Genomic DNA, 67791 nt, shown 5'->3' on the forward strand with positions numbered 1-67791 from the left:
ATGCAAAATCAGTCTGGCTTCAGTAGAAACTGTACGTAAATTTTGAAGTTTAAGCTTCTCCTGGGCTAACGATGGGCAGTCCAGTACTCTCCCTCAGTGCCTGCCAGTGGCAGGGAGCCCTTCTCCCAGGCGGCCACACGATCTCGGGGTAAACAACCAGTTCTGTACCTGTACAGCCGTTCTGTTTTTCACTGTGAGAGCAGCATTCACTAAATTACATGAGCTGTTCAACACTTCAGGATAAAATAAGCTTTGCCCAGCTGTAGGCTAATGTAAGTGTTCTGAGAAATTAAAAAAAAAAATTTTTTTAAGATTTTATGTTTAAATAATCTCTGAACCCAGTGTGGGGCTCAGACTCAGAACCCAAGATCGAGCCACATGCAGTGAGTGACTGAGCCAGCCGGGCGCCCCTGTTCTGAGCATTTGACGTAGGCTAGGCTAAGCTGTGATGCGTGTTTTGACTTCATGTTTTCAACTTAACAATGGGCTTATCGAGCCCCAGCCCCATCACAAGTTGGAGAAGATCTACACTGCCTCCCCAGGAAAGGCCTCAGCCATCACAGTGAGCACCAAGTAGGGTGAAGAGGGGCTGTGACTTCGGACTGGCTGGTGCCCTAAGGTGTCCCCCTAGCCCCGAGACCAGTCCCAGATGTCAGCTTCTGAACAGGCCAGGGGCAGTGCGCAGAGCTGCAGGTGGGGACCTCAGCAGCACCCAGACCAGAGGTCAGGAAGGAGAGTTGTTTCTTCGGATCACTGAGGGAGAGAAGGGGTTCCTCGTCATCCTCATGGGTCCCTGTCCTCCACCCCCCATAGGCCGCCGCAAACAGGGAGAGCAGCCTGGCGCAGCAGCAGGTGCTGGCTCGGGAGCAGCAGGGCATGGAGCTCGTCCGCACGCTGGAGGCCCAGCTCGCCGCCCTGGAGAGAGCTCAGGCGGCTGAGCAGAGGGCCGCGGAGCAAGCGGTGGTGAGTGGGGAGGAGGGTCAGGCCCGGCTGGGAGCGCCGGCTTCCTGCATGCTGGGCAGCCAGGGCATTGACGGGAGAAGACCAGCCCCTGCCGAACGAGGGAACCACTTTTTGGAGCCATTTTCATCTTTGCAGCAAGGCACCTGCTCATGAGATTGGCTGTAAAAAGGCTGCTTTTTCTCAAACCCCAAACAGATGGCTTTGCTTTGCTTCGGGGCGGCGCAGGGACTTGTTGGCTTTTCCTGAGCAGCCCCTTCAGCTTCTTCCCGCTGTGTCCCTGCAGTGTTCTGGTTCCTCTGGCGTGGTCTCACTCTCTCTCTGGTCCCTCCCCGCTCCCCATCTTCCAGGTCAGGTGCCATGTTTCTTCCTGCGAGGCCTCTGTCAGCCGGTTCCTCCTGACCCTGCAGTGACATGCAGGGTGGGGTACATTTTTAAAACGCTCTGTGTCAGGGCACCTGGGTAGCTCAGTGGGTTAAAGCCTCTGCCTTCGGCTCAGGTCATGATCCTGGGGTCCTGGGATGGAGCCCCACATCGGGCTCTCTGCTCAGCAGGGAGCCTGCTTCCCTTCCTCTCTCTCTGCCTGCCTCTCTGCCTACTTGTGATCTCTGTCTGTCAAATAAATAAATTTAAAAAAAAAAAAAAAAAAAAGGCTCCGTGTCTGTAGGACGGTGCCCTGCGGAAATAGGGTAAAGCCTTTTCTTCTCACACATGCTTTTCTCAATTTGCAGAGACAGCTGGAGCAAGAAAACGCAGCCCTCAAAGAAAGTAAGAGTGAATGTGAGCATTCTTTACAACACCACCAGCTTGAGCTGAAGAAGCTAAAGGTATTTATCTGGTGGCGCCAGTGTGTCAAGGCAGTGGCCTGTCTTTTACGTGTGTGTTCGGGGCAGCCCAGGGAACGTTCTGTACTCCCAAGTGGAGAGGGCGTGAACTAGCATTTGTTCAACAGTTCTCTTAAGACATTTGCTGCAAATTGTCACCTCATTAATTCCTCTCAGTGACCCAGGATGGTAGGAAGAATTAGGCTCATTTTGTACTTAATGTCATTTGAGGCTCTGAGGAGAAGTTATTTGTCCAAGTTCCGCGGTTAGTTTGAAGCGATGCTGGTCTGACTTCACTCAACCCGCTCCCCTTCTGGGTCACCGTCCACATGGCCTGAAAGTCATGCCGTCAGCACCAGTGTCATTGAGCTTTCTCGTGGGACCAGGGAAGCACGGGCTCAAGTGGTCCTAAGGAGGCCATTTCTGTCGGGGGCCATGTGTAGAGATGAAGGGACAGTCTGCTGGAGAACTTGGCGCTTTCATCATACGTCACCCATGTCTCTGCCTGGTCATAACTGGATGCAAAGGAAAGGGAGTTTCTGCCGCTTCCGTAGAGGCCTCCAGGCTTCAAAGGAGCCCTTAGATGATGGATCATCGCAGTGCTTGCCCAACTCGGTCATGACCCAGGGATCTTGTGGGACTTTTGGCAGAGGCCTTCTCAGAACATCCCCCGCTGCGGGTCTGCATGAAGTCCGCGTTCAGAACAGTCTCGACTGCGTGAGGCAGCTGCTCGGGCAGAGGCACCGAACTATGGGAAGCCTGTGCCTTGGGGTCCGAGCTGTTTCCTTGTATTCCTTCAGCAGACATTGGAGTACAGGTAGTAACCACTCTAGGTGCTGGTACAGGAGCAAAACAGACAGAATTTTACCCGTGTGGAGCCTGTAACTGGAGACGGCAGCCAAGCAGTGGTCCTGGATGTTGCGGAGAGTAAGCAGAGTGAGGGACAGAGTAGGGGGGAGGGGGCTCTTGTAAACAGGGGGTTAGGGAGGGCGACAGTGGTATTTGAGCACAAGCCCTGAGTCATGTGGTGTGCACGTTTGGGAAGGGAATAGTCCAGACCGAAGAAACAGCAAATAGAAAATCTCTGAGGCAGAAAAAAGCTTCGTTTGTTCCAAGAACAGCACAAAGGTCAGTGTGGCTGCCGGTCAGTTGGCTGGGGAAGAGCAAGATGAGAGCAGGCAGGCAGGGAAGTAGTTGCAAGGGTTAAGCAAAAAAGTGCTGGAAGAAGTTTCGTGCAGCATTTTGCTCTGTTTGGTTCTGGTGAGCAGCGCAGTTTATTGAGCGACGATACAAAGCTCCTGAAGCGGGACGGGGCCTGAGAGGGTTGAGGGAGATGTTTTATGTTAAAACAATTACTCTGGCTCTTTGTAGAAAAATGTTCTGGAAAGGATGCAAGAAGGAGGAAGACCTGTTAGGAGGCTCAGATATCAAATCACTTACTAGGTTTAAGGGCATAAAGGACAAAATTGAAAATGTCAGCAGAGATTCGGAAACGATTCTAAAAGACAGTAGTGTTTAAAGGGAAACAATTAGAACGTGAGCGCCAGAGAATGTAGAGCTGGAACAAAGAACCTGGTAGACTCCAAAAGGGCACACGGGAGCTTTCGGAGGTAATGAATATTTTCACTGTTCTTATAGTGGTGATGGCTTCACCTGAACTCACCACATTGTGCAGGGTGGTGTTAGTTTTATTTCAGGAAAGTTATTTTTAAAAAACAATACGTTTTAAAAAATTATGTTTAAGAGCCAATTAGAACTTGAGAGAATTAGTGAAGTGGAAGGAAGGACAGAGGGAAACACAGAAAAGGCAGGATGAAAGACTGGATCCTGGGGGGCGCCTGAGCCTGGTCAGCAGGAGCTCAGAGGGGAATGCACAGGTGAGACTGAAGCAGTTATTTTTTTTTTAAAGATTTTATTTAGTATTTTAAAAGATTTAAAGAAGATTTGTATTTATTTTAGAGAAGGCTGGCACGAGCTGAGGGGAGAGGCAGAGGGAGGGGGAGAAGCAGACTCCCTGCCAAGCTGGGAGACCATTGTGGGACTCGATCCCAGGAACCTGGGATCATTACCTGAGTGAAGGCAGATACTTAACCGACTGAGCCACCCAGGCATCCGTATTTATTTATTTTAGAGAAAAAGAGAGCAGGGAGAGCGGCAGAGGGAGAGAGAATCCCAAGTGGACTTAGTGCTGAGCACAGAGCCCGAGGCTGGGCCTGATCTCACAACCCTGAGATCATGACCTGAGTGGAAGCCAAGAGTTGGACGCTTAACTGACTGAACCCCCATGCGCTCTGAGACCAAAGCAGTTACTGAAGTGATAATAGCTAAGAAGTTTCTAAACTGCTGAAAGCTGTCAAGTCACAGGCACAGGTGTGAGGATTCTTACAAATCCAAGTAGGGTGAATGGAAGGAAGTGCTAGAGAGCATCATTCAGGTGAAGGAAGATTCTAGATAGACACAGATAAGATGTAAGGCAGTAAGAAAGAATGAGGAGCAATGATCATTACAACTAATGTACACAAGAAGAAACAGAAAATCTGTCCTGCCGTGTGTCCATCATGGTCCAGTCAGGGGAAGGAACCATATTGGTTATTTGAGAATTTATGTTCTCATGTAAGGTTTTCACAGAAACAGTTACAAGCTATCGCAAAGGTAGCCACTGCAAGAATGGCTACAACTTAGGGAACAAAGCAAAGAAGGTGGAATTATGGGGTGCCTGGGTGGCTCAGTGGGTTAAGCCTCTGCCTTCAGCTCAGGTCACAGTCTCAGAATCCTGGGATCGGGCCCTGCATCAGGCCTGTGCTCAGCGGGGAGCCTGCTTCCCCCTCTCTCTCTGCCTGCCTCTCTGCCTGCTTGTGATCGATGTCAAATAAATAAATAAAATCTTCCCCCAAAAAGGTGGAATTATTAGCAATTAAGACAAAGAGCCCTGCAGATCTGACACACAGACCTCTGAGCGAGGGACGCTGTTCGTTGGGTGCCGGGTGTGTGTTGGAGGAACAAGGCAGAGAATGTAGTCAGCCCCACTCTTGGGAAAAACCTGCTGCCTCAGGACAAAATTGCTGCTGCCCCCATGAAGCAGCCTTACTCACAGAAACCGAAGCTGACAGGGGAAGCACGTCTTTTGCTCTGTCCTGGTGCCTTCCAGGCTCCCTCGAGCTCCTCCTGTTGGCGGAGACTCCTATGGAACCAGCTCGATGAGCAGAAATGGGGTTTGCTGAGTCCCGGGCATAGCAGGGCAAAGCAGAATATAAAAGGGGGAGCGAGGTCGGTAGGCAGTAACTTGAAAAACCAGCACGCACACACAGGTTGTTAGGAAGTGTGGTTCATTTTCGCACGCTTGGGGAATGTTCTCAATAGTTTAATACCATTATAGTCAGATAACACACACTGATTTCAGTTCTTTGATATTTACTGAGGCTTGTTTTATGACCCAGCCTGTAGTCTGTCTGGGGAAATACTTCAGTGCCCTGCGGCCGGGAGGAGAAAGCATTCTCTAAGTGCCCCCTTAGATCACGTTGGGTGAAAGTATTGTCCAAGTCTCTGTGTTTTCTGATTTTTCTTTTTTGTCTTCCTGCTCCATCAGTTAGTAAGGGTGGCGTGCGGATTCTTCCAGCGATGATCACGGATTTGTCTCTTTTTCTCTTTCATTCTGCCGATCTCTGCTTCAGGTGTTCGGAAGCACTATTTTTAGGTGCATACATATTTAGAATTCCCTCAGGGAAGGCATTCCCAGGTGCAAAGAGCTGCTGGAGGCAGGGAGCCCGGTGACAGGCGCCACGCTGAGCGGTGCACGGGGCCTGAGTACCACAGTCCTGGACCGGGTGTGGCTCTGTGGCTGCAGTGTGGACGTCACAGCCATGTGGACTCCGTTCTGTGTGCCAGCTGGCCCCTCACTGGCTGGTTCTTGAGGGAGTCTAGTTTCTTCTTTTGTTTTAAAACCGAACCTGTTCCCCGTTGCCTTCAAAAGGATTAGCCTGCGGGCCCAGTGTGCCCCGAGGAGGAGTGCCCGGGTCCCGGGCCGTGCCTGGCAGGGAGGGGCTTGGAGTCCAGTTCCTGCCCTCAGCTGCTTTCCTGGCCTTCGCTCAGTCGGCCTGCCGGCCTCTCCCCGCTCACTCTCCCCAGAAAAGGCTTCTGCCCTCTGCCCCCACAGGGCCAGGCTTTCAAAGCTGCATCTCCTGCGGCAACAGAGCCACCCCTGATGAGGAGGGGTGTTGTCTGGGGGTGGGGCAGGGTCCCTCCGCTTGAATTCAGGCGCCCGTTGTTCTCGTCTTTACTAGAGATGGACTCAACGGAAGGTCAGTTCTGACAACTCCATGGTTGGAGCCAGAACGCCCCTGGCCAGGAGGCTGGCCTCTCCTTCCACGAACCAACTTGTACTTGTACCGGCATCAGTGGAAAGGGAAGTGTCAGTAGGGGAGATAAGTAGCTCACAGAACCAGAAAGACCTGTCCGACAGGAACCAGGGGGTGCGGGGCCTCAGGTCTCTTTTCTCCCTGTGTCGTGCTGTTTCCTACCCTGTCAGTTACCCAAGCTGTTGGCCTTGCTTCTCCACGATGCCCGCTGAGGCCGACAAATTGAGTGGACATCACCACAGCAGCTCCAAGCTGGTAACATGCCAGCTCCGGAAAGAGGGCTTCTCCCCTCAGGCTTCACCTTATAAAAAAGGCATCTGATATAACAAGGAACTTTGGTCCCTCTGAGGTGACAGAGCCACCCCTTGGACAGGTCAATTTGGCCAGGGGCTGCAGTACTGTGATTGGCTAGGTCCGAACCACGTGTTTATCTCGGTAGCCACAAGATGGGCGTCTCGGTACTGGCAGCCCCACCAGCACCACCTGGAACTGCGGGGTGGAAACGGGGAGGAACAGCGATGAGGCTCTTCCCCCCAGAAATGCGGTGATCCTGGGTTGACCTGAAAAACAAACTTCTCTGACCAGAACAAAGGCACCTGAGAAGTCTGGGGACTGAGCAGTGAGCCCGGCTTCTGTCGCAGGAAAGAGAACTGCTCTGTTTGTCCGGAGATCGTTCCTGTGCTCCGGGGAAGGCTGAGGCAGCCCGGGTCCACGTAGGAGATATTCTGGGCGGCGGAGACTGAGCTCAGGCAGGTGCTGGCTTGCAACCCTGCTGTCCCGCTAGCTGTGGGACCGCAGGCACATGAACCTCGCAGAGCCTTTTTCTGTTCTATAAAATAGATAATTTTGATGAGTTTGTGGCATTTTGTCCTATTACAGTTCAGTAATTGCTTCTTATTTTTCCCGTTATTGGGTTGCTCTAGTCTGTTCAGTTGGGCTTAGGAGTCTTTCTTCTTGTCCTGTGTTGATTTCATTAGACCAGTTCTTCTCTTCAGGTTCTCAGTCCCCTAACCTCGGCCCAGGCACTGATGGTTGACCTAGGGGATAACCAAGCCCCTGCAGTGTGCCCATCTGCCAAGAGGCTGGTGGGTTGCCCAGCAGAACAGTTCCTGGAGGGCTACAGCAGGCATTGCGGGGAGAGGGCAGCCCGGGCGCCTGGAGGAGCAGGACGAACGTTAATCTGGCCCTGTGAGACCATATTCTTGATGGGCTTCAGGTAGCGCGCAGCTAAAAACTGTGAAATGAGTTTTGAGATGCAATCTCCTATCTGTTTTCTGTATCGCAGGAAGAATGGAGCCAAAGAGAAATTGTGAGTGTGGCCATGGCTCAAGCCCTGGACGAGGTGCGGAAGCAGAGGGAGGAGCTCCAGCAGCAGGTAGTCCCTCCAGACGCGGGGGACACGGGAGGGTGAGCCTGGGGTGGGGTGTGCCAGCCTCAGTAGGACCAGCCTCCCTAGGGGCTGGACCTAGGTCTCAGGAATGCCATCCACTGAGTGATTCCCCTGAGGTCTCTAGAAAGGTAGGAGAAAGGTGTCATAAAGAAAGCTTCACCCCACAGGATAGGCCTTTTTTGATTTTTGATGGTCATTTATTGTTCTTAAGCTTACCTGGCGAAAAGTCATATCTGGGTACCTATTGTGCTCTAATTTTTTTTAAGATTTTATTTATTTGACAGAGAGTACAAGTAGGCAGAGCAGCAGGCAGAGGCCGAGGGAGAGGGAGAAGCAGACTCCCTGCTGAGCAGGGAGCCCAATGCGGGGCTCGATCCCAGGACCCTGGGATTATGACGCAAACTGAAGGCACCTGCTTAATGGACTGAGACACCCAGGTTCCCCGTTATTGGACTCTTAATTCTGTGAGGGGGCCATCACTGGCCGCAGGCCCCCAAGACCGTATAATACAGCTGAGCTGTCAGGGGGAAGGCTGGGAAACGCCTTCCCTTTCAGACAGACTCAGTGTCAGGTCCCAGACCTGGTAGTTAATGGGCCCTAAGCCTTCAGTAAGTCCTTAACAAATGTGAGTCTTACTTGCCTCTGGAAAGGCTTTAGGATAATTACACCTTTCAGAGGGTTTAACAAACCTGTGTGACAGGGTCACGTGTATCAAATGCCGGGCATGTGGCAGGCAGGCAGGACCCAGAAGGCCAGGCAGAACAGCCACATGTCCGGGAAGCCCAGCGTAGGCCAGGTGGGCAGCGGCCCGGAGTGTGCCCAGACCAGCAGAACTGAGCTGGCAGGTGTTCCAGGCTGTGGACTGCAGGGACTGCTGTGGACTCACGGGGCCCCTTCCATGGGTAGGGGAAAAGTAGAGATTCCTTCTGGGGGAAACGGGGACTGCTGCCAACCACGTCATGTTGGTCTTTCTGTCCAAGGCTGCTGACCTCACAGCTGTCGTAGAGGAGAAGGAGCAGACTCTGCAGGAAAAAACCGAGGTGATTCTCCAGAAAGAGCAGGAGATTTTCCAGCTGAAGAAAGGTGAGGAGTTTTCCCCTGTCGAGCCTTCTGACCTGCTCCCACCCGGTGCCCCTGCCCGGAAGTGGCCTAGGCAGGAAGCGGCGTGGAGTCACCTGGCTGACGGTGCCCCCCCAACCCCCGGCCTAGGTCACGACTCTGCCCTGTCGCAGATGCACCAGCTGCAGAGTGAACTGGAGGCCCTGCAGAGCCTGAGGGCGGAGGAGGCTGAGGCTGCTGCAGCAGACGACGTGCTGAGGCTGCCCAGCCCGGACCAGGGCTTGGCACTGTCGGGGCCCGAGCCACACGTAAGTCCCCACCGGAGCCGCGGGCCGGGCGTGGTGGCCACAGTGTGCGCTGCGGCAGGACACGTGGCTGACCGCTGCAGTTGGCCACAAAGAAGCGGGAAGATGTCGGGTTGGGGGGTTTGCAGGGGTTGGAATTCCAGGAAGGCACAGCTGGTGCTCACTAGTTCCGGGCTGTGGGGCAGGTCACTGCCCTGTGCTCTAGCTTCCTGTCTTTAAAGCGGAGGTGCTTAACTGACTGAGAGCTCTCGGGTGTCGAGGAGCCCATCAGATGAGGCAGCACGTGTCAGGGCTCAGGTGTTAGAGCACGCTCGTGCGGCGAAAGCTGATTGTCCCTCTGGGAGGCACTGGACCGGATCGCCAAGGTTCAGGTGTGGTTCCTGGCCAGCTGCCTGTTCGAGCTCATCAGTCCACACCTCTGGAACTTTCCCATGGACCTTCAGCTTAACTTGACCATTACCTTGTCCTGGCTCTCAACTTGCTGTCTAGGTAACCTCAAGGGCCACGGGGGGCCCCGTGTACCAGCTTCCAGCAGCAGAGGGAATCCCAAACGGCGAGGTGGAGGTCATGGACCTAGGGCAGCTACAGAAGGAAAAACAGGACTTGGAGCAGCAACTTCTGGAGAAAAATAAGGTGAGGGCGCTCTCTGGCTCAGCTGTTCATCTCCCAGCACTGTCCTTGTATTTGTGCGGAAAACTGGCCAGTCCCTTTCTAGAGAGTTTGCGGATGCCCCGGGCGCGTCTCGGGGGAGATCTCCCCTCTTCAGCAGAAGGCCTGCCTGGGTTTCCTCCTGCGCTGCCTTCCTTTCACACCTCCCCGACTAGAGGTCATGTACAGGGTCAGAGCTCGAGCAGTAGTGACTTCAGATGTTCGCAGCCACCTCTCCTGTCACCAGTGGGTCCTACTGGACCAGATCCCTTCCCTCCCACTTCCTTTCCACGGCTGTGGAATGACCCAGTGAGGCCTGACTTCAAGTGGTTTTACCGGGGGGGAGGGGTGTTGGGGACAAAAGGAAAGTGGCCGTAGGCTGTCCTGTGCGTTTCTGCTGTTGGCGGAGGTTTAATAAATGTCATGACTCTCCGCCCTGCGAGCGCGGGGTCTTGTTCCATCCTGCTTGCCAAGGACTCCGGGAAGTCACGTGTGCTCACTGCTCATTGCTCAGCCTCAGTGTGTGATGGTGGGGAGAAAGTGCTCATTCCCTCTCCCTCTCTCTTGCACGCACACGTTTAATCTTAGTATGAAATATCGAATACAGAAAAGCAAACCAACAGCATGATGTGCCCCCGGGCCCAGCGCTCCGACCCCCTCTCTCCTGGCAGTCAGTCCCTTGCTGCGCGCTGCAGGCTTCGCACCCTTCCCGCAAGCCCAGGTGCTCCCAGGGACCCTAGATCGTTGCTGTACCTGTGCAGCAGTGTCTAAAAACATCTGAAAATTCAATCACCCAAAGCCAAACTTCAGACTCACCGTGCTGCCACCCTTTAGCTCAGTAAGGATGAAAAGTAAAACTCGTGGTGTCGTTCTCAACCCTTGTGTCTCCTCCACGAGCAACAGCCACACTCTTAGCCAGTCCTTGGGCTCTTCTTTCAAACTACACCCAAACTGAGCTGCTCCCCATACCCTCCACTGCTGCCACCCAAGGTCAGGTTACCATGGTCGCTCCCCTCCAGGCTGGTGTTGGGCTTCTAACTGGTTTCCCTGTCACCCCACAAATCCATCCCTCTGATGACTTCCTATGAAAGCCTTGTCTTTGCAGTGGCCCACAAAGCCCTGTGCGGTTTGACCCCTTAGTACTCCTTTTACTGCACCCCCTCTGCCGTCCCCAACACTCCCTCTTAGCCATACTGGCCTTGTCTTTCTGTGAATATTAAGCACCCTTCTGCCTCAGGGCCTTTGCACTTTCTGAGCCTTCTATCTGGAAGATTTTTCCTGCAATTCCCTTACTTCCTTCATGGTGTTATTTTGTCAAGGCATCTTCCCCGCTGCCCTTGGCAGCCCTCACCACCACCTGTCCCCTTACCTCGCTCTTTCTCTCCATGCTTCTTAATACCTTCTGATGTACTAAATACTGGTTATTGGCACTTATCCGTCCTGAGAGCAGACATTTTTCTCATTTTCCTTATTGTTTTTCCCAGCCTCCAGGTAGCTGTCTGCCACTAATAGTAGGGACTCAGTCGGTATTTGTTAGTTGAATTAGTCCATGAGCCAAAAGCCTAAAAAATCAGGTAATATAAAATAGCAAATGTACTTTCAAACGAGTGCCCAGGCTCTTGGTTAGCCAAGAGAATACAGACTGAAACAGCATATTACCATTTATAAAATAGGGTGTTTAGAGGCCATTTAATGTGCTTGACAGAAGCTGAGCCTCTCACAGAGCCGTCTCACTCTGTGCAGAGACTGTGGACATACCTCTGGAGAAAGCAGAGCTGACCATCGCTTTAAAATTGGAGGCTCAGGGCACCTCGGTGGCTCAGTTGGTTAAGTGACTGCCTTCGGCTCAGGTCATGCAATCAAGTCCCACATTGGGCTCATAAATAAATAAAATCTTAAAAAAAAAACAAACAAAAAATAAAGTGGAGGCTCAGCCTAGGGCATCCCCTAGAGTTACTATCACATTTAAAGTTAAAATTGAAGGGACACCTGGCAGGTTTTGTTGGTGGACCATGTGACTGTTGATCTCAGGGTCATGAGTTCAGGCCCTACATTGGGCATAGAACTTGCCAAAAAAAAAAAAGGAAAACTGTGGAAAGGTGTGAAAACTGATAAATGAAAAGCACTATTCAAAATTCTAGCTACTGGGGTGCCTGAGTGGCTCAGTCAGTTAAGCATCTGCCTGGGGCCCATGTCATGATCCCAGGGTGTTTGCTGCTCCCTCTGCCCCTCCCCCCAACTCACTGATTCTCTCTTCCCTCTCTCTATCAAAAATAAGTAAATTTTTTAAAAAACAGAAACGAAATTCTAGCTACTCACCCCAAGATTGGCGACATAGACTAGAAATCCACAGGAAAAACTAATGTTGATGTTACAGTTGTGAGACTTGGGTTAACATTTTTTTCTTGTATTGCTGATCATACAGTAAGTGCTTTCGTTGGGAAAACAGAGGTTAGCCTAGTGATCAGTGGAGTGTGTAACAAATTACACTTAAGGCTCGACACTAACTAAATTCACTAAAAAGAAAATTTAAAGAACAGATAAGGACAAAAAAACTATGATCTGTTACACTGTTAAAAGTAAGCATAAAAATTATGGTATTTCAGGAGAGCAGTGATACAGGATCATGGCACAGAATTATAATTCTGAAGAACAAAATGTTCTGGGGCGCCTGGGTAGCCCAATGGGTTAGGCCTCTGCCTTCAGCTCAGGTCATGTTCCCAGAGTCCTGGGATCGAGCCCTGCATGGGGCTCTCTGCTCAGTGGGAAGCCTGCTTCTCCCCTCTCTCTGCCTGCCTCTCTGCCTACTTGTGATCTCTGTCAAATAAATTAATAAATAATCTTATTAAAAAAGAAAAAGAATAAAATGTTCTGTCCAGAGGGGTTTCCAACTGCACTCCCTCCAAAGGCAGGCCCCAGAAACCATCCGGTGGGCTGAGGCCCTGTGAGGAGGCTAGGGCAGCCTGAGTGCTCCACAGAGGGGGTATGACAGTGGCCTTTGTGGGGCACGGTGAGCATGTGCATGCAGAACAGCCGGGGAGGAGCCCCAGGCCTGTAGGTGTGACAACGCAAGCCTCCTGGGAGACAGGGCAGGGTCTTAGAACAGATACATGAGGCCCCCAGGCAGCAGCTGGCTGTTCTGTTGTCCTTGGCACTTTAAGAATGGCGACATGTGCATTTAACAAGTGGTGTCTTGTGGGGGTGGGGCTTTGTCTCAGACCATAAAGCAGATGCAGCAGAGGATGCTGGAACTCAGAAAGACTCTCCAGAAGGAACTGGTAAGTGCCTCTCTTCTACCTCGTGCCTGTTGAAGCCCACCCATCCCCACTGATGTCAAGAGGCTTCTGGAAAGCCAGACGTTGGCTGGTGGGACAATGGCCCTGCTAGCTTGAACAGGCTTCTGCCAAGTAGCTGTGGGACTGTGGGCACTCGGCGGCCTTGCCCGAGCCTGTTGGTGCTCTTGAGAAGTCGGTGACGTGATCGTGCGCCGCGTGTGGACCGGACGGTGCCAGGCCCAGACTTAGAGGAGCAGCGCCTCTGCCCCTTGTGGGGTGCTCCCTGCCCCAGAGGTGTCCTGACCCGGGTAAAGGAAATGTCTGAACGTCCCCTGATGACCTCTCCTTCATCAGCGGCCACCCCAGCTGGAGGGGCCGAGCCTTCCTCGGGCCCAGAAGGCACTCCCTGCCTATGGGGGGCCCTGTCATGCTGCCCTGCGCTGGACCTGGTAAAGGAACAGCCCGTGGTCACCATGTGGGCCCTGGGGATCTCCCGGGGGGGTTTCACACCTGACTCGGGGGTTCACTGTAGCATCTTTCCTTTGGGTTTTCAGAAAATCAGACCCGACAACGAGCTCTTTGAAGTCCGGGACAAGCCTGGCCCTGAGATGCCGAACATGGCTCCTTCTGTCACGAACAGCGCAGACCTGACCGATGCCCGCGAGATCAACTTTGAATACCTGAAGCACGTGGTTCTGAAATTCATGTCCTGTCGGGAATCTGAGGTAGAGGCTTCTGAGTCGCCTGTGGGGTAACGGAGTACCCGGCTCATTGGTCTGAGCCTCGCGTGGCCTCCCCCAAGTCCGTTTCTTTCTTCCTCTCCCACATTCCGATTTGGCCGCCAGTGTGGATGCCTCGTGCTTTCCCTGGCTGGCCGTGACCCGCTGACTGCCGCGCGCACCGGGGGGCTGAGGAGGGTTGGGTGCTGAGTCCCGGGAGCTGAAGCGGCCCCACATTCCTGCACCTGCTGAAGAGCAGGGCCGCGGCTGCAGGGATGTCCTGGGGATGGCGCCGGCTCCTGGAGGTAAAGATGGAGGGAAGAACGGGTCATTGTGGTCAGACCGGGGAAAGCCCAACGTGGCCCTAAGCGAAGCTGGCGGGAGTGGACCTGGGAAGCGCTGCCATTTTGGGCCCCCGACCGCCTCACTCTGCCCCTACCAGGGCCCACGGCAGCAAAACTTTCTTTGTTCCAGGCTTTTCACCTTATAAAAGCTGTGTCAGTGTTGCTGAACTTCTCACAAGAGGAAGAGAACATGCTCAAAGAAACCCTGGAGTATAAGGTAGGTCTCCGCGGGCTCGTAGAAAACTGAGTTACAGCCCGGTGCTGGGGGCGGCCGCGAGCTCCCCCGACATGCGCTTGATTCCTGCACGCACGGCCCCACCGTGCCCCGCCAACGGGCCTGGGGCTGTCCCGGACACTGTCACTGACACGTCTGACGTCCACAGCCCCAGGTCTGGCCTGGCATCCAGACTTTAAAAAAAAAAATACAATATTCAGAAGGTACATGCCGAAGGGATAGAACAAAAATACATTTCAAGGCAGAATTACCTGGTTCTGGTCAAGTCCATGTTCTCCGGCTCCCCTGGCGTCCTCAGAACAGGCTTGGGGCCCCGCAGACCAGTCAGTGCAAGCAGCGTCTTCACCGCGAGCTCCCGCGGGGCGTGGGGGTGCCACAGGGCGGCCTTCGGGCTTCCTCTGCCCCTCACCCCGGTGCTCACCTCGAGCCCCTTCTGTTTCAAACACAGATGTCGTGGTTTGGGTCCAAGCCAGCCCCCAAGGGCAGCATCCGGCCCTCCATCTCCAACCCTCGGATACCCTGGTCCTAGATGGAGGTACCGACAGGCGAGCGCCACACGGTGACACTTTTTCTGTGAAAAGAACACTGACACACCAGTCCGGGTGGGTTTTTAATCACTGTAACTGCAGTATTTTGTACAAGCGTCAAAACATTGTTTACAAGACTTAAGGCCGCCTTCCCGGCAGACGGACCCGAGCCTCGGAGCTGGCGGACCCAGTGTCCGTGCGCTCGTGAGCCGGAGGGTCCTGGCGCACCCCACATCTCCCCAGCGCTGCTCGCATCCCAGCTCTGGCCGCCGCCCGTCTGCACCGGGGCCCGCCAGAGTGTCCGCGTTCACGCTTGAAGCTGCAGCGGCCGCCTCGGGCAGGGAGGAGGCCCGGTCCAGCCCGCGGAGATGGCTCCGGGCGTGAAGGCGGCCCGGCGGAGTGGCGGTCGCGGGCCTGCCCCGCCTGCTTCTGCCACACACAGCAGCTCGCTGGACTGGGCTTTCCCGGTTAGCATGTTTGGGGTTGGATGAGCTAGAAGAGGCTTTTTAACCCTTCCTCTCAAGAAAACATTATTTCACCTTGTTTCCCAAACCACCCAGAGCTTTAGGCGTGCACATCTCTAAGGTACTCTGGGGCCAGGGTGGACTCCTGCATATGCAACTCTGACAGTATCTCACCTTACTGAGGAGAACTAGCAAATCTATAAAAAAGATCCTTAGTACCAAATACACTCAATTGCCTTTTTAATGAATGTACTTGTCTTGGATAGGTTGCTGGTAAACCATTTTAAACTATTTTTTATAGCTAAAGTTCTTCGCTATTATAAACATGTCTCTGTATCATAAAATCCATTTAACTGGTGTTCTTGAAGGCAAATCAGAGCATCAAGAGGAAACTATTTCTAGGATTGGGACGCCTCTCCCTTTTTTAATTTCACTAGCATTCTGTGGTCTCTGCTTCCCTCTGAAGCAGTGGTGGTATTTCGTTTGCTTTGCTTTTAACTCCGTGTTGTAAGACTGAGCAAATGCTAATCCCGTTTGCTGTGGTTAAGGACTGTCTGCTCCATTCAGGGGAAGCCGTCGTGGTCCCCTCCATCCTCGACCAAAACATCGCCTTGTATGTGGAGCCACCCCCTCTACCCCCAACCCCTGCCCCTATCCCTGCATATTTAAGCCAACACTACATTCCGGCCTCCAGACAGCCCCCCACTGGCCATAGTGCGTGACAGCAGGCCAGTGGCTCTGGCAGGGACCCTGAAAACTTGTTCTCTTACTAAGGAAAGGGGAACGTGCTTGCACTGGAGAATACACAGTACGGACTCCCAAGAGACTGCTAATTGATTACGTTTGACCCAAGTTTCACTGGTTAAATGAACCAGTGAAGCTCCTAAATTTATTTTCAGTTAGCCAATGATGTAAAGTTACGTTTCTCAAAAATGCATAGGGTTAAAATACGTAAAATATAATCTCACGGGAAAACAGGGATTTGCCGAGTAAATGTACTACAGGTCCGCAGACCCGGAAGTACCCAGCAAGGGCAGCGTCACCGTCCTCTCTGCTCGGCTGGCTGCCGCCCTCCTGGTCTCCAGTCACCTACCTCCTCCCGTGGCTCCTCCCTGCACATGGCTCTCCTGGGTTTAGAATATTAGTTTTCCTTTCTCTGGTGGGGACACAAGATAGGAATTGCTTCTGTTCTGTAATTGTGGTAAGAGGTGGCTTCTCCAGCTGTTCCAGGAGTCTCCCCACGTTGGGTGGCTCAGGGCTTCCCAGCGGCTCCGAGACAGCGACAGCGCAGGGGGTCCCCTGTTGACTCCACTGTGGCCTCCCTGCCCACAGGCCCCCCGCAGCTTTCACTCGGCCTGGACTGGCTAAGGGAGGCTTCATTCTGAGTAGGCTTTCCTCCTGCATGTCCAATCTCCTTCAGCTTTAAGAGGAAGAGTGGAGTAAATATTCCAAGTGATTCAATGCACTTTTACTTGTATAAAACGTTCTGTGATACAGTGTGTATAGCCCTTTATATGAGCATCGGAGTTGGATCACTCTCCATGTTGTAAATAGGACTTGTACTATCTAAGACTGCTGTAGAAAATTCATTTGTGGTGTCACTTTTTGATTAAAGCTCTTTAATCGAGATGCAGCTTCAGTGGGTTTTGCTTGGGTCTGGTGTATCAGTATTTGACTAAGGAAATTTTAGTCCTTTGTGTCTCCTTTTTAATGCTCTGAGGCAAATTTCCTGGACTATGGAACAGACCTTCCAGTTTGGTGAGCAGGTGTGGGGAGAGCAGCGAGCTCGGAGAGCGTAGAAGCTCCGTGTCCTTTCCCCTACGCTCCCAAGTGCTCGCTTGCATCTGGCTGTTGCTGGAAGTACAGAAAGGGGAGCGAGGGGAGACGGCTCTAGAACATTGGTCTTTCAGAAAGCACTCCCACCCCGCATTTAGGTAAATATATGTGATTTAATGAAGGCAGCAGCCTAGTCCTACCTCCCAGGAATGGAGGTAGTGGAGGTTCTGCAGAGGAATTGGAAGGATTGTGTCACTTTGGTCAATGTCTTTTCTCCAAGAACCACATCAGTGGGGTCTCTTAACGGAACGCAGACTGCGGTTCCATGTGCTTAGAAGGTTACAAACACATCCTGCTCTTCAGAGCAGCTGGCTGTTAGTGGTTATGGGAACCAAATGTTCCTTTTGTATCTATAGGCTGATGGTACGTTTCTGGCTTTTAATCCTTTTAAAAAAATTTTGTCAGCATCTCAGTAAGGGTGTTCCTGCCACAGAGCCCCAGCCAGCGTCAGGAGATGGTGACCAGGCCCTTGTGGGGCACGCGCCCAAAAGACTCCACATGTAGTCACACAAACTAAAGACTTTAAAAGCCTAGATCAATTGAATGTTTAGTACTTTATTAAATAAGCTTCAAAATTACATACAAATCAAAGGAGTAAATCCAATAAATAGTTGTCCGCCAAACTCTGTCCCCACAGCAGCCCGCAGCACGGAGCCCAGGCCAGAGGTACTGCGGCGGCAAGAGGGCCGGAGGCCACGCTCACTCCCCGGACCGGCTCTGCGGGGCACGCCCACCCCACATCAATTTCTCATTCATTACCATCCCATTCCGTACTCACTTTACATACATGAAACACACCGCAAAGTACATACTAATAAGCCAAGAGCTTTATTGATGCAGCAGGCACTTTACAATGAATCCAAGAGAGCCCGTCTTCTCTGGGAAGACGGGGCATCTGTACAAACCCTCGAAGTTTTACTACTTCAAAAACACAAGCTCTCCCTTTGACCACAGCCCTTGGATCTGTACCTGCCTCGATGGTCCCTCCCCCACGTGAAACAGGCAGAGCACACAGGTATACCCGACCAACGCCGGCCAGCTGCTCTGGTAGACAGTTACGTCAGTTGTATGTTACTCGTGGACAAAGGCATAGACTATCAGATCCTGCAAAGGATTTAGGAAACAGACGAGTTCTCCCTCCACCTTGAAAATAAAATACACTTCAGCGGATGCATGTCCTGAAATACTTTAGTTGGAAGTTCCTAAGAAGATGGTCCACTGGCAATCCCTTCTTCGTCAGCCTGTGCATCCAAAATTCTTCTCAAGGTAACATGAGTCCTTTTATTTTTTTAAACAGTCTTTCTTGCTGTAAGAACTCTTATAATGGAGCCTAGTCCTCCTACTGCTAACGCCTGTGGGGGCAGGAAAAGGAAAGGAATCAAATGAGACGTGGCTGACCCAGGGGGAGCCCGGCTTGTTGGGGGACATGGCACCCATCACAGCTGCCTCCCCGAGCCCTCCTTAGAAATGCCAACAGGGCTCAGCACCAAGTCGCCTTAAAGGGACCAAAGTGCCTGGCCTCCACAACAGGCACCCGGCTTGCTCAGTCCCTAAGTCGCACAGCCACCACCCCCTCCGCAAGCCCCGTTCACCTTCTGGCCAAGCAGGCAGAGCATGCCCAGCAGCACCACCAAAGGCCACTGCAGCCCAGCACCGAGGCTGCCCAAGCGGCTGAGCCCCCCCGAACTCAACAGAGCCTCTGGGGAAGGGCCTGGTGTCAGTAGTAGCCTGGCCTGCGATAATGACGAGCAGGCTGCCCGTAGTTCCGCAAGGGGGAAGCTGGCTGGCTGAAATGCCTTCTTCTCGTAAGGACCTGAGCAGAGGACAGGCACAGCTCTTCGTGCTTCCGGTGGCTCAAAGCCCTATTCAGTGAACATCCAGGTTTCTGCCACTGCCCCCTCCGACCTGGTGAGGCCGAGGCCAGAGCAGGAAGCCCTGAGAGTCCGCTGGAGGGCTCAGCCTGCATTCCATCCCTGTGACCTGCCCCCCGCCGCCCACCACCACAAAGAAGCTGCCTCCCTCCCACCTGGGACTCCCTGTCTGTCTCCCCCTGCCATGTCCCCTGTCCCCAGGACATGCCTGGCACAAATCAGCAGCTAAAGCAACTGGAACTCCCAGAACCAGGGAACCCCTACCAGGTGCTGCCACTGGAGAAGCGACCAGATGTCCTAGGTTGTTTAAGGTGTAGCCCCTTACTCTCCAATGCCTAGCACACTGTCCCGTGTTGGTCCCGGAACCTCTGGCCTCCTGACGTCAAACCCTGGGGCAGGGGCCAGGCGGGCACAGGCCACCTGTGCGGGCAGTGTGCTCACGTACCTTTTCATGCCACTGGAGTAACACTGCGCTGCTGTTTTCTGTGGGCTTCTCAAAGCCTTTATAAATGTACTTCATTAGCAAGTCAATGCCATTTCTGTCCAGAGACTGGACGGCCTGCTCAATTTCACTGCTCTTAAAGTTCGTGAGCACTTTCAGCACCACGCCCTGGGCTCGCTCCTGTGAAGCAGAGAGAAAGGGAGTGACGGCCGGAGCCCAAGCCCAGGCACACCCACGCCCTCCCAGACAGGCACAGAAATGCCAAACCGAGCGGTCAGAACTCTTAGAAACACTGTCCCCTTTCTCGTTTATCTGGGACGGTTACGATGTGAGCGGCCGCTAAGTTATTCCACGTCTTTCGGGGAGAGTAGGTGGTCTACGGGAGAGAAGCGTCCCTGCTCCTGAGGACACCTGCAAGGCTCAGGCTCCCCAAGATCCCAACCGTGGAGATCGGTTTTCTTCACAGGTCCCAGAAGAGCTGCAGCTCCCCTCTGCGTTCACCCCAGTGAGAGACGGGCCGTTTCCCCCCACCTGAGAGGTGCAGCCATGGCTTACGTCAAGACGCTATCACAAGACAGCAAAACCCCCGCTTCAGAGAGACCCTTTCCCTGGAGCAAACTTTTGACAGCTTCTAAACTGGTGTGATGTGATAAAGCAGGATCCTATCTTCTCAACGTTTGAAAAGGCAGGAAATCCTAAGAGCACTAAATATCCTTACACAAGTAAAGCCTATTCGATAACCTTGAAAGCCAAACCACTGCTAAGTCCCACGGGGCAAGCTAATTTATAGTTTTGCTAAGCAGCAAGGGCTGGGTCGACTTCTCGCCCCAGGAAGCCCTGGGGAGGCGAGACTGTTTCTTTGGGGAGCTTTTACTCTAAACGCAGACAGGCCTGATGGCAGGAGTGCCAGGAGGCTGCCATGGAAGCGCTGCCCAGTGCCAACTCACTCCCTCAGGAGAGCCTCGCTGAGGCGGACGCACAACAGACGCCTGTGTGGAGCCCCGCGGAGCCCTCACTCAGCTGTGACACAGACCGTCACGGTCACGGCCCAGGCCCGGTGGCACCCGGCAAAGCCACAGCCGCACCCGCTTTACCTTCACGGCCTGATTCTTGGTGTTGACGGGAGAGTTCCGCAAGGCGGCATGGAAGGCCCGAAGCATGTCCCCTGTGCATCACCACCGGTTAAGGACGGTCCGGCTCAAGCATGCCCACACCTTTGTTCACAAACTCATTTCAAAAACAGCTTGAGAGAGAGGACTCAAACAACATCCACATGCCCCCTCCCCTGCGCCCCACTGCGGATGTCAGGTGTGGCCAGAGCCCAGTGAGAGAGCGGCCTGTAGCTCCCCAGAGCCACACCAAGAGCAGAGGGCCCCTCTACTGTGCAAGGCTGCTCCTTCTGCCGCCCCCAAAACGCATATGGACACTCCTTCCCTCCCACCCTAGAAGGCAGGAGCAAAGCAAGTGCCCTCTCCGGGTGACCCGCGATAGAGGCTGACTGAGCCCACTGGCACCTGCTCGGTCCTGGGCACCGGGTCTGCCCTGGGACTCCTCACCACGCTGATGCGAGGCTGGCCCGCCCACCTGTCCGTTCTCAAAAGGGAAGGACGAAGGCACAAATGGAGATCTCCTAACGCTTAATCCAAAGTTTTATCAACGCCACTGCTAAAGAAATTAAGATGTCCTAAAATTGCTATCTTTCAAGACCCGCCCGGGTCTGTGACGTCCCAACTACTACTAGAAGGGAGATTTATTAATCTAAAAGTTTTTCCCCAAAATACGAGTCAATCTGCCCCACTTCCCTCAACCTTAGTTGCAATCCTGACACATTCTTTGCTGAGGTCTGAATGCAAAGCACTGACAAGAAAATGACAATCTGGGTTAGGTCCCCAAAGGTGACACCTATTTTAAACTGAATTACATCAGCCAACTTTCATTTCCTCATCTGAAACACTGGCTTCAGCCAAAAAGCTTCAAAAATAGAACAAGGGAATGGCTTCTGCCCAATCAGGTCTCTACTCCTGGTTGTGCAGCGATACCTACGTGTGAACAGAGCCTCCGGAGCAAAGCCCCGTCCCTTCCTCCCTGGTGTGGGCTCCATCCTGACTGTGCTGGGCCCACACCACCCAAGGGCCACACCCGCTGAGCTCCCCACCCCCTGCCGGGCCCGATCCACCTTCTCCGATGGAGAGGCAGCCCACCCCGTCGCTGCTGGCTTTGGAACTCCCTCTCCTCGGCCAGGCAAGGGCCAGTCTGGTATCAGCCACTGATAACTTCTATCTTGGCACTGTTTTCGGATGTGGCGTCCCAGAGCAATACAGTCTCAGCGGCTTAGTAGGAAACGGAGGCCGGCTCTCCCCGCGAACCAGCGTGGCTGGCAAACAGAATCTTTGAGGGATGGATGGGGGGTCCCTAGTCCACGGGGGCAAAAAGTCACTGCTTTAGTTACCTCGGTAGTGCCAGTCCACCAAGCATTTGACATAGGTGTTGATGGATACAGGCCCTTTAGCAGCTTGGGGAGAACCGGGGAGCAGGGAGTGCACAGCACGTGTCAGGCTGGGCCCCAGGTTCAGCTTACAGAACATCCTGTGGAGACTGGGGACTGCTGCCCCTCATCTCTAGGTCAGGGTTTCTCAACCACAGCGCTTTTCACATTTCAGACCACATGGCCGGTGTGAAGTCTGCCCTGTATGCTCACTGCACTGTATTTAGCAGCAACCCTGGCCTCTGCCCACTAGATCCCAGCAGCGTGCCCCAGGTCGGGACAATCAAAATGTCTCCAAACAGTGCCAGATTTCTTCAGGGAGAGGAGAGAGTGTGCAAAATTATTCAAAACCACTTCTTTGGACACATCCGTTCCTGAGACCAGAAGGTTCTTCAGTGAGGAAGGAAAGGAATGGATATTTAAACTCCCTACAAGGTCTCAGCTCCTGTGCCAGGTGCTTGCACATGTCATCTCAATACTGCTACCAACACTCCGGGACAAGAATCATTATTCTCATTTGAAAGGCAATGAATCTGAGGCTCAGAGAAGGAAAATGACTTCCCCAATGTCAAAAAGGTAAGCTGTCCAGCTGGCGTTCAAATCCAAGTGTGCCCAACTCCAAAGCTAAATTCTCTACCAAATCCCCTACTGTTGTTCTACCCAAAGACCCAAACTATAGTCCAGGATACTTGCTGCGTGCCCAGCACTGTGAAGCCTCTGCAAGGTTGTTGTGATGCTCCCACGGAACCTGTAAGGGCAGCCTTGTCCCCCTCCTGTTCACAGGAGAGGATGCTGAGGTTCAGACCGGGTATGAGGTCATGCAACTATACCACAACAGAGTTAGATCTGCATGGATACATGGCCCATGTTCTAGTTCATCGGGGTGATTTCCTACCATGACTCAATTCCCTATACGACATAAGACTGGCCTCCTCCTCCCTACCCTCCCCCACTCCAATTAATCAATCTCTATCCCTAATCCTCTGGCCTCTGTTCTAAGCTCCTAGCAGCCTACTCTGTAGTTTAAATTCGGTGATCTAATAGAAGTCCAATTCCTGGCACATGGTAGGGACTCGGAAAATACCAGTTCCTTCCTACTCCCTCCCTGGGCTCCACACGTGCCAGGATTTCAGTTCTCCTTGCTAACCTCCCTTTCACCAATCCCGAGGTAGACAGTCTATGGTAACAAGGTTTCTGACACTGTCACTAGTGGAGAAACGGCCACCAACTCAATGTGCTAAACCTCAGCCTCCAATTAGCCTCAAGGAACCTGTCATTAGTCAGGGGGTGTACCAAGAGATGACCTTCAACAAGTATCTGTAGCACCAGGACCAAGACAGCAGATAACCAGACTCTGTTCTCACCATCTGGGGATGGTCCTGGCCATAGACCCAACCCTGGAGCCTTTTTGGTACTGCTTGCCCATAAGCCATGTCCTGCACCAGGCTGCAGAATCAATCTTCCCTCGCGAGGGTCCTTCTCGCGACCCCATTTCATCAATGGGGTAAGCAGGGTGGTCCTGATGGGGCAGGAAATACAGGGGTTGAATCCCCACCTTTGAAAGCACATTCCTGTTCAAACAAAATCTGGAAGCACATTCCTGTTCAAACAAAATCTGGTTTTTGTTTCAAAGGCACACTGGAGGAACCCCGCAGGACTCCTCCCTAAGGTAGTCCTCGGGCCTGCCTTCCCAAGGTGAGTCAACTGATTAAACACCCAGAACCTGATTTATATACAGCATCAGCATCCGACCCTGCCCTGGCAAGTGCGGGGGAGGGGCAGGCACTTCCTGTAACACCATTTGAATAGAGAAAAATCCTTCCTGTGAGAATAAGTTAGTTTCCTGTGCTCAAACGGCTAAGGGACCAAGCAGGCTGTGACAACCACCTCTATTTTTAATCCTGTTTTCTAAATGCCTGCCTTATGCGGCCACAAGAATAGTCATTTCCAGTCATGAGGTTCTACTTTTACATTTCACTTGGTGCTGTCTGGATTGTCTTAGCTCTCAACTACTAGTTCTTCCCGGCTTCCCGCACAAGAAGGCTATTTCAGGGAGGGAGCCAAAAGTGACTTCTTGAACGTGGCTGAGACCATCAAGCTCCACTGCCCAGGGTGTTCACAGGAAACCGAGAACAGGTGAAAAAGAGTGGCAGTAAGACTCCTTGTGGGGTGGGAGGGGCACAATCTCTCACCTCACGGCTGGACTAAGGCTCCAGCCTTCGCTCCCCCTTGGTTCCTTTCTACCCCTCAGCCATCCACCCACCGACCTTCATGTGCTGCTGCAAGCCGGCCCAAGAGGACTGTGCCCGGGAGCCTTCTAGGCCGCTGAATTACTCAGCGGGGCTCACCTCGGCCCCTCCCGCCCATCTAGCTCGAGAATGGCCCCATTTCCTGAAAGGGGGGATGGAGTGAAGGGGAGCCAAACGCACAGTCTGCGGGGATAAGGAGACAGGGGGGGGGAGAAAAGAGGGCAGGCCTCGCGGTAGAGTGAGGAGCCTGCGGGGCTGCCAGGGTGTCGGGCGTGCTTCTGGGGCTGGTGAGCCGGCGGGTCCAACCCGGGCTAGGTGCCGCGCTGAGGGAGGATCCGTGGGCCGGAGCCCGGGACAAGGGGAGCCCGGGACAAGAGGAGTGGGAAGACCAGGTGAGAGGAAAGGGGGGCATACCCGCAGTAAGGGAACCTGGCCCGAGGGAGACCGGATGGGAAGGGACTTGGGAGACGGACCTCAGGGGCCCGGGGGTGAGAGGAGTACGGAGACCGGCCTGAGGGGCGCCCGGGCCGCCGCGCTGGGTAAGGATATTGCCGCAGAAGGCCGTCCACCTCGCTAGGGTCCGGGCCTGGCTCGCCCGCCGCCGCCGCCGCCTCCTCCTGCTCGTCCACGAATTTGTTCTCGTCAAACTCGTCGATGTCCACCCGACGGAAGCGCGAGGACAGCGTGTTCCGGGCCATGGCGGGGACTCGGCGCCCGCTCAGCCGGCTCCGCTCCGGGTCCGACCTCGGCTCTACCCAGCTCGGTACCGGCTCAGGCTCGGGGGCGGGAAGCGGCCGCCCGGCGCCTCCTCCACCTCCTCCGCGCGCAGACGCCGCCGCCCGCCCACTTCCGGGCTACGCCGGAACCGGAAGGGCCGGTGGGAGGGAGGGGCGGGGCCTGGGGGAGTGGCTGGAAGCGCTGGAGAATCCGCGGGATAATCGACCAGACGGCGCGCAGTCGGACCCTCGTCTTTGGGGAGCCTCATTCTTGCGGTCTGAGGAGCGGGCACTCTGTCCCCGCGCAGACCGAGCATCGTGGACATCATAACTGCGCTCGGCTTCCCTCCTGAATCCGAGGAGCTCCCGGTACTGGAAGGGACCTGCGCGGACACAGCCGCGGACCCGGTGGGTCATCATTGCCCAGATGGAGGGTGCACGGGCCCCCAGGAGAAGGCTCCCGGCTCTGCTTGTCGAGTGCTGGGCAGACTTCTTTGAGAAAATAATCTTCGAGCTGAAGCCTGAGTAGTTCTTACAGCTCCAGGAGTGACGGGGTGAGGGACCCTAATTCTCGGATTTTAGGAAACTTGAACGCCACCACAGACCTCGGAGGAAGTTGCCTCTCTGCCTTGTACACAGTGACTTTGTTGTTAACGGACTGGGAAACTTTAAAGACGTTTAGAGTGTATCCAAAGTGCTGACAACACAAAATATTGGGTTTTGGACCCGCGAGTGTAGTGGTCACCTGGACCTGGCGGGTCGGGGGTTGGGGAGAGGAAGATGACCCTGTGATCACCGACCTAACGGAAAGGGCAAGGTCCTGGGGGTTAAGAAGTCAGTCCTGGCTGGAGAGGCATATCCTGGTGGGAAGCCAAATCCCCAGAGCATGAGACGGGGAAAGATGAGAACGAGGGGACTAAGGGCAGAGTGAAGGACGACTCTGTGCCAGGATTGAGTGCCTGGAGAGTTGCTCGAGGGATTCTTTTTTTTTTTTTAAGAGTGAGTTTATTTGACAGATGGAGATCACAAGTAGGCAGAGAGACAGGCAGAGAGAGAGAGAGGAGGAATTAGGCTCCCCGCTGAGCAGAGAGCCTGATGCGGGGCTGGATCCCAGGACCCCGGGATCATGACCTGAGCTGAAGGCAGAGGCTTTAACCCACTGAGCCACCCAGGCGCCCCAGCTCGAGGGATTGTTAATAGGCCTTAACCTTAGATTAAATTGGGTCTTTTTTTCATACAGTTGTACTTTTTTTTTTTTTTTTAAGATTTTGTTTTTAAGTAATCTCTACCTCCAGCGTGGGGCTGGAATTTACAGCCCCAGGATCGAGTCACTTGGTCTACTGACAGAGCCAGCCAGGTGCCCCTAATTGTACTTTGGCGTTTAATAAAGGCCAATAGTTACTGAAATATGACTCGTTTTTATTGTCCCCAATACTTTCCACTGAATTGTGTCTACAGATAAAAAAATATTGCCAGATTATGATGCTACCTAATCTTGGGGGCTAAAGATACAGACTCTTAGCTGGGAAGTAGGCGCTGAGTAAAAGTCTCAGGGGTCCTAGAAACAAAGCCCACCTGCCTTTCAGCTCCATTTCTTGAAAGAAATCTTTATGACTCAGGCAGGGTACAAGACAGCAGAAATTGATAATCCCCAGAACTTCCTGGTCAGAAGGAACTTTAAACCAGAAATGTTGGCATGCCAGCGTGGCTCAGTCAATTAACCGGCTGGCTGCCTTTGGCTAAGGTTGGGATCCAACCCTGCACTGGGCTCCCTGCTCGGCAGAGAGCCTGCTTCTCCCTCTCCCTCCGCTCACCGCTCTGCCTACTTGTGCTATCTATCAAATAAATAAATAAATAGAATCTTTTAAAAAATAAATAAACCAGAAATACCCATTTTACAACTAAGGATATAGCCTGTTCTAGTGAAAGCAATAATGACCCTACTTATGACTGTGGATCTCCCAGCCATGGAGGCAGAATTTTAAATGTCTTTGTCAGGGATGACTGCATGCTGAGGGTAATAAAATCACACAGTGCCTGGCAGTACATTAGATAAAATGGTCAGAGAGGTCTCTGAGGGGTACCTGGGTGGCTCAGTGGGTTAAGCCTCTTCCTTCAGCTCAGGTCATAATCTCAGGGTCCTGGGTTTGAGCCCCGTGTCGGGCTCTCTGCTCAGCGGAGAGCCTGTTTCCCCCTCTCTCTGCCTGCCTCTCTGCCTGCTTGTGATCTTTGTCTGTCAAATAAATAATAAAATCTTAAAAAGAGAGAGAGAGTTCCCTGAGGAGGTGACAGTGATCAGGGACCTGAAAGAAGTGAAGGAGGGAGCCAAGCAAAAGCCCAGAGATTGGGCTGACCTGGTATATTCACGAGACAGAAAGGTCATCCTGGAGTGCAAGAGTGAAAAGAGATGAGATGGAAGTGGGTATAAAGAGGGTGCTGTAAGGTTTTGTAGGCTGAGGAAAGGATGTGGTCTACCTCATGGGACAACACTGGAAATTCCAGGCAGTGACATGAGCTGACTTAAGTTTGAAGAGGGTCCCTTTAACAGCTGTCTTGAGAATATATGAGAATATAAGCCAATAGTAGAGAGACAGTTTAAAAGGTAACACCAGGGGGCGCCTGGGTGGCTCAACTGGTTAAAGCTTCTGTCTTGGCTCAGGTCATGATCCCGGGGTTTGGGGATCCAGCCCCGCATCGGGCTCTCTGCTCCGCGGGGAGCCTGCTTCCTCCTCTGTCTCTGCCTGTTTCTCGGCCTACTTGTGATCTCTGTCTGCCAAATAAATAAATAAAATCTTTAAAAAAATAAAAATAAAAGGTAACACCAGGAATGCTTGGGTGGCTAAGTTGGTTAAGCAGCTGCCTTCTGCTTGGGTCATGATGCCAGGGTCCTGGGATCGAGTCCCACATCAGGCTCAGCGGGGAGCCTGATTCTCCCTCTGCCATCTGCTCCCCCTGCTTCTGGGCTCTCTCTCTCTGACAAATAAAATCTTTAAAAAAAATAAATAAAAGGTGACATCATCAGTCTAGGTGACAGGCAATGAATGATAGCTTAGGCCAGGCAATTGGCATTAAGAGTGGCGGGAATATGTTATTTTGAAAGTAGAGGTTGCAGAATTTACTGGTGTGCTGGCTATGGCATTGTGAGAGAAAACAGGAGCCACCGATAACTTCCAAGTTCAGAAAGATGTTTACAGTCATTAGCTCTAAAAGAACTATAAACATTTGGAAAGTATGACAGCAAAGTCTCTGCACCATTAAACTTCCTTTTAAGACTAATCCATGCCAGGATTGCCCTCTGTCTGCCCTCTCTTCCCCATACCCATCCACTTCTTGGAAGCCTGCCTCACCATGGTCTGTAGCAAGGCTCATTAATTCATTCATCCAACAAGCATCCATGTGTTGGGCCTGGAAACTAGATAAATAAATCAGATGTCAGCCATGGATCTACCAGGGAACTTCCAGGCTGGCTGTGGAGACAGACACATAAACATTTAACTCAGGATATTTGGGGCTAAAGAGAGGATTGCCCGGAAAGCTTAGGACCTGGGGCACTTGGCCAGCTCAGTTGGAAGAGCACTACTCTTGATCTCAGGGTCGAGAGTTTGAGCGCCATGAAAGATGAAGAAATTACTAAGAATAAACAAATAAAGGACAACAAAAGAAAAAGTATGGGACGAAAGGGAAGTAGTATCCCGATTTAGTCCGATGGGCTAAGTCCCATTTATAGAGCCCCATAAGGGAATGGAAGGCTTACTGGAACTTGACAGCAACAAGGGGGCAACCTGGCTTTCACTAAGCTCTAAGAGGTGTTGGTGCATCTTTGTGTACAGCAATGAAGTGACACTAGAGAGATTCGTGCTTGCTGGTTGAGACAACAATGAAACTGCTCAGTCAGAAAGCCTGAACATCTTCCCTGCTTTGTGAATTTCCCTTTAACTTTCAGCGTTCATTCCGCTGGGTACATTATGAACTGAAGAGTTCCTTCCACTGGGTGCATTAATACCAATGATCTTTTGAGTGACTGTTATACATTAGATCTTGTGCTCAGTTTTACGTGGTCCTAATCCTCAAAAATACCCGTTTCACAGGTGAGAAAACTGAGACTCAGAAAGGGGAAGGGATTTGCCAAGAGTCTCCGCGAGCAAGCACTAGGCAGCAGAGCAAAAATTTGAAACTGGAACGGTTTCACTAAAACAACGGCTCTGAATGCTCTTTCCCCTGCCACAAGCTGCCTCCACTAGAACGGTTTATGGAGTTGGAGGTACAGCTGTCTGATCCTGCCTCTCCCCGCCCACTTCGGATTTTAAAAATTCTTCCAAGGTAGAAGCCATGTTAATTCATCTTTGAAAACCCTCAACCCTCATCCCCTCCACCCCTCGGGTACTGGCGCCCAGCTCAGAGCAACAGACTGCGCATCCTGCAAGGTCTACCGAATGAATGAATGAACGAGTAAAGGACTAAAAGGAGGAATTCGAGTCCTCACTGTGCCATCTCCAGTAAGCAGCCGGTCACCCGGGCCTCGGTTTCCCCAAGCGCTCTGCTCAGGAGACGAGGCCGACCAGGGGAATCGCAGACGCGGCGCTCCTCCGGGCGGGGCTAAACCGGCTGTACCCAGGAGCTCCCGGAGGCGAGGCGTGTGGAGGCGTTGGGGGCGGAGCTAGGGTTCCCTCGCTGCGGGGCCATTGGCCGCGTCCGCAGCCACCCGGCAGTAGTCGTGGAGGTCAGCCCCGCCCCTTCCTCTTTCCCTCGGCCTCTTTCCGGCGGCGGCGGCTGCGGCAGATCGTGCAGAAATGGTGAGGGCGGTGGAATCGGGTGCCATCCGCACGCTGTGGGGCTCGGGTCCTGGGGTGGGAAGCTCGAGGTGAGCACTGGGGTCCCATCTGCCAGCCGGGCTTGTAAGGCGCCGTGCGGAGTGGCCTCATGCCGCCACAGCCGGTCTCCCGCCCTCTCCCCTTGCTGAGTTGGGCCCGCCGCGCTCCCGGCGCCTCCGTCTTCCAGTCTGCGGAATGGGGGTAGCGGCTCAGCCTCGCTGCAGACCTGGGTGAAGGCGGGCCCTCCGGGGCGTCGGTCACCCAGCCCAAGGCACGGCCTCGGCGAGGGAAGCTGGCCCTGGCGCGCCCTCCTGGGTTTGTCGGGCCAGGGAGGGTGGCCGCTGAGGAGGGGGAGGCGGCCCTATTGGGTGGTGTTTGATCCACACCTGTACTTGCTTTCAGGCCAAGATTAAGGCTCGAGACCTTCGCGGCAAGAAGAAGGAGGAGCTGCTTAAACAGCTGGAAGACCTGAAGGTGGAGCTGTCCCAGCTGCGCGTCGCCAAAGTGACAGGCGGCGCGGCTTCCAAGCTCTCCAAGATGTGAGTGCAGGCCGGTTCTCTGGGTGTGGGGCACTTCGGGGCACGCCCGAAGCATGTGTGGGTTTTCGAGGCTGTCCAGAGACAGCGTCCGATTAGGTGATGGTTGAACGGACGCGTGGGTAGGAATGTCATGCCGGTCCTACCAGCCTCCCCAGGCTCCCCTTGCTCGCACCCAGCCGCGTGGGACACCGCTGTCTGATGGACCTCTTGTCTGCCGTGGACCATTTGGCCCTTCTGCCTGGAAGGTAGCTCAGCTTCTCTGTGACGGGCGAAGGAACAGATTGTCCCTCCAGACCCTTTTTCAGGCTGCCTGGAAAAATCTACCTGGACCCTTTTTTAATCACTTTCCACCAGCACTTGATTTTTTTCCTCCTCACTTGGTAGGTGGCTGCGTTGCGCCCACCCCTCCCTTGAGTTGTAGTTAACTTACTGATTTACATGGATCAAGAGTCAGGGCTTGTGGGACTCCCGGGTGGCTCAGTGGCTTAAAGGCTGCCTTCCCCTCAGGTCATGATCCCAGGGTCCTGGAATCCAGCCCCGCATGGGGCTCTCTGCTCAGCAGGGAGCCTCCTCTCCCCACCCAACACCCCCCCCACCCCCCCACTTGCTTCTTTGCCTACTTGTGATCTCTCTCAGTAAAGAAATAAAATCCTAAAAAAAAAAAAATCAGGGCTTGTGAAAGGGATGTGGGTTTGGAAACTGCTGAACTGAGCACACATTTTCTTTTGCCACATCCTACCTAACATGTGCTGCCTCACCACCCAGTTTTTGTTTTGTTCTGTTTTGTGTTCATCTTCTATAAAATGGGCCCCCAACAACCGATCTGTGGTGCTGGGAGGGGGTTGGATGAGTTGGGGAACACACAGGTTGCGTGCTGAATGCGGACTGTGTTTACCAGCTGTGTAACCCAGTGGCCCTCCCTCATCTCCCACCAAGCCCCCAGTTCAGCATGACTGCCAGCCTGTTCCTGTGTTCCTCCTTTCCCCTCATCACGTTTCTACAATGTCAAATGTCTTGTTTTTCCCTCCCAAGTGGCTCCTCCTATGACTCCTGAGTCTGGTCACACAGTTTGTGGCAGGATTTCCCTTAGCTTATTCAGGTCGGCACCGGTTAGGTCTTCATAGTTTTGAGTCTGTGTGGCCTGGGGTGGAAGATCTTTCTTGATCTACCCTCCACTTCTCAATGAATACTTCATACATTCTCAGAACCCTTTCCTGTCCTACTTGTCCCTACTTGTAAGATGCCCACCTCCTAGAGTCTTGGGGCCTTAACCCCCAAAACACAGGGTTAGGTACCTCCTGGGTGATAATGGATGAGCTGGTGGGGAATCCCCCTGCCTTAGGACATATGGTCAGGTCCTGAATAAGATGCCTTGGAAAGGGGGGTGGGGGACAGCAGCATTCTATGTCTCCACCACCTTCACTGATGTCTCTGTGTTTTGCAGCCGAGTTGTTCGCAAATCCATCGCCCGTGTTCTCACAGTCATCAACCAGACGCAGAAAGAGAACCTCAGGAAATTTTACAAGGTGAGTCTGGGCTGGGGAGTTAGATGCTTAGCTGCAGGCAGCAAAGTTTCAGCCCTCCCTTGGCCAGAAGGGTAGTATAAAGAGATTCTGCTGGGGTGCATGGGAATGGGCTTTTTTGCTTCTTAACCAGCGTCTTGCCACTGGCATGGCTCGCAGACTGCGTATCCTCAGGGCTGCAGTTTTCAGGATATCAACAGTGTGGTAAGAGTCTGGCTGGAGCCTTGGGTTTGGAATTCATCCTCACCAGCTGAGTGGGTTTGGGCAGTCTGTGAGGATTGCCTTTAAATGTTTCAAATTGTTTTACCATCACTGTCTCAGTCACTTTCAAGCACCTGATACTCTCATTTTTCAGATGGGACCTCAAGGTGTAGAGAGGTTAAATTGCCCAGAGTCACCTATAGTTAATGGAGTGATTGGGTCAGTGTTACAAACCATGTCTTAGGGAGGGGTGGATTGAGTGCTTCTGGGAGATTTTTATGACCATTTTCTGATCTTGTCCATAATACTGGTGTTACCAAGGCTTAAGTAGTGAAGCAGAACCAGTGAGAGACTTCATATGTGTGAATACACGCATCTGATTTATTACAAAGAATTGGCCTTTGTGATTTTGGGGGCTAGCTAATAAGCCCCGAATCAGTAGGCCTGGCTGTCAGGAAGGGAAGTTCATGGCAGGCCAGGACTAAGACGACACAGGTTGAAGCTGCTCTTCTCAGGTGGGATTTCTTGGGGGGAGAACCTCTGCCCTGCATTAAAGGCCTTTGAGCTGATCCAAACAAGCCTGCTAAATCACCCAGGATAGTCCCTCTTAAAGTCGGTTGATTTAGGGGCATTGAGTACATCTGCAAAATGGCTTCATGTCAAAATCCCAGTTAGTGTTTGACTAGCTGGAGGCTTTCACTTGTCAAAAAAAGCCACCGTGTTGGGCCTAGGTTAGCTGCCTGGGGGACTCTAGCATGTACTGTTGGGCGGGGGCTGGGGGAGTGCCGTCATCCCTGGATGTGTATATATTTGTGGGAGCGTCTTTCTGAGAATTGGGCTTGAAACTCTGATCAGGCTCTGTGGGCACCACAGAGGTGGTCGTCAGGAAAAATTGTCTTCTTCCAGTGAGTGCAGCCCCTGCCGGGCAGCACTCAGGGCCATAAAGATGAGGCCTCTGCCCTCTGGTAGTTCTGTCCCATAGACTTTCTGCGGTGCTTGAAATGCTCTGTGTCTGCACCGTCCGGTACAGTAACCTCTGGCGACACACGGCTGTGGTGGCTGAAGACCTGGGTTTGTAATGTAGACCGTAGTTGTGGCTAGTGCCTGGTCTGGTGGACAGCAGAGTTCGGAGGGCTCAGTCTGAAATGGATGAGGCCCTTGCCTGTGCTGCCGATAATGGGGATATGGGTGGACAAAGACTTAGCCTCCAAACCTCCACTTCAGAACTTACCCTCATCTGTGCAGCTGGTTTCTGCAGCTCTCTGCGCTGAGGCTGTCACCCCTGTCCTGTGCCTCCCTCTCTGAGCTATTGGCAGTTTCCAGAAAGCACCTGAGCTGCCATCTCTTGGAGCTTTTGTGCACGCTGTCCCTTGGAAGTGGTATTCACCAAGTTGCTTGATTTCCAGGCTGTTGCTTGTCATTAGCTGAAACCTTAATCTCTTTCCTCCTCCCCAGTGGTGGGCCCCCCTTTAGCTGTTCAGTCTTTCCCACTGGGCTGGGAGCTCCTTGAGCAGGGACCAGGTCTGATTCACACTAGGGCAGTTCCCCCTACAGGGTCTCAGTCCCCTGCTGCGCTGGGTGTACCACACCTCCTCACACTCAGGTCTACAGAGTAACCTCCGCACCCCAGTGGCCTCCCTCAGTCACTTCCGGCATCCTCCCCATGCCCCCCAGCAGCTCAGTTCCAGCCTTAGGGGGCTTCCTTTGCTGCCACAGTAGCTCCTAAACCCTGGTGCTCAGACTCCCCCCTGCTCTCCGGTCACCCAGGGTAAGAAGTACAAGCCCCTGGATCTGCGGCCCAAGAAGACACGTGCCATGCGCCGGCGGCTGAACAAGCACGAGGAGAACCTGAAGACCAAGAAGCAACAGCGGAAGGAGCGGCTATACCCGCTGCGGAAATACGCGGTCAAAGCCTGAGCACTGGCGCCAATAAAACAGACAAACTGGCTGGTGTTGCTTTTGTGTTTGCGGGCGTTTTGAGTAACCATGCGGGAGAGGTGGGCTGCTGTGCCCCGGTGTGGGGCCGTGACAGTCCTGGCCGCGGGGATCTGGTGGGGGCTCCGTTGTGGTTGGTTTGGGGGCTGTGGTGTGGAAGTGCGCTCACGGTCCTTTCATGAGTTCATTCCGCCAGGTTGCGCGTGCCCCAGCAGGGAGAGGCAGGCTTGAGATCTGAGAGCCATCTGTGGTGATGTTCCATCCCAGAGGCTCTGCATGATTTGCTAGAGCAGTGCGCTCGGCGTCTTGCTTAGTCAGCAGCTCCGGACACTAAGAGTTTCCCATCTGGGGTGAAGGCACAAGCATGGGCCACATCCAGGACTCCCTGCAGAAAGCATTTCACTTTCAGGGTACATGTCCTGCCTGCCCCCAGCCTCCCCTGGCAGGCCTTTTACTGCACCTTTGGGTGCTATGCCCACAGGCCTTACCTTCAGGGTCTCAATGCATTTTCCTGTGTTGCAGTCCCAGACTTTGACCTGGAAATAAAAACAAGCAGAAGGGTGGGGAGACCTCACCCTGTAAGTCTGACGTCCTTGAAATCACTTTGGGGTGAGTCCGAGCCAACCTCTTAACCTTTTTGGCATGGGTTTTGTTCTCTGAGGTGTATTTAACATGCTCAGCATAATTTCTGATGTAAAAATTCAGGGCAATGCGGTTTTCTTTTCCCTGAAGCTGTGATGAGTCTTAAAAATGTCAGTGCCAGGGGCAGCTGGGTGGTACAGTTGGTCAAGCCTTTGATTCTTGGTTTTGGCTCAGGTCATGATCTCAGTCATGAGTTTGAGCTCTGCATTGGGCTGAGAGCAGGGAGTCTGCTTAAGATACTCTGTCTCTCCCTTAGCTTCCGCCCCTCCCTACTCCCATACACACTCTCAAAGGGGACAGGCACCAGGGTGGCTTAGTGTGTTAAGCAACTGCCCTTGGCTCAGGTCATGATCCCGGGATCAGGCCCCGCATTGGCCTTCTTCTCAGTGTGGGCAATCTGCTTCTCCCTTAGGGCACTCTCAAAATCTCTAAAAAAGAAAAAGTCAATGCCACTAGCATTTGGGCCAGCACAGACCTTGGTGCCAGGCAATAGGTACAGAGGAGGTTGGCAGCTGGGTTCTGCCTGTGGAACCCTCCCATTTAGGGCAAATAGGATATGGACATTTCTAAAGTGCTGAGGGTTTTGCTAACGGAAAGTGTTGGCATAGGAGTTTGCCAGGAGGGTGGGCCAGGTGGGCTGGGCTTACCATGCGGGAGTAGCCAGCACTGGCCAGCTGTGACTCATCCGGGGAGAAAGCTATGCTCTTCACCCAGGTAACATGGCCCTTGAGCTGAACAAGCAGGCTTCTGGTAGAGGGCTTCCAGATGTGGATAGTCTTATCCCAGGAGCCAGAAGCCTGGACAGCAGACAGCTCTAAGCCCATGGGTCTGGAGCCAGCAGGGGACCAGCCCAGAACCCAGGGAAACCCAGCTCACCAGGAGGCCGGATGCCGAGTAGCACAGGCAGCTGATGTTACCACTGTGGCCCTCCAGCTCGTGGGGGAATATCACCGGGATCTCCATCCGCAGGTCCCAGATGCAAATAGTGGAGTCCCAGGAGCCAGTGGCCTGCAGACATCTGCTGTGAGCATGAACCAGCTAACCCGTGCCCGCCATTGTGGTTCCTAGCTAGCCAGACTCCGAGAAAGCAGGCATTCTGAGCCCGGCTGAATTTCCCATCTTACAGATGAGGAAACGGGCTCAGAAGAGCAGTCACTCAAGGTCTGGAATTCTAACCACAGCTCAGCCCCAGGTGGGAAAGTGGGTATGGGTTCCAGGTTCCTTGAGGTGGGCTCAGGCAGAGGTGGTGTGGCTCACCAGGAAGTCTGAGCTGGGTGCGAAGTCACTGCTCTGGATGGCGTCTTGGTGCCCTCCCAAGTGGCGCAGCATCTGGCCAGACTGCAGGAGAGAGCCCTGAGCTTTGGAGGACAGCCCAGAAGTCTTGTACCAGATTCTAGGCCTCAGATAGGTCAGATCAGGCCCTCCTTGCAAGCTGCATGGGTAAGGTGATGACACAGGGTCTGGGGAGACTACCTGAGCCTTGACAGGAGAGGATAGGCCAGGCCAGGTCAACCTCATGGGGAGATGGATTGCCAGCTGTGGGCATGGGCAGTAGGGCAGATGGAACAACCTTTCTGGGGCCACTGTTGGGGGTGGGGTGTGTCTCCTCCTGGTCCCAGGTCCTGCTCTGGCCACCCTTCCACACACCTGCACTTCCCAGAGCATCACCCGCTTGTCCCAGCCACCTGATGCCAGCTGCTTTGAGTCAGGGCTGAAGCTGACCGTCTCCACACTCCGCTGGTGACCTGCAGATACGAAGTTGGAGAGAGGTCATGGTGGAACAGGACACAGCAAGATCTAAAAAGGAACCCAGGCCTCGCTGCTTGGCTCCTGTCCCATCCCGCTTACCCTTTAGGACATGCAGACACTTAGCTTCTGCTGCATCCCACAGGCGGATGGTACAGTCACAAGAGGTAGTGGCAAAAAGGCGGCCATCAGGGGAGAAGCGGCAGAACTTCACGGGACCTGGGTAAGCAGCCATGGTCAGGGAACAGGGTGCTGCCCTCCACTTCCAGCCCTTGCTGGCCAGCCCCTGCTAATTTCTCCCAGCCTTGTCACCTGCTTGCCTTCTCACTCCCTTCTAACCCTCTCACCCTTCAGCTATCTGGCAAGCCAAGCTTCCATGGCTTCACCAGGAACACCCCAACCCTAATTTGCACATTTGTAAAATCAATACCAAAAGCAAATGCAGACACTTCCCAGTAACTTTTTGAGAGCCCACCCTGGGTTCAGAGTTCTAGCACTGGACTTCCTGTATTATTAGCATTAGGCAGTCTGCCCTGTAATCACCAGATTTTTTTCTTGTCTCAATAATAATTACAGTAGTTATATCTACTGGGTCCTTACTGGGTGCTAGGCACTTCGCTTGAATTATCTCATCCCATAGGGTAGCAACTATCTCTAAAGAGAAGAAAATGGAGACTCAAGTGACACAACTTATGATCACAGTCAAAAAAGTAGTTTAACATAGATGAAACCTTGAAGGACATTATGCCAAGTGAAGTAAACAAGTCACAAAGAGAAATACTGTATGATTCCACTTATACAAGGTACCTAGAGTAAATTCATTGAGAAAGCATGGTGGTTGCCAGGGTCTAAAACAAGGGAGGAATGGGGAGTTTAATGGGTATAAAGTTTACAGTTTGCAAGATAAAGAGTTCTGGAGACCAGTTACATAACGAACATACTTAACACTACTGAACTGTGCATTTAAGAATGGTGAAGACGGTAAATATGTATATTTTTAAACAATTTTTAGAACAATAGTAGAGTTGGGACACCTGGCTGGCTCAATCAGTAGAGCATGTGACTCTTGATCTCAGGGTCATGTGTGTCCAGCCCCATGTTGGGTGTAGAGATTAAAAAATTAAAAACAGGGCGCCAGGGTGGCTCAGTGGGTTAAGCCGCTGCCTTCGGCTCAGGTCATGATCTCGGGGTCCTGGGATCGAGTCGAAGCAGGGAGCCTGCTTCCCTCTCTCTCTCTCTCTCTGCCTGCCTCTCTGTCTACTTGTGATCTCTGTCAAATAAATAAATAAAATCTTAAAAAAAAAAAATTAAAAACAAAAGCAGTAGTAGGATCTGAGTCCAGGTCTGTTGGCATCAAAGTTCCCAGGGAGCATGTCCTGTGTCCTTTCTCTACTGCTCCAGCCCTGCCCAGACTGTCTTGTCTGGATGCCCAGGTCAGATGTCAGAGGTCACTGTGATAGGCTCTACAGAATGCCAGACAGAACCACAGGCCTTCGTGTCCACATCCAGCCTGAGGAGCCCCACCTGTGTGGCCACTCAGCCTCCATAGCAGCTGCCCGCTGTGGGTCTCCCAGCCATACACACAGCCATCCTCAGATGCTGTCAGCAGCCTCTGGCCATCCGGAGAGAAGGCGGAGGAGTTGACCTGGAAGGAGAGCACAGAAGTAGCTCCAGCCTGGGGCAAGAAACACCTGTCAGTTTACCCTGACCTTAGACTCCAGGAACAGCCCCGAACACTGCCCCAGGAACCCCAGGTGGGAGCTTGGACTTCAGGCTTCCCTCTACAACCACAGCCCAGAATGCCAGAACCACTCTTGCAATCCGAGGCAAGAACTTGGAGCCCTCTCTAGAATTCTGTAAAACCTGAGCCCGCAGCTCAGAGCCCTCATTGAAGGTAGAGGCTGGGGCCTTTTCTAGGAGTAGAGCCTAACACCCCAGAGCCAAGAGCCCATTCTAGAGATGGAGCCTAGACCTAGGAGTTGAAGACCTACTCTAAACCATGGATTCACTTTAAAGCCAAAGTCAAAAGAACACTGGAGTCGGTCAAGCGTTTGAGCCCTCAAGAACCAGAGCTTAGAATCTGGAGCTGGGGGCCAGAGAACCCAAGGCAGAATCAGGAACCATCTAAACCCAAAGACAGGAGCCGAGAGTCAGCAGAGCCCTACTGGACCTCACCTCCCCACGGTGCCGGCCGAAGAATTTCACTCTCTCCACGGCCAGCGGCCATGGGGCCCCGCTGTTCATGGGCCCCAGGCCGCCGGGCCCGGTGTGCTGTCTCCCAGGCAGGCGCTGGTCCGGCCTGCAGCCCTCACTTGGGACAAGGTAGAGGGGATGGGAGAAGTTGTGTACAAGCGGTCTCCATGGCAATCAGGGCGGGGTGCGCAGCCGCCTCAGAGTCTCTGGGAAGCCAAAAGGGCAGGTTGGGAGAGAAGGCTCTCAGCTACTGGGAGGTGGGGCGCAGCGGACAGAACCTCCGGGCGGCCCGGATTAGGGACTTCCACGCCGGCCACCACCGCCGGCCGGACCTTGGGCAGCTCGGATCGCTGGGCCAGACGACGCGCACGGCGGCCGCTAGAGGGCATGCCAGCCCCAAACACCGCGTGCGCCTGAACCCGCACACAGAGGCGAGTCATTCGCCCAGGGCTCCCAGACCCCTTTGAGAGGAGCCGGTTTCCCCATGTGCGCAATGGGGTTGTACATCCCCGTCCCCCAGGGACTGCAGGCTTGAGCCAAGGGCAAGGCCTGGCACGTGTGGTAGGTGCCCAGGAGAGCCCACCCTGGTGCCAGGACCTCTTTCCTCTTGGAGTGTCCAGTACTGAGGCTGAACAGCTCCCATGGAGGGGGCTGGAACAGATACCCAGCTCTGCCCTGCCGAATGTTGGGGGGGTCAGAGGTAGTGTGGGTAAAGCACAGGGCATGAGAAAGTGGGGTCACTTGCTAACATCCTGGCAGCACAAAATGTGGCATCCGAGGATGTGGAGATGGTGAGGAGGCTCCAGGAGCTGTCGAGTTCCTTGCTGGATAGTTGAAGCTGATATCAGACAAGAATGGGGTTTGGTTTCAATGTTCATTTTACAGATGAGGGAATGGAAGCTCCACAAGGTGGGGGGGACTTGCCCAAGGCCACTGAGGCAATAGGAAAGGAACTAGGACTTAGCCCATGTCTGTCTGACTTTGTGGGCCTGTAGGACCATCTGCCATGAATTCCAGGAGCTTCAAGCAGATGCCAAGATCCCTAACTCCTGGTACATCTGGGAAACTGAGGCCCTGAAGGGGCATATGTGGCCCAGTCATCCAGCACCTCTATGGCAGAGCTGGGCCCAGTCCCTCCAATGGGCCAGGGATGGGACAGAGATATCCTCCCCGCCACTATCCCGTGGATTCCAGGCTCCCTGGAGGCCGGGAGGTGGGGGAGCTGGGCTTTGGGAGCTTCAAATTCAAGGATTCCCAGCCATGACTCACACCCCTCCACACACACCCACCCCCCGACCTCTTTGCCAGACTCTTCTCACGAGATCCACTGTGCTCTTGCTCTATTTTAGGTCCCAGACAGTCAGGCGGGAGAAGGGACGACAATGGTGGCTTTGAGGCGGCACCACCCGCATCCTAACTCCAAAAGGGCCCAGGTCACTGAGTTGGGCCTGTAAGGCCACTACCTCATCCCCAGACATGCGTGCATACGCAGCTCCCCAGAGTTGTCTGGCCCCTGGGCCCTCTCCCCTCCCTCTGCGCAGGCAACCCCGCCTCCGAGTCCATGCCCCCTCTGGAGCATTTCCCCAGCCAACTGGCTGCTCCTGCTCTACCTGGAGGGCCCAAAACCACCTAACCTAGTCCAGCCCATCACTCCCAGAGCCCTGGGAACAGACCTTGGCCACCAGCCCAGGGACTACTCAGCTGGTAGAGCTGGAGCTCGGGTTAAAATATTTGGCGGGGGGGGCGCCTGAGTGGCTCAGTCAGCTAACCATCTGACTCTTTTTTTGGCTCAGGTCATGATCTCAGGGTCGTAAGAGGCCTCATGTCCGGCTCCATGCTGGGCATGGGGCCTGTTTTAAGATTCTCTCCCTGTCTCACTGCCTGCCTCTCCCCCTACTCATGTTCTCTCTCTTTAAAAAAAAAAAAAAAAGATTGTATTTATTTGACCGAGAGAGCAGGAGGAGAGCACAAGCAGGGAGGGGGGGGCAAAGGGAGGGTGGGGGAAGTTGTGAGGGTCAGTCCCAGGGTCCTGGGGTCATGATCTGAGCTGAAGGCAGACCTTTAACTCACTGAGCCACCCGGGCCCCCCCACCCATTCTTTTTTTAAAGTAAGCCCTAGGCCCACCTTGGTGCCTGAACTATTCACGACCCGAAGATCAAGAGTCACATGCTCTACTGACTGAGCCAGCCCCCAGGATTAAAATCTTTTTGCTTGACAGCGGAGTTTTGGCTGAGACTACCCACCATGAATTCCAGGGGCCTCAGGAGCCAAAGCATATCCACCTCTCCGGCCGCATCCTGTCCCTGTCCGCTGCTCTCCCACCCCCACCTTGCTCCCCAAACTCCGCTCAAGGGCCCTTTTCCCCATCCCTCCAGCTTTACTCCCAACCTGGGCCTGTGTACACAGGGTTCCCCATCCTCTTGGCCTCATGCTTGGGCTCTGGCTCAAATATCACTTTTCCAGGGCGCCTTCCCTTGCCCATCCCCCAGACTAAGTCAGAGCTTCTGCCCCAGAGATGGGGCATTAGAGCCACCGGTCTGGGTTAAACTCGAGTTCTGCCACTCTAGCTCTGCATACCAGGCAAGTCACCTGATCACTCAGGGCCCTGTTTCCTCAACTGTAAAATGAGCACCGTCACAGTGTCTGTCTTCTAAGGAATCGGTGAGATGGTGCCAGAAGGGCTCCTGGCAAGCAGTAAGCCCTCAAAGAAGTGGGAGAGCTTGCGACAGCCACAAGCCTAAAATCTAAACGTGACGCTCTGAATGTCCTTTGCCAGGCTCACCCAAGCGGCCTGCAGCGGGGCATACCTCACAACGTAGAAAGAACCTGGTGCCCAAGGACAGTCCAACTCCATGCCCAGTGGAGGCTGAGGGTCTTGGGCAGAGGGTTTGGTCCGTGGTGGGGGAAGGGAGGGCCTGAGTGGTGGATCATGGTCACCATGGCGGCAGAAGTATTTCACTGGCCCAGGTTCTGCCCCTGGGATTGGGAGAGTCTGATTCTAACCTCTCCATAAGGGTCCTCAAGGATGCCTTTTGCCACCTCTAGACTTTCTCTTCCTTCTCAGGGAGACTGCCACATTCTCTCCCCAGCCCAGATTGTCCAGGTTTTGCTGGACTTTTCTACTCTCACTTTGACTCTTTTTTTAAATTATCATTTTTAAAAAGGGTTTTATTTATGTATTTGACAGAGAGAGACACAGCAAGAGAGGGGACACAAGCATGGGAAGTGGGAGAGGGAGAATCAGGCTTCCTGCAGAGCAGGGAGCCCGATGTGGGGCTCAATCCCAGGTCCCTGGGATCATGACCTGAGCTGAAGACAGACACTTAATGGCTGAGCCACCCAGGCGCCCCTCACTTTGAGTCTTGAAGGTGACCCACGGTCCCGGGACCAGCCTTGCCTTTCTTCTTTTTCTCAAAATACCTGCCTTCCCACGCCCCTCGGTTCCCTCTCAAACTGCCATGAGTACACAGCCACTTGAAAGATGAAACTGGAAATTCAGAGAGTGAAATTACTTGCTCAAGGTCACACGGCCAGAAAGTGGTAAACCTGGGGTGCCTGGGTGGCTCAGTTGGTTAAATATCTGCCTTCAGCTCAGATCATGACTTCAAGGTCCTGGGCTTGAGCCCCGCATCGGACTCCCCTGCTCCACTGGGAATTCGCTTCTCCTTCTCCCTCCCCCTGCTCATTCTTTCTCTCTCTCACTCATTCTCAAATAAATAAATAAAATCTTAGGAAAAAAAAGTAGTAAAGTTTAGATTCTGATCTATGTCGATCACCCCCAAGGTCTTGGCTCATTCCATGCACCAGACACTCTTTCAATATAGCTTGGGGAAGTTGGGGTGTGAGCCCCCGTCTGCCCCCAACACATCGCCCACTCCTCTATGAATGGGACCTCAGTACCCCTCACGATAGCCTATCCCATCACAGGAAACTCCCACTATTTATTTTTTATCTTTTTAAAAGATTTTATTTATTTATTTGACAGATCACAATTAGGCAGAGAGGCGGGCAGAAAAGAGAGCGGGAAGCAGGCTCCCTGCCGAGCAGAGGCCCCAATGCAGGGCTTGATCCTAGGACCCTGAGATCATGACCTGAGCCAAAGGCAGTGGCTCAACCCACTGAACCACCCAGATGTCCCCCACTATTTTTTTTTTTTAAGATTTTATTTGTTTATCCGACAGAGAGACAGCAAGAGAGGGAACACAAGCAGGGGGAGTGGGAGAGGGAGAAGCAGGTTTCCCCGCAGAGCAGGGAGCCTGATGTGGGGCCTGATCCCAGTATCCTGGGATCATGACCTGAACTGAAGGCAGACACTCAATGACTGAACCACCCAGATGCCCCCAGGAAACTCCCACTGTTGGAAAGTCTTGGGTGAGTCAGAATCTGCTTCATACTGTCCAACAGAGTCGGAGCTAGGCCCAGCACACATCCCTGCAATTCCAGTGCAGGGACACAGCCAGCTAGCTCTGAGAGGCTACAAACAATCCAAATAGTCAAAAACTGTAGAAATAGATGATTGTATAGCCAAACCATGACAGCTACCCCACCAGGGACATGAACGACACATAGCTCTGATATTGATGTACAAACGTCTCACAAACCATCAGCGTCAGCTCAGCAAATAACAACGTAGCAGAGGGTGCTCTAGACAAGGTCCCATCTTACGAAAATTAAGACATGCCGAAGGCAACCCTCCTTTACTCAGGCATACATCCACGGTACTGAAACTAAGTAAAGCAGGGAATGCCAAACTTCCAAATCACCAGAGTGGTTAACTATGAGGAGAAGAAGGGAGGGGACACAGGGGACCCGGAACAGTCCTTGCTCCTGGGGGTAATTCTGGCTCAGAGCTGGGCCATGGGCATTCAGGTGTTTGTTGAGTTGGTCTCTAATACTCTGCCCTACCTTTCTGGCCCCTGTCCACCCCTCCTGCCCGCTTCTGGCTTCCTCACCCTGTCCTCCATCCCTTGTCTCCACCACCCATGGTCCTGAGCAGTTTAGGGCATCATGCAATGCCAGGGTTGGGGTGCGCTTTCCCACAGTGCCCCAGGAAACAGAGAAGGCTGTTTTGTATCGAAAGCCCGCAGAGCAAAGGTGGAAAGTCAGACTGCGCTGGTTCCTGCCAGCTTTCCAGCTCCCAGCACTGGTTCCCGAGGCTGCCCGCCTAAACTGCTCCAATTTCCTCAAAGTCCTGTTTTTGTTTTTGTTTTAAGATTTTATTTATTTATTTGACAGAGAGAGAGAGATCACAAGTAGGCAGAGAGGCAGGCAGAGAGAGAGTGGGAAGCAGGCTCCCTGCTGAGCAAAGAACCCAATGTAGTACTGGATCCCAGGACCCTGAGATCATGACCTGAGCCAAAGACAGAGGCTTAACCCACTGAGCCACTCAGGCGCCCCTCAAAGTCCTGTTTTTGCCGAGTCAGCTCCAGTGTGGTTTTGTTGTTGTTGTTGTGTATTGTTTTGTTTTCTATTGACTTGCCTCCCAAACGGCTTCGGCTAAAGCATTTCTGTGGTCTTTACAGCTGGTCCCCTACGATTGTATCTTTGGGGCTTCTCCAGACTTCCCCTGCAGTTACTTGCACACAGAGGTCCTAGCTCTCCAGGTGGGAGCAACACCGGAGCCACCTTTACTGGACTGCACTGCCATTGTTATTGTCACTCCTACTAAAGTATGGGGACCAGACCTGGAAACATGCTCTCTGTGTATGGGCCAACAAGTGCCAAGTTGAAAGGCCCTGTCATTTCCAGTTTTCTAGACAATCTCTAACAATGCAACCTGCATTGCTGGAGGCATTTATCTTTGCAACAGCTGCATTATTCTGGTGACTCAATGAATTTGCAGGGAGGGCTTTTTCCCACGAAGCGCTGTCCAGCCAACTCTCCCTTCCCTATATGGCACTTGCACAATGGATTTATCGGGAACACGCAAAATGTTATGTTATGTTGATTAGGTGTCATTCTCTTGGATCTGAGCCAGCCATCTAGTCCTGAAAGCATTCTTAAGTCTGGCTTCTGTTGCACAAAACGTTGATTCCGCCACTGTGGCAGCTGCGAATTTTATGAGCAGGTCTTCCGTGTTCCAAATTCAAACTGTGAAAATGATGATCAATGGGAAATGCTACAAACAGAGGCCTGTGGCCTACCACTGGAGATTTCCACGGATTCTGCTTTGGTTTTTTGTTTTGTTTTGTTTTTGCACCCATCCGCACCCATCCATGCTCAAGAATCATGAACTAACTGTGCGGTGAAGGAGCGCCCACTCCCTTAGGAGCGGATCTGGGTAGGGAGGAGAGCAATGAGCTCCTACCTCAAGCCTGGCTCTCTGGTTGCAAAGAACAGAAAGTATCCATGGCCCAAAGAGACCATATGGGAAGGGGCTGGGGGGAATCAATGATGGGAAGGACAGGAAGCAGGGCGGTTAAGCCAGTGCGCCTCAAAGCTCACAGGATCCTTGGGCAGCATATGATTGGCCCAGCATGGATCACGTGCATGGTGGGGCGGGGCACATTGATTGGTACTCCTGGTATGATCAGGGCTTTTACTCCCAGTCCCACCCTCCTCTGCTAATCAATCAGGGATGTCAGGGCTTAATACCTGCTGTGCACAGTGGGGGTCAGAAGGCCCACAAGCGCGTTCAGATCTGGCCCCAGAGTCCATCCTTTGTGACCTCGGGAAGTTCTGTGCTGCTGTTCTGTGCTTCCTTTTCTTCGTGTCTACAATTAGGATAATGATTAATACCCACCTCCTACACTTGTTTTGAGCATTGAGTTTTAATACATGCAAAGTGCTTGGAACAGCGTCTGGCACATTGTTAAGTGCTCTGTGATGGTGAGCTGTGTTATTGAAGTATTATATCACAAGTACGCGGGTTTCTAGTGTAGTCCGGAAGGTAAGAAGATAATCCCCCATGTCTTAGGGAACCCTGGGAGGACAGGAATTATCTGGAAGGGCACAGTTGCCCTGTTGGTAAAGGAGAGAGAGAAGAGCATAGTGATTTCATTCCCAGTGACCCTCCTTGGCATTTCTAGCCACCGCGTCCTTTTCTGAGGACTCTCAGATCACTGCTGGATAATCTGTCCAGAACTGTTTGGCAATCAGTGTTGGGCTAATATTCCCTGATTGCTGGACTCACCCTTTCTGGAAAAGTGGGAATGCAGTGGCTTTCTTCCCTCCTGGTTCCTGGCCTCTGGCAGTTCCTTTTGGCGTCAGAGTTACACCTTCTGTTCTGGCTCTCTTGACATACAATTTGCTAGACCTAGAAACTCGGTTGTATTTATTTATCTTATCATATTTTTAGCCTGTGTTTTTCTAAGACCGTTTTTCTGTTTGGGTAGCAGAGTGACCCAGATGCCAGAGGGAACCGGAGAAGCTCAGGGGGCTTGACCACCACCCACTCTCCCAACCATGGGCCGTGGCCCTGGGCCTCTGTTCCAAGCTCTCAGGTTCAGGGACACTTAACCACAGGCTTCTTGGGCCAATCCCACGTTCCAGTAACTTTTACAGAGAAGGAGAAATCTCTGAGGCCCTGGGATGAGCACCACGAAGGTCATGGACACACTCCTCGAGCCAGGCCCAGATTCGGATGGAATGAGGGGGGCAGGGGCGGGCGTCTGGGCAGGGCCTCTGTGCGCTCATCCAACTTGTGGAGACAGGACCTCAGCCTAGCCCGAGAGGACTTTTATGGTATTTATTGACTTTTTAAAACGCTTAAAACATCCGGGACACAACAGGGGGACAGTCACCCGTTTTCCCAAGTTCCCGGGGTTGTGGCTGTTGTTTTTCTTCAGGTGAGGCCTGTGCCTGCATCTTAAGAATGTCTTAAATTATATTCTGCAAATAAATACATATATATATGTATATATATATATACTAAAAAAATAAAAGATGCAAGTGTCCATTCACTCCCCCATACCTCCAGCCTGACTCTTTAAAGGAGGCAGCTGTGAACAGTTGTGGGGGTGGGCATCTTTCTAGTGACTTCCCCTTTGAACCCTGTTTTCTCTCTGTAAAGTGGAAACAGTGACACTTGGTCCAAGGGGCTCTGAGAAAGGAGGGGCTGCCTCGTTAAATGAGACAGAACCTGGCCTGGGGCCTTGGGCCTAATAAGTGGTCAGGAAATGGCTGCTCCCTTCCAGTGGTTACCAAGAACTTGTGCCCCTTCAGGCCTCAGTGGCTCCATCTGTCTTCCAGCTTGCAGCCTGGGGTCAAGCCCCACCCACTGCTTTCTAGATGCTTCCAGAAGAAATTAACTCCAGGCCAACAATAATCAGGGCAGGAGAGGGAGTGAAACTCAGAGCACTCAAAGGCCTGCCAGTCTCAGTTGATAAGGACAACTTAGTACAATCTTATTTTTTGCAGATGAGGAGACTAGGGTCTGAGTTGGGAGGTAAGTTCCCCAAACCAGTGCGACTGGTGGGCGGTAGAGCCAGAATGGAGACCAGGCCTGAGTCCTAAACTGTCCGTCTTGCCATGCCACCCTGACTGCAAGTCTGTCATTCTTCGCTGTGCTCAGCCCAGGCCCAGAGGAGGTCTTGAAAATGCTTTCTGAGTGTTGAGACGCAGGAATAAATGAGCTGGGCTACATTATATATATTCTGTGTCACTCCGATCAGTACAGTGTTGGTTTTCCTTTCATATCCCTTATTCCCTGTGATTTTTCTCACGAGATCCTACCTCGCAGGAAACTTCACACCCATTTCACAGATGGGGAAACTGAGATTCAGTTCGCCCAAGGCTTTAGCCGCAGCACAAGGAAAGAGAGCCAGAACTCAAGCCCAAAGTGTCCGAACTCAGAGGCCCCGTGGATGGTTCCCCTGACCCCCACTGCTCTCTCCATGGTGCCGGGGCCAGCTTTGGGGACCTCTGGAGGAATCCAGCATGGGCAGAGCAGAAAGCAGGTGGCCAGTATGTAGTGAACCGCCAGATGCTTGCATGAATCCCCTGAGAAAACATATGCATTACTTGTTTGCTTGGAGCCAAATAAATGATCAGGTCCTGCAACCCCTGAATGACCATTCTAGCCTTGCTGGGTTCAGCCTCCCCTGGATTCTATGTAGAGAGATCCCAGATGAAGCTGGTGTCCAGCCCTTGGGCTCCCTGTGTCCATCCTGACTCTGGGGGAGAACAGTTGAGAAGGGTGAGGACTGGCTCTGGGGCATCTGTGAAGGCAGAGAACCAAAGTTGGCATCTGGTGGCCCTACCCTCACTTCCTAGTGTTTTGGGGGAACTTGACCCTACCCTAGGAATTACCGAGGAGGGCAGATCATCTGGGAGCAGAGTCCTGAGAGATGAAACCAGTGGCACGTAGCCTGGCTGACCCAGCAGCATCGGAAAGACAAGCATGGCCACAGCTCTGCTCACGGAGTTGGGCTAAACCCTGTCCTACTTCACTGAGTCCTCCCAGTGTGGCCCCAGCTGGGATCTGGAGTAGCTCTGTCCTGACACTTGACCCAGAAGACTGAGGGACGAGAGACCCAGGATGGGTGGTCTCCCTGTCTGTCCCTTGGTCCCTGGGCTGCTGATCCACCTTGGGCCCTGAATGGAGCTCCTGGAATCCCACTGGAATTGGGGGTGACGGGCTTGGCTTCAGGGCAAAGTGGGGCAGAAAGAGATCGGATGGTCATGCTGCCAGACCCCACACCGGCTCTCCTCTCTGCTTCCTTCCCCCACTTTTTTTTCATTTTTTCTTTGTTTCTGTCCTCTACCCCCATAGCCTTCTCCCACTTAGATCCCTCTCTCCTGCTCTTGCCAAATCCTGCCCCTCAAGCCCTATGCACCTGCCGCTTGAGCTCTGCAGGGCCTGAGAGACTCAGGGAGGAGGACTGGGCCCCCTTGGGGCAGTCAGAGAGGTCAGCTGGAGAGCCCATAGGAGACTATGGGCTTCTAGGCTCCTGGAGGTAAGGAGGTAGCTGTCAGATGCAAAACAGAGAGAAAAAGATCTGGGAGGCAGCGACGGGCTGGGGGCCACCTGGAGGGTCAAATATGGGAAGCAAGAGTAAGAAGCTGAAAAGAGTTGCAGGAAATGGAGGCCTTAAATGCCAGGATAAGGGGGTTGGTTCACATCTCCTGGGCAGTGGTTCTCAGAGTAGATGTCATGGAACCCAGTGGGTGCAAGAAGGAACCTGGGGAGTGGGGAGTGCATGGGTGGCTCCGTCAGTTAAGCTTCCGGCTCTTGATCTCAAAGTTGTGAGTTCAAGCCCTGTGCATTGGGCTCTACACTGGGCATCCAGCCTACTTTAAAAAATAAAAAGAAGAAGAAGAAGAAGAGAAAGAGGAAGAAGAAAGAAGGGAGGAGAAGAGGAAGAAGAGGAAAAGGAAGAGGAGAACAACCTTGGAATTCCTTGACGGGGTCAATGAAAGGTTGGGAAGAGGAGACCCAGGTGTGGAATTCTGGGCCGCTGGCCCGGCTCCAGCCAGAATGACTCTAATTTCACACCACTTATGGGCTGTGCTGCCACACATGTGGGGTGAGCAATGGGGAAAGGGGAATGGTATACAGCAGGGTCAAGGGGTGGCCCAACTTGGAGGAAGAACTGAACTCCAGGGGTCAAGGAACCCCCAGGCCTTTGTGCAGAGGGTCTCTGGCTTCCTGCCCTTTTCTTCTCAGGCCACCAGGAGGCAATAATAATCCTAATAACCCAACCATCACGGTGCCGGGAGGCGTGGTGCCACGCACAGCGCAACCACACCACATTTTCACACCAGGCCAATACTTTTGCGGATGGGGATATTGAGGGCCTGGCAGAGGAACAGACTCCAAACCAGGGTCACCAGCCAGTTTCAGTGGCAGACTCAGGATACAGACCCTGGGGACTGGCGGCCATGGAAGCCTGGGCCCCCTTGGGCAGCCCCGAGCAGGTGTGGCGCAGCTGCTGTGGGTTCCATCCTGGCTGGTGCCTCCAGCAGCCATGCCCCCCTCTGCCCACCTGCCCTCCCAGCTGTCTCAGCCACACCTGGCACCCGCGTGCCATGTGGCAATCTGACCAGCCTCGTGCACCCTCCAAGGACGCAGCTGGTCTGGGGGGATGGGAGAGAAGGGTAGGGCGGGAAGCAGAGCTGCTGCCAGAAAGCAGGAGCAGAGGAGCAGGGCAAGGAGAGAACCACAGCCTCTGCTTGCTATGGGACCTTGAGTTCCTCAGGCTTGGGCTGCTCTGAGGCACCTGGAGTTGGGCTCGGGGATGAACTAGAAGCAACTTGTGGCTTCCTGGGCTCATCTCCTCATGCCTGGAACCTCACTCTGGCCCCCACAGAGCAACACCCAGCCTTCCACCCGACTCCAGAGTGATGGGAATGGAACTGACTAGCTCTGGGATCCCAGGGCAGTGTCTTAGTTTTCTCACCCACAAACAGAGGGTTGGGGGCTGGGATGCCCTGCAGGCAGCCCCTCCCTCCTCCACTTGGGGACTGGTCGCAACAGCCCCACCCCTCCCCCAGGCCCTGATCTTCCTCAATGGCCAATTTGTGTCGTTGCCAGGGGACTGCTGTTTGCTCAGCTGCCCCAACCCTGAGACCTCACGAGATAATGGATGCCTGTCCGCCTTGGGGCCCCCCGGGTCTGGGGCCCAGGGGGTGAGAAGCCCTCTCCTTCAGTCTGTCTGGGGCATTGTCCTTCCCTTCCTGTCTGGGACCGGGTGGGAGGCATTTGTGGTCATTTCCTCTAAGACTTGTTTCCCTTTCTAGAAGCTCAGGCCTGAATCTCAGCCTCCTGCCACCCCCAGCTGTGCGTTCCCAAGCAAGTCCCAGCAGCCCTCCGCCTCAGTTTCCCACCCTGTAAAGACTTAATACCCATCTTTAGACCTGGGTTCGGATCCCCAGTTCCAATCTACCATTTATGGGTTTTGTGCCGTAGCCTCTATTTCCTCATCTGAAAAATGGGGGTATCAGTGTGTGGGGGGGTACCAGCTCCACAGGTAATTAAAATCATGGAGTCTTACAGCCCTGGGCTGCTTTATACTTGCTTTGGGCAAGTCATTTGAACTCTCCAACCCTCAACCTAGTCCTCTACAGAGTGGGGATGATAATGACACCTGCCACTTCCTGGTGAGAAGTCACAAGAGAGAGCACAGACCTGGCACACAGGGGATGCTAAGTAAATGCTGGTTTTGAAAAACACCCCAGGAACAATGAGGCAGGATGGCCACACATCCCGTTGTTCTCACGACCAAGACTGATGGGGTGCCTCAGCAGCTCCCCTCCCCCAGGTCCCCAGGGGGTCTTTTTATTTCTAATGCATGTGGTCACACCAGGCTCAGAATGATTTCAATCCCAGCATGTGGTCACTTTTTGCAAATGTCGCACTGTCCCTGTCACCTGTCACGCTGGCTGTGCCTTCTGCGAGTGTGGGCCGCAGGGTCCTAGATTTGTTATGCAGTAGATCCCTTACCTGAGGTTTTGCTTCCCACAGTTTCAGTTACCTGTGGTCAGCTGTGGTCTGGGAGCAGCTGATTCTCCCACTGACCTATCGCCAGTTAGTAGTAGCCTAACGCCGGTCACAATACCTCTGTCATTCACCTCACTTCCTCTCATCGTGTAGGCATTTTATCACCTCGCAGCTGGAGATCAGAGTCCCAGTGCTCGGAGCAGAGTGGGTCTGAACTCCCAGCACTGCAGACCTGAAGTCTGGAGCCTGGGGAGGAATGTATGATGATCCTGGTGCCTCCTGGTTGGAAGAAAGGCCCAGAGTGAGTCTCAGGAAGAAGCAGTTTGCAGAGCATGGGGACGGGCTACAGACAGTCCCTGGGAGGGCAGCCTCACCCACAGGGTCCCTCTCCAATGCCCACTGGCATCACCAGCCCCATTCTTAGGTTGGGAAATCTGCTTCCACATTTAGGATGCCGGGGAGACTGCCCGGGTCTGCACAGTCTGCAGAAGATGCTGAGGAGGAAAGCCAAGATGCTCTAAAGCCAGGGTCAGCAGTCCTGCCCTCTCTCTGTGCTCCGTCCCACGTACAGGAGGCTTTGTCCCCAGTTTCTCCCCGACACTGGTCTAGGCCTCCAGGTCACAGCAACAGCCCTGTGACTGAGCACCTACCGTGCACCTGGCAGGGTGTGCACATGTGTTCTTTGAGTCATCGGATGCATCATTGGCCCCACTTAACAGATGAGCAAAGTGCCGCTCAGAGGGGCAGGAACTTGCCTGAGCTCCCAGCCAGATTGGAATGGTGCCCCTGGTCCCACCCGTTGGCTCAGATTCCCGGCCCCTCCCCGCCCCACCCTTGGCCTTGGCATTCTGCCTCCCCCCAGCCCAGTCCCCCAGCCCCACAGCTGACATCCTCCCAGCCGCTTCCGATCGTCAGCTGCCAGCCTCGCCTTCAGGACATGCTGCTTCGCGGACCCTTCATGTTCCCCGTCCCTTGCCCGACATGTGTTGCTCACCAAGGGGCTTACAGGGCTTCAGGGTGGCCAGCAGCCTTACTCTAGAAATGGTTTGATGTGGAGCTTTGCTTCTCTTCGCACTAATTCCATTCTTTAACCTCTTAGACGGTTTTTCTGGAGGGTGAGCTTGCCGGAAGGGTTTGGGATGATGAAAATAATGGCTAGTAACTTGCTGAACATTCACTAGTTGCCAGGTACTGTGCTAACTGTTTTCCTTGTATCATCTCATCTAATCAGCTGATCAGTGCTCTGAGGTAGGGTCCCCTATCACTCCCATTTTCATGGAGAAACTGAGGCTCAGGGAGCTGAAGGGACACTCCTCAAAGGCACAATAACTGTAGTATCCCACATTCGCTGGGCCTTTAGTCTGTGTCAGACACTGTTCCAAGCACTTTATACATATTGGGTCATTTAATGCCTTCCCTTAGCCTGTACTTACTGTACCCAAAGATCAGTACTCTTCTACTTTCCTATGTGAGAAGAGGAAACAATGAGATGCCCAAGGCCATGTAGCTAAGAAGTGGTTGAATCTGGGTTCTAATCCAGAATCTGGCTCCTGAGCCCACACTCAGGTCCTGTGGACCTCTAGGAGGTAGATGTGGGATCTGAACCCAGGACCTCACTGGATGCAAGCCCCATGTCTCCCCTAGCCCTCTGCTGGGAGGAGAGGCATTAGCCAAAGCCAGGCCTTAGACCGTGGGACAGCTCCCAGCATATCAGGACAAAAACCACAGCCGGGAAGCCAGCCAGCTTCCCGGGCGGGCTGAGCTCGGACCTAGTCCATGGGAAGTGGCTTTGGCCAGGACCCCTGAGGGGGTGGGGGGGGAATCCCCAAGGGCTTCACTGGGGCAGGGCCTGGGCTCCCCAGATGGCCCAGGAATTGGCAGGGATTTATGCCACCCGAGCACTTTGCGGTAATTACAGTTCCGGCCTCCAAAGGCTTCCAAGTTCTCACATTAAATATTTATAGCAGATGAGCCTTGAAACTCCTTCAAAACAAAACAAAACAGATTTAACCATAAAATCTAGGAATCTAGGAATACATGTTCAGAGATGACACCTCTAGAAGTCACTGGACGTCTGGGGCAGATGGCCCAAGTCCACTTTGAGGGAAGCCTGGAACCGAGCCGGCCATCAGAGCTCTGAAGAGCACAGACTCCAGGGGCCCACAGACATGCGCAAGCAGCCGGACAAGGCACCGCACCCCTATGAGCCCTGGCCATGACAGCCGGGGAGCGGGCACTATTACCCTTCATAGTGGTGAAAGCCCAGTCCCTATGCCCAAGAAAATTGTGACTTGGACTGGGCCAGCTGCAAGGTGACATAGCCAAGGTGACATAAGACATACGAGCCGTATCCTGGGGACCAGACTGTTTTCCTAGAAGGATGGGCGCCCTTGGCCCTATCTCTGAGGCCTGTGCCGCAGCCGGTCCACCCTTCCTTCCACTTCTGCACGTTGCGGCAAGGCCCGGCTGGCTGCACCCCACCCAGGCTGCACTGGGGCTGGGTGGGACAGCATCTGTCACCACAGCGTGGCTGGTAGAGCCGTTGTAGGCCTGGCGCCAGGACACTCAGAGGCCAGGACACAGAGATGGGAGGGCGTGGAGGCATCTCCTCCCCTGGCACACTTCACCAGCCTGAAACAGAATTCGCTCTCTTTGCCCTCACCCCTGTCCCATCTCGGCGACCGCACCTCCTTCCACTTACATCAGCCGGAATCCACGGTTGTCCTCTCTCTGTCCCGTAGCTCCCACATCTAGTCAACCCCAAGTCCCTCCACTGCACCCCTGGACTCTGGATGAGTCGAGCAGTCATGGGGGAGTGCCACAGACTGAACAAGAGAAGTTGACTTTCTCACAGTTCTGGAGACGGCAAGTTGCAGAGGAAGGTGCCGTAGCATGGATTCCTTCTGAAGCTTCTCTCCTTGGCATGTAGGCGGCCGGCTTCTCCCTGTGCCCTCATGTGGTCAGTCCTGCGCGCTTGTCTTGTCCTTCTCTCTTCTTATGGGGATAAGAGTCAAACTGGATCAGGGTACATTCCAGTGACCTCATTTTACCTTAATTGCCTCTTTATTTTTTAAATTTTTTTTGAGAGAGAGTGAGCAAAGTCCGAGAGGGGGCAGAAGGAGAAGCAGATTCCCTGTCGAGCCAGGAGCCTAACATGGGGCTCGATCCCAGGACCCCGAGACAGGACCTGGGACCACAGCCTGAGCCAAAGGCAGATGCTTAACCGACTGTGCCGCCCATGCGCCTCTGGGGATGTATTAAAATAGATTTTATTTATCTATGTGACAGAGAAACAGTGAAAGAGGGAACACAAGCAAGGGGATTGGAGGAAGCAGGGTCCCCACTGAGCAGGGAACCCAATGTGGGGTTCAATCCCAGGACGCCGGGATCATGACCTGAGCCGAAGGCAGAGGCTTAATGACTGAGCCACCCAGGCACCCCAATAAATAAAATATTTTTTAATATATTTTTTAAGGTTTTATTTATTTATTTGACACAGAGAGAGAGAAAACACAAGCAGGGGGGGAAGCAAGCAGAGAGAAAGACTCCCTTCGAATCAGGGAGCTCGACATGAGACTCGATCTCAGGGCTCCAAGATCACGACCCAGGCCAAAGGCAGACATCCAACCAACCGAGCCACCCAGGCACCCAAATAAAATCCTTTTTTTCTTTTTTTTTTAGATTTTATTTATTTATTTGACAGAGAGAGAGAGAGAGAAGCAGGGGGGAGCACCAGGCAGAGGAAGAGGAAGAGGAAGAAGCAGGCTCATGGAGCAGGGAATTCGATGCAGGGCTCAATCCCAGGACCCTGGGATCGTGATCTGAGCTGAACGCAGAGGCTTAACTATTGAGCCACCCAGGTGCCCCACCCCCAATAAAATCTCAAAAAAAAAAAAAGGCATAAGCTCTTTCGTGATTTATCTGAGTTAGTCCTCATGAACCCTATGGGGTAGGCACTGTCATTAGCTCTATTTAATAGATGAAAAAACTGAGGCACAGAGTGAAAAGCTTGCTCAAGATGGTACAGCTAAGAGGTGGGTTAAGGCAAGACGCAAACCCAGGCCTTTCGGCTGTGCATCCATGCCCTTGACCGTCGCACTCAGCGTGCTATGCTGTCTTAGCCTCCGTGCTTTGGCTCAGCTGTTCTCTCTGCCTGAAATGCCTTTCTGCACTTTCTCTGCTTCAAAACCCACATCAGATGTGTGCACCAGTCACACTCTGAAGTGATAGTCGTCGTGGCTGTCTGTCTCTCTGGGGTCAGGCACGGGATCTGATCCATTTCTGTGTTCCCCACACCTACAGGCGGACCCCAGTGAATGAATGAGTGACTGAACAAATGAACCAATGAACATTTCATCATATACAAATGATTCAGATGGGCACATCTTTAAGAGTAAATTCCCATTCTTTATTTAAAGAGCCAAACATGAGGCACGTGGGTGGCTCAGTTGGTTGGGCATCTGCCTTTGGCTCGGGTCGGGATTCCGGGTTTCTGGGATCAAGCCCCATGTCAGGCTCCCTGCTCAGTGGGAAGCCTACTTCTCCTTCTCCTTCTGCCTCCTTCCCCTTGTTTGTCTCTCTCTGTGTCCAATAATAAGATAAAAACTTAAAAAAAAAAAAAAAGAGAGCCAAATATTTCAAATCCCCCAAATTCCGGCTTTGGGAGAAAAAGAAAAGTAAGACACAGACACCTATACCTTTTTTCTCATGAAAATTTACCTTTTGCCTCATTTTAATCCTGACCCCAGCACAGCCTTTTGGGCCTTTGTAACACACTCCAACTTACCCCCTGGAGGAAGGAGGAGGTTATCTAAAACTCTAGGCGGGTGCCCCTGCTGCGGGATTGGGGAGGAAGAGAAAACAAAACGAAGGAAGAAATTCTTAGCACCCCATGGGTTCCTTCCACATCCCCAATAGTTGAAAATGACATTTTCTTTGTTTAAAATAATAATAATAATAAAGGTTTGTTTTTGTAGAAATGACTCAGCCCCTTGTAAATTTGAAAAAGATTTAAACCTCCCATGAAAGGACAGAGAGGAAAATAAAATTACTCCATGTCACTCCCCCAGCTGCTTACACATTTATATAGTCATTGAGCTACGCCTAAGATGTGAGCACTCTGCTGTGTTATACTTTAATAAAAAAAAAATCTCACCACCCAGAGAAAGCTCTTAATATCTTGTTCCAGAACTTAAATCTGCTTCTTGTAACATACTGATGCATTTGTCTAACCAATAACTGTTTATCGAGTACCTACTGTGTGTCAGGTTCTGACTGTGTCCTCGGAATAAAGGGTAGGTCTGCTTCTGGGGACCGACTTTCATTAGAGAATGACATATGTGATTATTTAGTTGCAACTGTGGCCAGAGATGTGAAGAAGATGCTGGTTCTTTGACCTAGCCAGTGAGGACAGGGAGGGCTTCCTAGAGGAGATGACAGATTGATGTGAGTATAGAAAAGATATTTACCTGGAGAAATTGGGAAAGAGCATGTCATAGAGGGCAAGCCTCTGGAGGAGGAATTCCAGTGGGGCCACAGCTGGCAGCCAGTTCCCCTTCTTCCATTGCAATAAAAACCAGATTTTGTTCTGGTGTGTACCCCTCCAGCCATTAGCTTACTGCTTTCCTCAGGTTATCTTGATGAGTCTAAGCAGATCACAGGGGTCCTCATCTGTTTGCCAGTGGTTGGGGGCAGGGGAGGGCATGTGGTCCAGCTCTGACTCTGAGGAGAGAAAAGGGTCTGTAGGAGGGCTTCTGGGAAGAACCAGCCAAACCCTTTTTTGCCTCTGGACACTGATGGTGAGTATGTGATATCTGGAACTGCTGCAGCCATCTTGCGCCCCTGAGGATGCGACCAACATCTGATGGTGGTTGAGCCAAAAAAAGCAAGAATCTGAGTCCTCAGTGATGTCCTCTAGCTTTTGGATAAACAATTCTGTACTGCCTTACTCAGAATTTCTCATTATGCAAGGAAAAGAAGGCCCCTTGTTGTTTGTGTGATTTTGAGTTGGGTTTTGGTGAAGTCGGTCAAGTTGGAAGTGGGGACTGAAGGGCTTGTCCTGCAGTAATTGCACAGTTTTGTTGTTGTTGTTGTTGTTGTTTTTACCTGGCCTGTGGGCTTATTAGGGGTAGGAGTAGGGGCTGGTGGACCCCCAGACTGTCCCTTTGGCTCCACCAAAGCCCATTGAAGGGAATAACCTCTAATTCAAGAGCCTCTTGGGGCTTGAACATAGAGAGCAATGGGGCAGAAATGAGTACCCATCTGTGTGCATGGAAGCCCTGTGTCAGCCCTGGATGTCCCCATCTTGTCCGGGTACTCTTTGACATTCAATTAACCGTAGCTGCCCTTCCCATGCTCTGTTGGAAATATCCCTCCAGGAGTCCCAAGGCCTCCTGGGCAGCCAGACTCCATCATATCAATGGCTCCCTAATCATTGCTTTGGATCTGTCAGTTTCTCTTTGCATTTCTGTCAGAATTTGCTTTTCTGAAACATTGTTCAGATACTATAATATCCACACTTTAAAAGCGTACAATTCCGTGAGTTTTAGTATATTTACGAGGCTATGGGACCATCATCACTATTTTATTCCAGAACATTTTCACCACCTCATTAAAAAATCCCCACGTGCATCAGCCGCCACTCCCCCGGCCCCACTCCGCAGCCCCTGGCAATCGCCAAGCTTTCTGCCTCCATGATCTGCCCATTCTGACATTTCACATAAATGGAATCATACCGTATGTGGCCTTTGTGACTGGCCCTTCTCTCACACCAAGCATCCCATCAGGTAATATTCTCAACAAATGAAAGGGCTGCTGCAAATCACCTCTAGGTACAAACAGTACTTTTCCCCCTTGCTTTACGTACAAATTTTTTTTTCTCTAAATAAAACCATAGTCTACATGGGGTTTTCTACTCTTTTCTTAAATTATTATTCAGTAAAATACGGAGGACCTTAATCTGTCTCAGTATTGCATAGCCCTTTTTAATGTCTGTAGAATAATTTATTTTTTTTTTTTTTTTTAATTTTTTTTTTATTTTTTATTTTTTTTTTAAAGATTTTATTTTATTTATTTATTTGACAGAGAGAAATCACAAGTAGATGGAGAAGCAGGCAGAGAGAGAGAGAGGGAAGCAGGCTCCCTGCTGAGCAGAGAGCCCGATGCGGGACTCGATCCCAGGACCCTGAGATCATGACCTGAGCCGAAGGCAGCAGCTTAACCCACTGAGCCACCCAGGCGCCCTGTAGAATAATTTATAAGGTTAAAAAACAATTTTGGGGTTCTGGGGTGGCTCAGTTGGTTACATGTCTGACTCTTGGTTTCGGCTCAGGTCATGACTTCAGAGTCTTGGGATGAAGCCCCACATCGGGCTCCGCAATCAGCAGAGACTCTGCCTCTCTCTCTCTCCTTTTGCCCCTCCCCCATTGCTAAAATAAATAAATAAAATATTTTAATAATAATAATAATTTTGGTTTGTGTTCAGTGCTTAAGCATTCAGGCCCACAAGGAAAGGAAAGAATTACCCCCCCTGGATGGGTCTTTACTGCCCTTCCAGCTTTTCGTGAGAGTAAACGCTCAGCTGAGCATCCTGTGTGTACATTTCCTTAAAGTTCTAGACTGGGCCAAATGGCATGCATGTTTATTTCTTTTTATATTGTCTCAGATTGTTCTAGGGAAATGTCAGATCAGAAAGGGTGCCCACTACAGTGAATCATTGTGGCTTCTGGACTCTAACTGCCTGGGTTTTAATCTGTTTTCTACTGTTCCTGAAAGATAGGGCCTTAACCTATGGATGACTCAGCTGCCTTATCTATAGAATGGGGATAATGAAAGTACCAATTTCACAGGATTGTTGTTAGAATTACATTAGTCTGATACATGTAAATGGCGGTTCTCAGCTGGGGGTGACTTTACCCCTCTGCAGACACTGGGCAATGTCTGGAGATGTTTTCGGTTGTCCAGCCAGGGTGTGGTAGCACTAACATCTGAATGGAAGAGCCCAGAGAGGCAGCTAAACATGCCCCTCCAGCAACAAAGAGTGATCCTATCCCAAATGTCAATAGTACTGAGTTGAGAAACTCCGGTGTAAAGGGCCTGGCCTGTAATAAGGTCTTATCAATGTTGCCTGTTATTTACACTCCCACCAGCAGAACCCAAGAATGTTGGTTTCCTCATACTTTGGCCAAACCTTACAAATCTGAGTTACCTTTGATGGGCAGGACATTGTAGGGTGGTACATTTCGAAGCCATTAAAGGAGCATTTCCTATCCCTTCATGGGCATGACCATGTGGGATTAGCCCCATTCTGACCATCTGGCTGGCAGTTGGGTCCAGTTAAGGAAACTTTGATCTTGTAAACAACAGCTTCAGAGTTCCTGGGATTGCCCGTGTATGTGTTTGTCTCTGAATATGTAGACGCAGGGACATGTGATGGGTAAAAGGTAGATTTTTGACATCAGGTCTGGATTCAGATCCTACCTCTACTGCTTCCTAGTTGTGAAGACAAATTACTTCTCTAAACCCTATTTCCTCATCTGTGAAATAGGATCAAATAACATAATATAGCTCCATGCCTGGTTCCTAGTCAGTGTTCAGAAGTAACAAGTATAGTCTGTTCGGTGATTGCAACATTCAGTCCCTCTGCTTAGACTTTCTGCATCATTATTCAGCAACTACTGATACAGTCATTGCTATCATCTCAATGAGGTCAAAGACTCCATGTCTATCTATCCAGGTACAAGGGAAAGCTACTTGCTGAGCTTTTAGTGAACATTCCACAAATGCTTACTGAGCTTTATTATGTTCCAGACCACATGCTGGACACTGGCAGATGAAAGGGGCTGATTCTCTCCCATTCCTATTGAAGGTGGGGGAGATGGTTGGTCCAATCAGTAGAGCTTCCAACTCTTGATTTCAGAGTTGTGAGTTCAAGCCCTATGTTGGGCATGGAGCCTACTTTAAAAAAAAAAAAAAAAAAAAAGACATATTAAAGATGTAAACAGGGGTGCCTGAGTGACTCAGGAGGTTAAGCCTCTGCCTTCGGCTCAGGTCATGATCTCAGAGTCCTGGGATCGAGCCTCGTGTTGGGTTTTCTGCTCGGTGGGGAGCCTGCTTCCCTCCTCTCTCTGCCTGCCTCTCTGCCTACTTGTGATCTCAGTCTGTCAAATAAATAAATAAATTCTTTAAAAAAAAAGATGTAAACAAATAAAAAACAAAAACAAAGTATCAGGAAAAAGACCAGACATATTAGCTTTCACTTTGCATGTAAATTAGTTAATTTCCTTTATTAAAACAAAAAGCAGCAAGAAGATAGGTGAAAAAGCAGAAAAAGAAAGTTTAGTTATGTGTTATTGATAAGGGAACTAAAACAAGCCTCGGAAAGAAGTAATCTCCAATGAAATCACTCTGTGTTCATAATTTTATAAATTATTGAATTATATTTCAAATGAATAACAAGCCACACTGAAGGGAAAAAAGAACCAATCCAGGTAACTTTTGAATACAGAACTTTTTTTTTCAGTACACAGGACAGATTTTTTTGTGACTTGCTGACATGACAAAGTCTTATATAACAACTAAACTAAGCTATTTACATATATGTGATAAATCACCTCTTTTAAATATAATTACTATTGGCCCAGTGCTGTACTTATACTTCGATACTAATATAAATGGTACGTCTAGCTTTTCTCATTAGAAACTGAGGCTGGCAAGTTAGTTCTTGGCAGATGGCCTCCTAAGTTCTTCCTTCCTATCAATATTATAAATACTCTAAGATCATTCATAAGTTGTAGCACTTTCTAATGCCTGACCTGACTTTCTCTGCCTCTGAGAAAGTCTATTATATAACCACCCTTACTGGTAGTCTGGAGCCATGTGGTACACCAACTATAAATTTGGGGCCTCAGGGAAAAGCTTTTTTTTTTTTTTTAAATTAACATCTAATGTATTATTTGCCCCAGGGTTACAGGTTTGTGAATGGTCAGGCTTACACACTTCATAGCACTCACCCTAGCACATACCCTCCCCAATGTCCATAACCCAACCACCCTCTCCATATCCCCCTCCCCACCGCAACCCTCAGTTTGTTTTTTGAGATTAAGTCTCTCTCTTATGGTTTGTCGCCCTCCCGATCCCCTCTTGTTTCATTTTTATCTTCCCTACCCCCCCAAACCCCCTACTTTGCCTCTCAAATTCCTCATATCAAGGAGATCATGTGATAATCATCTTTCTCTGCTTGACTTACTTCACCCAGCATATCCTCTAGTTCCATCCACATCATTGCAAATGTGAGGATTTCATTTCTTCTGATGGCTGCATAGTATTTCATTGTATAAATACACCACCTCTTCTTTATCCACTCATCTGTTGATGGACATCTAGGTTCTTTATATAGTTTGGCTATTGTGGACATTGCTGCTATAAACATTCTGGTGCACGTGCCCCTTCAGATCACATTTGTATCTTTAGGGTAAATACCCAGTAGTGCAATTGCTGGGTCATAGGGTAGCTCTATTTTCAACTTTTTGAGGAACCTCCATGCTGTTTTCCAGAGTGGCTGCACCAGCTTGCATTCCCACTCATAGTATAGGAGGGTTCCCCTTTCTCCGCATCCTTGCCAGCATCTGTCATTTTTGACTTGCTCATTTTAGCCATTCTGACCAGTGTGAGGTGGTATCTCATTGTGATTTTGATTTATATTTTACTGAAGCTGAGTGATATGGAGCATTTTTTCATGTGTCTGTTGGCCATCTGGATGTCTTCTCTGCAGAAATGTCTGTTCATGTCCTCTGCCCATTTCTTTTTTTTTTTTTTTTTAAGATTTTATTTATTTATTTGACAGAGATCACAGGTAGGCAGAGAGGCAGGTAGGGAGAGAGGAAGCAGGCTCCCCACTGAGCAGAGAGCCCGATGTGGGGCTTGATCCCAGGACCCTGGGATCATGACCTGAGCCAAAGGCAGAGGCTTTAACCCACTGAGCCACCCAGGCGCCCCTCCTCTGCCCATTTCTTGATTGGATTATTTGTTCTTTGGGTGTTGAGTTTGATAAGTTCTTTATAGATTTTAGGATACTAGCCTTTTATCTGATATGTGGTTTGCAAATATCTTCTCCCACTGAATACAGAACTTTGATATATATTCTCAGTCTGAAGATAAAAAGAATTATGTTCTTGCTTTGACAGCACATATACAGAGAAGATGAGCATGGCCTCTGAGCAAGGATGATATGCAAATTTGTGGAAAAAAAAAAAAAAGATTAAAGGGGCACCTGGCTGGCTTAGTCAGTAGAACATGTGGTTCTTGATCTCAGGTCATGAGTTCAAGCCCCACACTGGGTATAGAGCTTACTTTAAAAAAAAAAAAAATTAAAGAATTACAAACAAATATTGAAAATGCTATCTAAAAGGCTTGTTTTTCACAGTGGCATGGATTAGCAATTCTAAAACTATTCTCTGTGTACTGGAGGATTGAGTAAAAGATTAACTACATTGAGGATATTGAGAACCAGGTTTCTCACTGAAATAGACACTCAGATATGCCATGGGGAAGGCCGTGAAGAATGTTGGGATACTGGGCTGGACTAGGAGGTAACAGGATGAACTCCTGGATTTCTATTTAGGTACGCATGAACTTCCTAGTTCTGTCCACTGAGAGGACCTAGAAATAATAAGCCCACCCAGTGGCTAGCTCCTAGCTTCTTCTTCTTTTTTTAAACAATTTTCTTTTTTTATATTTGAGAGAGAGCGAGAGAATGAGAGAGAGAGCACAAGAGAGGGGAGGGTCAGAGGGAGAAGCAGATTCCCCATTGAGTAGGGAGCCCAATACAGGACTTGATCCCGGGACTCCAGGACCGTGACCTGAGCTGAAGGCAGCCGCTTAACCCACTGAGCCACCTAGGCTTCCATCTCCTAGCTTCTAAATACCATCCTCTACCAAGGGAACCAGAGCTCTGTGGAGAAAGGGGTGATTTCTGGGCCAGGCCAGAGAGAGTAGAAGATGAGTCGGGAGCATTCTTTTGCCCTTAAAAGTAAGCTAGCACTCAATGAATAAGAGAGATCAGCAAAACGCCATACCAGCCAGCTTGAATGAGCTTTCATCCCAAACAAATCTGGGACAGTTTGGTTATCAAGTAAATAATGATAGTAATGAATTATAACCCACTGGCTCAGATAAGTATTCATGGCCCGTCATCTAAACAAGCATACATGTACAACTACTGTAAGCTCTTCTTTACAGTAGACTGCTAATAACAACAGAAATTTTGAGCCACAATTTTGTAATCATCAGAGTAATAATTAATATAGATAAGAATTGTCAAGATCTAAACATAGAGAATGAAAGTTTGATGAGGAACAAAATATCTGGGGCGCCTAAGTGGCTCAGCCTGTTAAGCATATGCCTTCGGCTCTCGTGATGATTCCAGGGTCCTGAGATTGAATTCCTACTCAGTGGGGAGTCTGCTTCTCCCTCTCCCTCTGACCCTGTTCACGTGCTTTCTCGCTCGCTTTCTCTCTCGCTCACTCTATCTCAAAATAAATAAACAAAATCTTCAAAAAAAAGGAATAAAATATCTGTATAATCTCAAAGTACTCCCCTAGAAATTATTTGTGAATTACAAAGAGAAAATAGTAATTGTACAGTAGGTAAAACTGGTAGACACGTCTTAACCAAGTGACCAAAATAACCATCACCTGTAACGGGACAACTTGACATTAAGAATTTTTTTTTTTAGGGGCGCCTGGGTGGCTCAGTGGGTTAAAGCTTCTGCCTTTAGCTCACGTCATGATCCCAGGTCCTGGGATCAAATCCCGCATCGGGCTCCCTGCTCAGTAGGGAGACTGCTTCCTCCTCTTTCTCTGCCTGCCTCTCTGCCTGCCTCTCTGCCTACCTGTGATCTCTGTCTGTCAAATAAATAAATAAAACCTTTTAAAAAAAAGTGTTAAAAAAATAATTAAAAAAAATTTTAAAGATTTTCTTTTTTAAAAGATTTTATTAATTAAATTAAATATTTATTAATTAAGATCAAGAGTTTACCAACTGAGCCAGCCAGTCACCCCAACAAGTATTTCTTAATAGAACGCACAATAGACAATAATCTTTTCTGCTCTGCCCGAAACGCACAGCCTGATCTCATCATGAAGAAATACCTGACAAATGAAAATTGAGGAATATCCTACAGAGTAAATGACCGGCACTTCTCAAAATGGCAACATCATGAAAGACAGAAAGGAGGAGGGATTGTTCCCAAGTTGGGGGAGACTAAGGAGACATGAAAATTAAATGTGATATATAATTCTGGATGGGTTTCTGAACTGGGAGAAAAACTGCTCTGAAGGGCATCACTGGGATGGTTAGCTAAATTTGCGTGAGACCTGTAGATTAGATAGAATGTTATGTCAGGGCTAAATGTCCCGATTTTGCTAATTGTCCTGTGGGTATATGCGTATCTCTCTTCTCAGGAAATACACACTGAAGTATTTAGGGCAAAGGGGACATCGACTCTGCCAGTTACCCTCAAATGGTTCAGAAAAAGGATCTACCTAGAGAGAGAGAATGGTGAAACAAATTCACAAATGCGAGTAATCAGCGAATCTGGGGAAAGGGTATGCGGGAATCCTTTGTGCTACTCTTGTGATTTAGAACCTTGACATTATTCCAAAGTAAAAGTTAAATAGAAAATAAGAAACAAAAAAGTCTGTTTCGGTTCTTTTCTTTAAAGAAGGTATTTTCCCTCAAGACACTCATTCAGGCCTCTTCAGCAATTCATGCTCATCCCTGAGCCTCCCTGGAGCAGGGGCTCAGTGTAAAGTTTGTGAAATTGAAAGACTGAATTATCTGATTGCCTTCAGGGGACTAGCAAGAGTTAGGACTGAGGGGGTTTGGAGAGGAACCCTACTGGCCTCTGGTGGGGCAGGAACCCTTATGCCTGTCTGGACCCTAGGCAAGAGAGCTTTGGACCCAGCAGTGCCTGAAAGCCTCCATCCTGTGTCTTCTGATGAGGGAGCTGTCTTGGAATGGGCAATCAGGAGAGAGAGTAGGGTACATTCCCCTCCGTGGGGCAACTCAGTACTAATCCCTTCAGGTCAGTGTGGTTCAGGGTGAGCCGGATGACAGCCTTGGTAAACCACACCGAAGGGGTCCTTGGAAGTTTACCAGCCCCCTCTCATTTGTCAAACATACTAGTGGCAAATGCTGAGGAGGTTTCTGGCTGCCCCTCTGATCTTCATTGGAGTCTACAACTCCACATCAGGGTTTTCGGTCGGACTTTCCAAGCTGCCTTGAATCTTCACAATTCTGCTCTTGAAGATGCTCAGATCAATGGGGCTATAGGTGGGGGTGTCTGGAAATGAGTGGCCAAGGAAGAGACAGGGAAGGCCAGTGGGGGCCTGGATTGTCAACCCTGTAGTGTGGTTTGATCCTCCAAGCAAGGGGAGGAGCCAGGGGTCAGTGATAGGTAATGGGATGAAATGATCCGATTTTCGTTTTAGAAAATTCCCTCCAGCAGCAGAAGTTGAGGATCGGAGGATGGGAAGAACCAAGAAGCCAGCAGACCTGAGTGGAGGCTGCTGCACACATCTAGACAAAAACTCAAGCGAGAAGTATTTTTAGACCTTGCTCTGTAATAGGAATGGTAAAATGTAGCATATGTAACATTGGCCTGACTTTTTATTCTCGTGGCAGACCTCACTAATCTCTCAGTGTTCCTCCTTACACTGGGCAGCTTCCGTAGACAGCACCAATCAATCCGAGTAGGCACGATGGATGAAAGGAATGTGCCCTCTGGGCTCTGTCATATAAGGCAAGGAAAAGTCATCAAAAGTTTTGAGAATATGCTTACACATTTGCTGACAATTGTCACTCTGGGTCTGCCCCAACCTGAGGTTCTGGGAGTAGGACCAAGATGATGCCCTAAGTCAGCCTTTGAGGTCCCTGACCGAAACTGTGCCTTGCCTTGCTGTATACCCTCCATGCTCCCACTTAGGAGTTTTTCACATCCACTATCTCATTTCAACCCCACAGCATTCCTGGAAGGTCAAGGTCATCACCCCCATTTTACAGATCAGGAAACTGAGGTAAGAAACTTCCAACAGAGCCCTCAAGTTCCACAGGAGGTAGGTGGCAGAGGCGGGATTCACACCAAGGGCTGTCTGGCTCCAAATGGCCTGGCTCCTTCCAGAGGAAGCTTGTCCTGGCTGCAGAGGCTGTTTGCATCTGTCAGGGCCCTGTGCCGAAAAGCCAGAACAGGTTGGGGCAACAGTGACTCTGGCATCTTGGCAACATCTTGACAGCAACGACTTGGCTTGTCGATAAAAGTCCTTGGCTTAAAAAGACCTGGGAAAGTTGACTTTCAAATCACCCTTATGTAATCCGCTCTGTGCTGAGTCTTGGAGAAGGAAAGCTCTGGCCCCTGGGTGTGTGTGTGTGGGGGGCTCGCCAAGGGGGGGGGCTGCACAGATGGTGAGGGGCGGAGGCCTCTGGCTGTGGAAGAGAATAAAGTTTCTGTCCTCGCACAGTTGGAATGAGGGCCCCAGAGCCAAGCAGCCAGGGCTGGGGCGGGGCCAGCCAACCTTTGGCACGTGAAATGGCACCCTGTGCTCATGGCAGATAATTCTCGTTAATAATTCGTCCCCCCTGGCCGGCATGCACCCTGAAAGCCCTGTCTGTTCCTGCCTCACGGGATCCCTGCTGGAATGTGGGGGGTCAAGGGGCTGGCCCCAGACGTGGGCAGAGTTCAGAGCGGGCTGGGTAGGCAGGGCAGCGTCTGGGCACTGCCTGGGGGCAGAGGGAGCCTTTGTGCTCTGAGCCCTAGGAACCCCACCCCCAGGCGCAGCCGCCCCACAGGGGAGAAGTGGCTGACATGCCAGGCTGAGGCCTGCTCTCTCTGTTCCCTCTCCAGCGGCAGCCGGGGCAGAGGACGCTAATCTGGGCGCAACCTGGCATTGGACAGATCCGCCCCATTGTGCTCCGGGTGCTCTTTCTGAGTGGCGGGAGGGGCAGGGGCAGGGGCCTCAGCCCTGAATGCACAGCACAATCTTCCGGGGAGCTTTTAAAACACTCAATCCCAGTCCTCCATCAGAGCCTATGGTGCATCAGCCAGTGGGGCTGCCTGGCCATCGGCACCCTTTATACTCCCCAGCGGCTCTGGAACGAGCTGAGGTTGATGTGCATTTTGAGAGGGTGAGGACTCCACCAGCCGTGTGACCTTGAACTCATGAGGTCACGGTGGGCGGCTCAGTTTCCTCACTTGTGAAACGTGGACAGCGATAGTACTTACCGTGTGGGGGGTGACTGGAAGGATCCAAGGACTGGCTGTGAAGACGGAGCACCGCCCCCGCCACGCAGGGCACACACTCAGATGTTCAGTGCCTAGGGATAATTAGGTAGTTTTATTTCTTTCCTTCCACACGCGCCAAGGGGAGCTTTTAGGGCTTGAAACCAGGGAAGAAAGTCGACAGGGCAGAGAGAGAGTGGTCCTCTTTGAGGACGACATCAGTAGGGGGGCCAGGGGAGGCTCTGCTTCCATGCAGAGGCAAGTTGGGCTTGGTTCCTCCGGGGCTCCCTAGCAAAGCACGTGGAGCCCCTCGGGGATCTCCGCTGGAGGAGCCCCAAGTGCCCCACGTGTGTGGTGTTGCGTCTGGCTCCCCGCCTCCCAGCAAGCTCTCAAGGGCAGGGATGAGGCCTGCTCAGCACACGGTGGAGAGCCCGCAGCACAGGCCATGGAGAACTGGCAGTCCCTCGGAGCAGGGCAGTCACTGGCCACAAGGGCAACAGTAGCCGCCACTTCCTGGACGTCACGCTTAGGGCTTACGAAATCGTTCCGCAGCTTTACTGCTGCTCCCCCCCCCCCCCACCCGGCAGAGGCTGCTGTCAGCCACGCGGGTGAGGGTCAGAGATGAGTCCCTCCAGCCCCCCAGCCCACTGAACTCTACAGCTTCCGGCCTCTGCTGGCCACCGAGCTGTCCTGAACGCTGAATCGGGACCCAGAGCCGAGTGCCTGTCATGTCCAGCACCGTGAAGCTACAGCTCTCCTTGCTGTGTAAGTGCCCAGCTGTGGAGCAGAACAGTGTTTAGGTGGGTGTCTTCCCCCGAAGATGGGTTTTCCCAGTTACACCCAC

At 51.8% G+C, this 67791-nt stretch overlaps 4 protein-coding genes and 1 pseudogene across 8 annotated transcripts in view; 3 read left to right on the forward strand and 2 right to left on the reverse strand.

The window, feature by feature from the left end:
- GOLGA1 (golgin A1) overlaps positions 1-16734 on the forward strand; it is a 47972-nt gene extending 31238 nt beyond the window's left edge. For both annotated transcript variants that reach the window (XM_059410825.1, XM_059410826.1), the window contains 10 exons: positions 814-963; positions 1692-1787; positions 7425-7514; positions 8510-8612; positions 8739-8896; positions 9383-9526; positions 12760-12819; positions 13371-13541; positions 14010-14096; positions 14563-16734. In XM_059410825.1, the coding sequence (XP_059266808.1) occupies positions 814-963; positions 1692-1787; positions 7425-7514; positions 8510-8612; positions 8739-8896; positions 9383-9526; positions 12760-12819; positions 13371-13541; positions 14010-14096; positions 14563-14643 (1140 nt within the window). In that variant the 3' untranslated portion in view covers positions 14644-16734. The remainder of the gene's footprint in view (positions 1-813; positions 964-1691; positions 1788-7424; positions 7515-8509; positions 8613-8738; positions 8897-9382; positions 9527-12759; positions 12820-13370; positions 13542-14009; positions 14097-14562) is intronic.
- Positions 16735-17746: 1012 nt separating this feature from the next.
- On the reverse strand, positions 17747-24850 carry ARPC5L (actin related protein 2/3 complex subunit 5 like). 2 transcript variants are annotated; one of them, XM_059410831.1, is made up of 4 exons: positions 24537-24843; positions 20349-20420; positions 19258-19434; positions 17747-18293 (listed from the first exon to the last, which is right to left on the reverse strand). In XM_059410831.1, exons 1-4 carry the CDS (start codon positions 24684-24686, stop codon positions 18231-18233), a joined length of 462 nt encoding a protein of 153 aa, XP_059266814.1. In that variant the 5' UTR covers positions 24687-24843; the 3' UTR covers positions 17747-18230. The 2 variants fall into 2 exon arrangements, with proteins under 2 accessions (XP_059266814.1, XP_059266815.1); XM_059410832.1 differs by lacking the exons at positions 17747-18293; positions 19258-19434; positions 20349-20420 and adding exons at positions 20772-22512; positions 23104-23258 and having other exon boundaries at positions 24558-24850.
- Positions 24851-29388: 4538 nt separating this feature from the next.
- RPL35 (ribosomal protein L35) lies at positions 29389-33725 on the forward strand. The gene is made up of 4 exons (XM_059410833.1): positions 29389-29497; positions 29918-30054; positions 31499-31580; positions 33546-33725. The coding sequence occupies exons 1-4, from the start codon at positions 29495-29497 to the stop codon at positions 33693-33695; spliced, it is 372 nt and encodes a 123-aa protein (XP_059266816.1). The 5' UTR covers positions 29389-29494; the 3' UTR covers positions 33696-33725.
- Positions 33726-33750: 25 nt separating this feature from the next.
- On the reverse strand, positions 33751-38615 carry WDR38 (WD repeat domain 38). 3 transcript variants are annotated; one of them, XM_059410827.1, is made up of 9 exons: positions 38277-38614; positions 37626-37746; positions 36204-36320; positions 36003-36100; positions 35613-35693; positions 35232-35363; positions 35003-35152; positions 34202-34249; positions 33760-34098 (listed from the first exon to the last, which is right to left on the reverse strand). In XM_059410827.1, exons 1-9 carry the CDS (start codon positions 38343-38345, stop codon positions 34024-34026), a joined length of 891 nt encoding a protein of 296 aa, XP_059266810.1. In that variant the 5' UTR covers positions 38346-38614; the 3' UTR covers positions 33760-34023. The 3 variants fall into 3 exon arrangements, with proteins under 3 accessions (XP_059266811.1, XP_059266813.1, XP_059266810.1); XM_059410828.1 differs by lacking the exon at positions 35613-35693 and having other exon boundaries at positions 33751-34098; positions 38277-38615; XM_059410830.1 differs by lacking the exon at positions 35003-35152 and having other exon boundaries at positions 33759-34098.
- Positions 38616-61832: 23217 nt separating this feature from the next.
- On the forward strand, positions 61833-61932 carry LOC132025253 (U6 spliceosomal RNA; annotated as a pseudogene).
- The last annotated feature ends 5859 nt before the right edge of the window (positions 61933-67791 follow it).

The sequence above is a fragment of the Mustela nigripes genome, chromosome 9 (genome assembly GCF_022355385.1).
Source record: "Mustela nigripes isolate SB6536 chromosome 9, MUSNIG.SB6536, whole genome shotgun sequence".
Lineage (NCBI taxonomy): Eukaryota > Metazoa > Chordata > Mammalia > Carnivora > Mustelidae > Mustela > Mustela nigripes.

Coding starts and splice junctions, on each gene's coding strand:
- ARPC5L (XM_059410831.1), bottom strand. CDS start 24,686: ATGGCCCGGAACACGCTGTCCTCGCGCTTCCGTCGGGTGGACATCGAC. Junction 20,421..24,536: donor TGGACGGCCTTCTGCGGCAA/TATCCTTACCCA, acceptor TGGTGATGCACA/GGGGACATGCTTCGGGCCTT. Junction 19,435..20,348: donor CCAAGAATCAGGCCGTGAAG/GTAAAGCGGGTG, acceptor TCTGCTTCACAG/GAGCGAGCCCAGGGCGTGGT.
- RPL35 (XM_059410833.1), top strand. Junction 30,055..31,498: donor GCTTCCAAGCTCTCCAAGAT/GTGAGTGCAGGC, acceptor TGTGTTTTGCAG/CCGAGTTGTTCGCAAATCCA. Junction 31,581..33,545: donor ACCTCAGGAAATTTTACAAG/GTGAGTCTGGGC, acceptor CCGGTCACCCAG/GGTAAGAAGTACAAGCCCCT.
- WDR38 (XM_059410827.1), bottom strand. CDS start 38,345: ATGAACAGCGGGGCCCCATGGCCGCTGGCCGTGGAGAGAGTGAAATTC. Junction 36,101..36,203: donor GTGTCTGCATGTCCTAAAGG/GTAAGCGGGATG, acceptor TCGTATCTGCAG/GTCACCAGCGGAGTGTGGAG. Junction 35,153..35,231: donor ACTCGGCATCCGGCCTCCTG/GTGAGCTGGGTT, acceptor TCTGCTGTCCAG/GCTTCTGGCTCCTGGGATAA.